The 71,295-nt window shown below is 43.1% G+C and overlaps 4 protein-coding genes across 14 annotated transcripts in view; 1 reads left to right on the forward strand and 3 right to left on the reverse strand.

The window, feature by feature from the left end:
* Positions 1-3,643: 3,643 nt before the first annotated feature.
* On the reverse strand, positions 3,644-32,362 carry pum2 (pumilio RNA-binding family member 2). 10 transcript variants are annotated; one of them, XM_048250509.1, is made up of 24 exons: positions 32,050-32,362; positions 29,427-29,760; positions 26,270-26,338; positions 25,527-25,632; positions 25,010-25,197; positions 24,189-24,361; positions 22,342-22,678; positions 20,673-20,766; positions 20,237-20,338; positions 19,641-19,679; positions 18,829-18,971; positions 18,117-18,234; positions 16,325-16,465; positions 15,382-15,714; positions 14,037-14,267; positions 11,888-12,161; positions 10,738-10,867; positions 10,309-10,443; positions 9,920-10,057; positions 8,755-8,880; positions 8,261-8,332; positions 6,478-6,599; positions 5,310-5,502; positions 3,644-5,129 (listed from the first exon to the last, which is right to left on the reverse strand). In XM_048250509.1, the coding sequence occupies exons 2-24, from the start codon at positions 29,745-29,747 to the stop codon at positions 4,998-5,000; spliced, it is 3,717 nt and encodes a 1,238-aa protein (XP_048106466.1). In that variant the 5' UTR covers positions 29,748-29,760; positions 32,050-32,362; the 3' UTR covers positions 3,644-4,997. The 10 variants fall into 10 exon arrangements, with proteins under 10 accessions (XP_048106466.1, XP_048106469.1, XP_048106468.1 ...); XM_048250512.1 differs by lacking the exon at positions 32,050-32,362 and adding an exon at positions 31,721-31,910 and having other exon boundaries at positions 10,315-10,443; XM_048250511.1 differs by lacking the exon at positions 32,050-32,362 and adding an exon at positions 31,721-31,909 and having other exon boundaries at positions 8,261-8,329.
* An 801-nt stretch (positions 32,363-33,163) lies between these two features.
* On the forward strand, positions 33,164-34,795 carry LOC125299288 (rho-related GTP-binding protein RhoB-like). The gene has a single exon (XM_048250519.1). The coding sequence runs from the start codon at positions 33,356-33,358 to the stop codon at positions 33,941-33,943; it is 588 nt and encodes a 195-aa protein (XP_048106476.1). The 5' UTR covers positions 33,164-33,355; the 3' UTR covers positions 33,944-34,795.
* Positions 34,796-43,292: 8,497 nt separating this feature from the next.
* LOC125299286 (apolipoprotein B-100-like) lies at positions 43,293-59,004 on the reverse strand. Its single transcript, XM_048250506.1, has 26 exons — positions 58,890-59,004; positions 58,419-58,463; positions 57,772-57,884; positions 57,334-57,479; positions 56,952-57,099; positions 56,382-56,537; positions 55,926-56,050; positions 55,412-55,497; positions 54,777-55,224; positions 54,535-54,652; positions 54,265-54,411; positions 53,784-53,995; positions 53,380-53,605; positions 53,064-53,234; positions 52,755-52,958; positions 52,411-52,578; positions 52,009-52,214; positions 51,611-51,790; positions 51,372-51,502; positions 50,970-51,171; positions 50,656-50,828; positions 50,378-50,553; positions 50,167-50,282; positions 49,587-49,960; positions 44,838-49,477; positions 43,293-44,700 (listed from the first exon to the last, which is right to left on the reverse strand). Exons 1-26 carry the CDS (start codon positions 58,939-58,941, stop codon positions 43,573-43,575), a joined length of 9,891 nt encoding a protein of 3,296 aa, XP_048106463.1. The 5' UTR covers positions 58,942-59,004; the 3' UTR covers positions 43,293-43,572.
* Positions 59,005-66,386: 7,382 nt separating this feature from the next.
* The window catches only part of LOC125298760 (protein phosphatase 1 regulatory subunit 14B-like), an 11,346-nt gene continuing 6,437 nt past the window's right edge, over positions 66,387-71,295 (reverse strand). Inside the window, exons 2-4 of one of the 2 annotated variants that reach the window (XM_048249606.1) lie at positions 68,324-68,404; positions 67,941-67,973; positions 66,387-67,690 (exon numbers count right to left, since the gene is read on the reverse strand). In XM_048249606.1, the coding sequence (XP_048105563.1) occupies positions 67,622-67,690; positions 67,941-67,973; positions 68,324-68,404 (183 nt within the window). In that variant the 3' untranslated portion in view covers positions 66,387-67,621. The other variant, XM_048249605.1, reaches the window with a different exon arrangement.

Raw genomic sequence — 71,295 nt, forward strand, 5'->3', positions numbered from 1 at the left:
ATAAGTAGCGCCTTCCTCCTTACAGGTAATCTCCACCGGGAGACGCTCAACAAACAGCCATTCTGATTGGTCCCTGGGCTTGACAAACCAGGAAGTTACTCTTGGAAAATAACAGGAGAGGGGTTGGAAAACCTCATGCATGTATGAATGTGTTGCAAGAGTACAAGTATGAGTAATCTGACATTTTGTGTATGTACCAACACTGAATTACTAAACCCTTAAAAAAAAACATTAACAATGATAATCCCTCACACACACCACCCATCTCGCTTGACTCATAAACACAACAAAACATTTTAAGTGCCTTGGGGAAAACAGCCTCTAGTCTCTAGATCACTGTGAACTAATTGAAAGGTTAAAATTCCCATTACCAATTTTAGAAGTATCTGGAATAACCGATATGTAAAATCTTACTCCCCCTGCCAGCAGTCTTGTAGTGGGATAGTACAGGTCTGATTTGACCAGTAGGCCTATATATGTTCATGGCCAGGGCATAAAGACTCAATGACTCAACAGTACACCCTGTGATCATTCCCTACTATTCTACTTTCTGGGCCATTCTGAAGTGACTCCCGCACATGTGACTCTGTAATAATGAGGTCACTTCTCTGGGACATGGTGGCGATCTAGAGCCACTGCTATCAGTCTGTGGAGGATAGAGTCATAAGCACTGGTCAGCTCCATACTCCAGCCACAGCTCCGCTAGATCTCCACTGCTGGCCCTCCACTGCCTCCTCGTCCGAAATCCCTACAGTCATATTCATAGGTTCAATCCCAAAGTAAGCCCTGAGGACTAAGGACTCACAGATTTCTCAGATGCTAAGTGAGTGTGTGTGTGAGGCCACATGGGCTCAGATAGGTATAAATGGGTTTGGGACAGCACTTCATGAGATCACATGTTACCTAGGTGACGTTTCATAACAAAGATGTTGCTGAAACTTGCCAGTTTGCCAGCTTTTCACTCGGCCAAGGCACAAGAGACGGCTGCCTGATGTCACATTCTTTCAAACTCTTGTTTTACAAGCTGGTCGTGTGTCGTGCAGTTGTTTACCTTTGTCATTTTTGGATTTTCCTATGGTCTCTTAGCCTGGATACCGGACTCTCTGACTTCGCAGTACTGTGGGGAATTGTAATTAAGCGGAAGTACATAGACAGGCGGAGCCAGGCTAATGGTCTCTGTGATAAACGTCACAGTGCTTTGAGCTGTGGGTAAATTGTCTCATCTCAACAATCACTCCTGAACACTGCAAAATCCGAACAATTTATTAACTTTTGTGTTTTAATTTATCTTCTCCCTTACTCAACTGAGCTACCTCTTTCTCAAATTACCACCAATATTGTTTTTTTTTTTTTTTTAAGTATATTTTTGGGGCTTTTTGATTTATTTGGACAGGACAATGGAGAGTGACGGGAAGCAAGTGGGAGAGACGGGGTGGGATCGGGACACGACCGCAGGTTAGAACCTGGGTCCCCGTGGGCACTTGGAACCGTGTATGGTACGGACACTGTAGCCTGCTGCGCCATAATGCCCCCACCACCAATATTGTTGTGTGGCCATAAAATACATCTATCCATCTTTATTCTTTAATTTGACTACCTAGTTCACTCTTGGTGCTCATTTGAATTTATTTTATATTTTAGGTCACAGTGTTCTTGAGGGCTCAGCACTTTTATCTTTGTGTTTCTGAATGTAGGCCATAGGCCTGTTCGGGTGAATCCTCAGTGCGCTAATGGCCAACATGTTTATTCTGGCACGGACATTTTTGAAAAACGTTTGACTCAGTGAAGTATATTTTTGGGGCTTTTTGCCTTTTTTATTTTTGACAGGACAGTGAGAGACTGACAGGAAATGACTGGGAGAGAGTGATGGGGTGGGATTGGGATATGACCCGCCTTTGACTCAGTCATCATGACAATATTGGTTTATTTGCTAATAATGACATTTAAGGTTGATTGTTATTTGACAGAATTTCTGCCTGGCACTGTTTAACCTGGATAGCCACACTACAGACTGGAAGAGCTGCGATACCTTTTCAGCTCTAGAACATGAACATGAAGATCAACACGCACCACAAAACACACAATAAAGGAACGCTAAAATTCAAAATGTTAGAAGAACAATTTAATCATACATAGTCACAATTCTGCTTCCAAAAAAATGAGTTCTTTTTCCTCTTCATCTAACATCTGGAAATGTACATAAGGCCACCTGAAAATGTACATGACTTTGACAGTGTGACAAAACCCATATGTTCATATTTATATCATTGACAATATCTTACATTTCTTTCGCTTACAAGTAAGGAGCTGTTCCAAAATACAGCACTCTTCTGTACAAAAATAATTGTCGTGTCCTGTGAAGTTTCCATGGTAGCAGATTGGACTATTAACAGCCCAGTTCTAGTTATGTTTTTTTCTTCAAAGTACAGAGCATTGATGGATCATTTAATTCACTTTAGTTTTTATCTCTCTTTTTTTACCGTCACACGTCAAAATGACAATATCAACAGATGTTACAGCTCTGGTACAAAGAGTGTCTGACCTTCTCCAATAAACAGATTTAAAAACAAAAAGACCATGTTCAGATTGTGAATCCATAAAAGATTTGTTTCTTTTTTTGTCCTTTAAAATAACACTTGATCAAAAGAAAAAAAAATCTGTATACATTATAATCAAGGGGAAGGGAGTGATGAATATACACACATCAAAAATGCACATTTTTGCTTTTTTTTTCTTCCCCAAAAGTGTAAAAGACATCCCATTTACAGCATTAACGTTTACAAATGTACAACTGTACAGACGAAATAAAAGCATCACTACTATGTTTAGCAAGGCCTGTCCAACATCACAACTAGTTCGTATTTTTTTTGTCTCCTCCTATTTAAACTAATAAACTTACACTTATTAACTGCACATATACTACATGTATTCTACAATTACTCGTAAGAAGCAAAAAACGAAAAGCCATTAATATACTAGCATTACAGAAGAGTTGTATAGCATTTGACAGCAGCCCTTCCAGACACCCCCCCACTCTGCATAACTTGCATATTCAGACTGAATCGTCGCTGAAATAATGCTCCCTCACCGGCTCATGCCCAAAAAAACCTTCGAAAAACACTGACCCCTTTCACCAAAGTTACCATCACTTGGCTCAAATGAGCATGCTCGTATTAAATAGAAATTAAAAAAAAAAAAAATTATTCTCACAAAAGGGAGACGTAAGAGCCAATCACAATCCACAAAAAAGGTTTCCTGTCTTGCCTGCCCAGTCAGCCAGCTATCCTCTCTCGGTGTGGAAGGCGCCGCCATCCTGGCCCCCGGCCCCCCCCCCCACCCGTTCCCGAAAAAAGCAACAATATCTTTAATATTTACTCATACATAAAGATGCTATACATTTTTGCCTAAACTAGTACTATGTAAAGAGATGATTTCAGTACATAAACAATACCGTTTTCCTAGGGCAGTGTTCATCTCAAATTACTACGACAGATAGATGTTCCACAGACATGATGAAGGAAAAAAATTATATCATTCCGTAAGCATTAAATCCAGACACGGCATGCCAGCGTTCCCCACTAACCAGTCCCCGCCCACTACCACCCCAATAAAACCCACCCACAACCCTCCCCTCCCACCCTAGCTCCCCAACATCCTACTCCCCACTCCCACGTAACGATGGAAAGACAACATTGGTCTCGCTCGGTCACGAAGAATGACCAACCAATGTGCTTCGGTCTCAGGCTCTGCTCTCGAAAAACAACTTAAAAAGAATTCAGTTCGGCACTACAGCCAGTAGCTCTGAAGGTAATTTAGGAGGCCACAGCCACCCAAGTGAACTGTGGCCGGAAAAAAAAAAAAGAGAACACGCACACGAAAAAGGAAAAGACAGAGAGCGCAGGATGTTGAACTAACATAGCCTGTCGTGGGGGGAGTTTGTGACCTCACGCCAACTTCCTCTCCTTGTCCAAGAAAATTCATTAAATAGAAGAACGCAAAAGAGAGAAAAAACAAAAAAACCCAGCTACCACAAAGCTGTAGTCCGATGTTATTTTATTAACTGAGGAGTTTGACTCCAAAGAAAGGAAAAGTAAGAAATCAGAGGAAGCTGAGGCCTAATAACCCAGGAGCCTCAGAGCAACTCCGTGTCTGTACCAAGCAAAAGATCGGCGACTGGATCTGCCAAATATTCATTTGACTAACTCAATGGTACAAGAGACAGAGTGTTTGCCGGCAAGCTGAGTCGGTGATAACCATCTATCCCAAAAACCGAAGCTAGATGCTAGATGGAGATTAGATTATTGATTTGTGTGAAATCAACTGCTTTGGCATTAGTACCACTGTCTAAACTCAGGGGGCCATGAGGTGAGGTCTACCAATGTCACCACTTACTGCTAGTATGAGAATTATGGGTACTAAAAATAAAATAAAATAATAATAATAATTAATATTATTTTAAAAAGGATCACTCAGTTTGGCTTTATAAAGTCACTTGCTGGTGTAAATTGTAAGAATTGTAAATTTCAGCAAATTTGTATACGTTTTCTACAGAGAATTTACAAGGTAAAAAAAAATGTACAAGATATATATATATATATATATATATACGTATATACGAAAAACCAGTCAGTTACATCAATTACATCATAAACAAGGGCTAGTTGTGCTTTACCCAGAGATGGCCTACAGGCTGTGCACCCCCTAGTGGTCATGAGGGAAAACTGCACCAGGGCAAGCACAGAGGCTATTGTCGCACCTCACTGTACTATGAGCTGAAGTCAACTTTTTTTTTCTGTCTCATTATTTTTATATAATTATCTCCTCTTCTTTTTCATCATCTTCTGTATTTTTTTTTTGGTAATTCCCCCAAGGGGAAGCAATTGAGGGTGTCTAGAGAAACCCAGCTGGGTCGAGTGCACCTTTATAGAGCTAGCCAAGGAGGGGTTTATGGGATGGGGGAGGGTGTGTGGGTTGGGTGACGGATGGAGAGGGGTAGCCTACATCAGGCCGTTGGTGGGACCCCCGATCGGCCCCAGGTCTGAGCCACTCTTCATGTAGTACTTCTCCAGCTTGGCCAGGATGTGCTTACCGTACGTGTACTTGCGGAGGGTCGCAATATGAGGCCGGATCTGAGAAAGGAAGGGAGAAAATAAGCTGTGATGGATGTCCGACAATTCACTATTACATTTTTTTTCTGTTTTTTCGCATATCAACTTAAGGCAACTTCTTCTTGGTAATCTTTTAGCAGCAGGAAACAATACTACTTTCACTGAAATTACATAGCGCCTGATCTATACGTTGTGCGTCACCTTATGCATGATGATCTTGCGCTGGGCGGGCTCGGCCATGTCGATCATCCTCTGCACCACGTAGTTGGCGTACTGGTCCTTCATCATGGTGTAGAGCGCGCTGTGGGGACCATCCTTCTGACAGCACACCTCGTCGATCAGCAGCGCCCTCTCAGCACGGGAGGAGTGGATGACGCATTTCTCCACCACGTTACTGAGAGGAGGGAGAGACAGGGACAGAGGGCACAACAGGTTAGAGGGGGATCAGATCAGATCAAATAATAGTGACTGCAGACTTTATTTGTGGTAGGTAGCCACATTACAGGGGATGCATCATAAAGAGGCAGCCCATCCTGACCTGCACACTTAACATTTTATTTATTTTTTTGCTTTTCTTTTTCTCTTAGTTTAAAGGGATATGGTAGGCCTACATTCATCCCCTGAAAGGAAAAAAAAAAAAAAAATCAGCCAAGTTCTTATCTATAACATAAATGTATTGTTTTGACGGAGATCCCCTGCTTTAGCTCTATAAGACATGCCAGAGGCCCAGACAGACATCCTGCCAAGCCCACAATCCTTACCTCCCTTCCACCTACTTGGCATATTTTATATCTACACACAATATATTTTTTTTTATAGTGCCTCAAATGTGCACTCTGGATAATGGGCCTTTTGTTCTGTCGGTTGATCAGTAAACCAGATAAGGACAGATGATGCGTTCATCAATGCTCAATGGCATTCAGCTTGAAATAAAAACATGTGGCCTAGCTCCAGTCAAAAGAACAAAGGCCGATACAGTACCTTATTTTTAAAGCTGCAGCACTGACAATGTTTCACTCACGATCATGCTGAAATGTTGACATTGCAGGCACTATTCAGCACTAATTAGAGAGCTGGCTAAAGAAGGAAACAGACTTGTGTGCCCTTTTTGATGTTGCACAGCTCTGTGATCAAGCAGGCGTACTTTGATACCGACGTCCTGAAATTCAACTAAAGCTTTCCAGAACAATTCATTTAGATAATATTCTCTCCTGCATAATGCCTGTGAAATATGACAAACTAAAATAAAGGTAACTCCAATCTTGTATCCTGCTTTTAATTGAATTACTGTACGAGTGGATAGTAACGATACAACTCCATCCAGTAATTTATTAATTGCTCTGTTGGACCGCCACTGCCGCTCACTCACCTGGCGAACTTGTGCTGGCTCAGGGCAAGCACCTTGCCGCGCACCTCGGCCACGATCTTGCTCTTGTCCTCAGGTCGCCCGTGCTCCAGGACATGCTGGATGACGTAGTTCCCATACTGATCCTGTAAGGCATCAGGGGAAAAGATGGGGGCCAATTAAAAAGTCACTCAAAGGGACTGAACTCGATCCATTCATTACTTACTAAAACATGCATTTTCAAAGACTAACAGGGTGTGGATTTTAGCACTTAAAAATGATGAAAGTGATTGCAATTCTGTTGAAGTATCAAGGCCAGTATCAATCATCCAATGAGACGAGAGGATAAATATATTTGGATGTTGACAGAAGGATGACAGCTTTACAATAAATGCTGATTAAACAGGCAACATTCTACCATTTAGGTTCTTCAAATTTACAATTCAATGGGTCTGCCAAGCTAAAACACTTTCATGACAAATTAGCCTCATCTCATTGGATATGTATAAACTGGCCTTTTGTGGTCCAGACTGAATGCAATACAGATATGATAAAACATGAGTAACATGCATGACACAAAACAAATAAATCAATATATATTTAAGCAACCACATGTACATACATTACCCACACTTACAACCAAAACGTCAAAGGCTGGTCTTTACAATCATTGTGACTACAATATTTATAACACCCATCTGACCTTTGGAGCAGGACTAGAGGAGTGTGCCCTTGCTAACCCCAGCAATCACTCCGAGTGCATTCAGGTCCAGACACACCAACATTCGACTGCCATGTGGCTTCAGTACCGTGCCAATTTGCCAAACATTGATACTAATTAGTAGGGGACCCTTGCCCGTTACGATAACCAATGCAAACACGTGTGACTTAAGCGCTCGCTTTAAAAATATCTATACAAATCAATTCTGAGGACTATGAGCTTCTCACTGAACTCTTACAAACCAAGATTAGTTGGGCTACGCAAACAAGCACACTGAAGTCAATGTTGCTGGTCCAACGTGGAACAGAAATGCTCTGGGGATTATTCCTATGAAGCATTCCGAACGGAGGGAGAGAAGAGAGAGAACGAGAGAGAGAGAGAGAGAGAGAGAGAGAGAGAGAGAGAGAGAGAGAGAGAGAGAGAGAGAGAGAGAGAGAGAGAGAGAGAGAGAGAGCCGAGTGAGATGAGAGATAGAGGAAAGATGATATATTAACTATGAGTGAGAGGAACGAGAGAACCAGGAGAGGAGAGAGGAGAGAGGGGAGAGGAGAGAGGAGTGGATGAGAGAGAGAGAGGGAAGAGGAGGAAGGAGGGAAGGAAGAATGGACAGGAAGGACAGGAAGCGTGCCAGGCGGAGGTCTTTGAGTACAACAGGGTGGGGAGGGGCTGTTAAATAGGAGGGAAGAGAAGAACGGGACAGATGAGTGCAGGCGGGTATGCAGGACAAAGGAGGGGTTGGGCTGGTCACTCTCTCCTCTGGGGGAGAAAGAGGAAGTTACATAACCTGTGGTAGCAGTTGACACAGCAGACAAAAAGCTGCTGCATGTGTGTGTAGTGTAGTGCACTATAGTATATTGTAGTGTGTGTGTGTGTATAGTGATGTAGTGTGTGGTCTTTAATTTTTTTTTTTTTTAGCAAAGCCGAGGACAGAGAGCCAGCAGAAGAAGGAACAGAGGAAGGCAACATCTATGTTAGACAAAGGAAAAGCTGGTTACAAAGAGGGAAGCTGCACCGTGGCGACTGTGCGAGGAAGATGAGGAAAAGGAAGAAGAGTGGGTGGGAGGAGGGGAGGTGCATTGCTCTGACCTTGAAGAGCGCATCGCTGGACCCTGTATGATATGTTTTGTGTGTCATCTCCAATGAAACGCCTTGATACTTCTAGATGGAATATAAGTGGGGTTGGGGGTGGGGTGGGGTGGGGTTGGGGGCATGGGGGAGGGGTTGTGGATTCAGGTCATCCAGGTTATCAGTGTCCACATGGCACAGGCCACTGGGGCAGCATCAACACACACACACACACACACACACACACACTTCATCTAAGCACAATGGTTGTTGGCAACAACCTAAACAGTTATATGTACAAAATGATAGCCAACGACAACACATGTAAACTAAAAGAAAAACAAACAAACAATAACATAACCAAAACTAGATCATGCAGACATGCAGTCTTTGGGCGTAGCGCACACACCCACTTATGAACGGTGCGGCGAGACGAAAAAATAAATAAAAGATTCAGGTTCCCCTCCCCCTGTCAGGCCGGAGGAGAAGCCTGGGGCTGGAGTAGTGGCGCTTACCTGGCCCAGCTGCTCAGAGTGCTGGTGCAGCTCCTCCAGGATGGGCAGGGTCTGCTCCTGGGTGCAGTGCTCCAGGATGCGCTGAATCACCCGGCAGCCGTATGGGTGGGTGGAGAGCACAAACACCTACAGGACAGGAGGACACACACAGACAGACACTACATTAGGCCAGTAATGTCAACTGCACTGCTGGGTAAGAAGCACTCATTCTGTCTCCTCATACCACTACAACACTCTCAAATATGGCGCACTGTCAAGGCCACACGTTGCCATGAAGGACACAACAGCAGACACTAAGGCGGGGATCACATTAGCCAGTGGCAAGTGGCAGGTTTCCTATTGTTCTCTATGGTTCGGCAGCGGAACGGTGGTAACGCTGACGTAACGCTAGTGTTGAACAAGCTGAGCGTTGAACTTGGTTCAACATTCAAAGCGCTACGCGAGCGAGCGTATTCAATTGACAAACCGTTTGTGTTGCTTAGGAACGAGATAAAACTTATTATGGTCTGAGCGTTGCGTTACGTTAGCCGCTTGCCGCTGGGTGATGTGATCCTCGCCTAAGAGCTGCTTGGTTTAAATGATGCCTATGGGGAGTTAAACCGCACCTCTGGAGTGCAATGCTAGAGCACCTGAGCCAATGGAATCCTACACTACTTTGTTCTCCTAGAGGCAATTACTAATTAAATGGCTAACTTTTTTACGAAACATAAATGAACACTGTCCGTCAAAACAAAGCATTAGATAATGCATATACATCAACAGAGTCTCATATCTACAGTGAGAATTTGATTTGGAACTGAATTTAAGGGTCCTTCACCGAGGGTGGGGAGAAAAACTGTGAAGCAGATCTAATCCCTTTAAATGGACGAGACTCCGCTGTAATCTGATGACTTCTACTGCAAAGCCTTATCCACTGACACAACTCTCATTTCATTTCGCTTTAGGCATTTGTGAATGCGTCATGTGAGGCGTCTGTGAGCAAAAGGCTATGGTGAATGAAGCGCACAGCAGCTAACGCCATCGACATGTGCACAAGTTTGCCATGTATGTTCCTGAACCCCACACCATATAACTACGTACACAAACAAAGGGCTATCTCTGTAATTGTTGTGCATGGGTGTTCGGTGATTTGCACGGTGTATCTGTGCGTGTGTAAAGGACGTACCTGTCCCTGGAAGGCGTCGATGATGAACTGCAGGGCTTGGGGCTGCACACACTCGATGCACTTCTGCACCACATGGTTTCCGTTCTGGTCTTTCACACACTTGAGCACGTGGCCGTCCAGCTCTCGCACAATGTCACTCTAGAGAACGGGACAGAATAGTCACCTCTTCTTCATCAACCACACCCCTACACACATCACATCACAATATTCTACACCACTTTCAGCCATTCTTCAATTACTTAAGACTTGTCTAAAAGAATCTGTATCTATCCACATCACTACCATTTACAAGCACACAAACATTAAACTTGTAAAAAATAAATAAAAACAGCAATATGGTCATCTTTACGCTGCTAAAAATAGGGGTAAGTAATGGCGGGTTGACTTACAATTACCTGCTGGTCGGAGGAGATGGACTCTAGGGCCTTCTGGATGACACGGCAGCCGTACATCTGCAGGGCCAGGGGCAGGACGTGCCCACGGATACGCGTCGCCAATGCAAGCTTCTGATCCGCGCTGCCGAACTAGGAGGGGAGGGAAAAAAACACACATACACACACACACACACACTTTAGTAACACATTAACATTCTCACACAAACTGCAATTAGGTGTTCAGGTACTCCCAATATGAGCAAAATCATTATCAAAGCAACACTGTACAGCTAATGATTATAGATCATCATTTTTTAAGGGGTTTAAAAAGAAAGACTTTCGCTCCTATGAAGGAGTAACAAAAGCCTTAGCTAGGTATGCTAAACTGAGCTGCACAGGAAGGAGTTTGGTGGTGGTGGTGGTGGGGGGGGGGCATGTTAGCACCTCAAAGAACTTCTGGATGACATAGTTGCCGAAGACATCAGTCATGAGCTGGTAGGCGGCCTGCAGAATCTCTCCAAACACCATCTGCCGCTCCGCTGGGGTGGCCCGCTCAAGCTTCTGCTGGATGAACCTGGAGAGGAGACACACACACACGCACACACCACGCACACACACACACACACACACACACACACACACACACACACACACTCAGAAGCCCAAATAAACACCGTAACACACATTTATACATTCATTTAACTCTCTCTCTCCCTCCCTCTCCCTCATTGACACACAAACAGAACAGATACAAAGGCAAAAGCAAAACTAGACTAAGCAAACATGCACGCACACGAACCTAGGCACCCCTGTGTACACCTGCTTGTGTGTATGTTTCCATCGACACACTGGGGAGAACTAAACCATGAAAAGGGCTTGTTTGAGTCTACCTTGTGTGTACACACACAAACAGCCGAGAATGAGGTCACCGACGCAATTTCCAGGAAAGTGCCAGTATGCCTGTGACTTTGGACAAACAAGTATTCTAAATGACTAATTAGGATGTTTAAGTGGGTGCATCCGTGCATAAAGGCAAGTGCAGTGCACCTTGCTGTATGTCAGTCCTTGAGGAACTTGTGTTTGTACATTGAAAGGGCGTATCTGTGAGAGGAAGTATGTATATAAGGGAGTATGTATATCTGTGTGTATTTACAAAACTTTACCATGAAGGTACAACAATGTATGTGTCTGTGAGCACGTTCACTTAGTCACCCACAAGAACACAGACTAACCAGACAGCTACAAGTCCAAGGGTAACAAACAGACCTAAGTAATCTATACCACTGAAATGCCTGTGTGTGGCACACCAAGTTCACTAATTTACTAAAAGAGGGAAGTGGCATAATAGTGCTTCTGCATCCATCTGTATGACAGAGAATGATGTGTGTGTGTGTGCACGGACAAGTATTGCTTATTTTGTGCTTGTGCGTCCATGGAGTCGTGTGTGTGTATGCTATAGTAGTGCTTATGGATTCATCTGTATGAGGCAGACAACGACAGGTGTGTGTGTATGCTATAGTAGTGCTTATGGATTCATCTGTATGAGGCAGACAACGACAGGTGTGTGTGTGTGTGTGTGTGTGTGTGCACCCACCTGGAGCCGTGCTGGTCCTGGGAGAACTCCACCATGTGGCCGGGCAGGTCGCGCAGTTGCAGGTTGGGGAAGCGGTTGTTGCGGAAGTCCTCCAGCAGGCGGCTGCGGCCGGACGGCATGACATCTGAGCGGCTGTAGCGTGGTCGTGACGACGGCGGGAACAGCTGGCTGCTGGAGCTGAAGAGGCTGGAGGCGCCGCCGCCCGTGCTCCGGTACTTGGCCTCCGCGCCCGGTGCCGCCGAGATGTAGCGCCCGCTGCCGTTGGTCAGGCCGCCTGCGTGCAGAGGGGTCAGAGGTCATGAGACGGAAAGGAACCGACTAAACAGCATTAGGTGTTGGGCACAAAAAGATAAGAAGCGTTGGTCAGGCCGCCTGCATGCAGAGCGCTCAGGGTCAGAAGTCATGATGAGCCGGGAAGCAGAACAGTGACATATTTCATCAACTACAGGATTGCAGTGCATCTATACCCATCTCTGTCTATATACACACACACACACTAGTGTGGTCACGATACCAAAATTATGACTTCGATACGATCCCTGCCATAAATATCACGATGCTCGATACTGAAACGATACTACGGCGAAATCCTAAGATATCTGGAAAAGAAAGGACTCATACCTCCTCCAAGTGTATGGAGTCATTTGTGTTGAATTCGGTGCACTTCTGTAGTGTGCAGGTCAATTCTGGGTTCTAAACTTCCTACATAATTATTATTTTTATATTAAATATAAAAATAATATATTTAATAATATGTTATAGTTAATTTACATTGTGTTGTGTTTTGCCAATAAAGTAGCTTTAAATAGCCAAACTAGGCTAGATCAAGGTCAGTGTTGAAATTACTGCATGCAAAATCACTGAATGCTATGCAGAGGGGCCTAATCTTTAGGCCATCTGATGTACAGTATAGGCTTCCCTAGGCCTTCCCGTGTTCATGGGATTTCTTTGGTAGTTGCAAAGGGGAAAATGTGAGGATAGTCTTCTTTGCGCCCAGTGTACAAGTACGACGTTCCAACCACTCAGGTCTTCGTCAGATAGGCCTACACCATTACCTGTTGCAAAATGTCTGTGTGCATTCCTACATTAACCTACGTCTATTTCTTTGATAACATGATTTGCTACCACGTAACAACAACCCGCTATTATTGTTAGGACTCAACACGCTTTGGTGGTATTATATGCTGTGGGCTTTAATTAGCGCATTTCGGGTAGCCTATCCTACATCTTGGCAATACTTATTGAACAAATTGCAGTCTACATGCCATGACACATATTACCAATAGTACTGACCGTACATGAAATAGATTGTTCACAAGTTATGGTAATGTTATTCTGGCATGAACATTGCGCTTTCTGCTTTCATCACGTTAGCACCCTATGATTACAGCTCGTTATGTCTCATCAAAATGATTGCAGCTCGTTATGTCTCGTCAAATTCATTGATGAAGGAAGGTTTGCTTTATCCCAGAGAACCATACTCGTTTCACTTAGGCTAGACTAAAACAGAAGAGAAGAACTTGGCACTAACCATGTAGTCGTGTTTTCTATACACCTTCTGCGAGGTGTTTAACCAAGTTCCATGCGTAGCCTGCTTTTAAATGACTTTGAAACATATTTCACAAACGGGCCTCTGTGTACCTGATGGCTTGCCTTCACTATTCGTGATGTATCCGAAATAGTTGAAGATTTCACTTCACCTTTTGTTTTATCCACAAGGCCGAGGGCGGTCAGCAAAGAACTACTGTATGTTGACGTTGGCTGCGCACTCACTCAGAGCTGCCTGCTTGACACGCCCACTTGCCTAGATGCGTGCAAGGAGCAGTGAGAGCAGCAGAGGAGGGAGGACAGTTCACGCAGACACAGAATGTTAATTTTAATAAAGTATCGATTCTAAAAACGTCGGAAATTGTATCGTTTTTTGCGTGAAGGCATCGTGATACCTTTTTAGTATCGATACACCGTGCAACACTAACACACACACACACACACACACACACACACACACACACTGAACCACTGGGAGTCTTATGTTCAAGCATTGTTCCCTAGAAAGCCTAGAAAACTGGTGGTTTTCCCTGGTGAGAACTATGGGGTTTGATATCCACCAAATGTGCTAGTGGTTGGGTTTGGGGCAGTGGGGTCTTACCCAGGGGGAGGCTGGAGGAGGAGCCGTGGGAGGAGGGCAGGGAGGGTGGTGGGGTGAGCGGGGAGTGTCCCGGGGTCAGGCCGATGGGGCTGGGGGAGGACGAGTAGCCCAGGCTGTTGTAGAAGGGCTGACCGATGGGGGTCAGGCTGCTGCCGCCTCCGCGCTTGTACAGGTCAGAGCTGGGCAGCAGGGAGTCACGGCGAGACGCGCTGCTGCTGCTGGAGCTACCCACTGCAGGGGGGACGAGAGAGATATATATTAATGGGGGGGTTGGAGAGAGGGAGAGAGAGAGAGAAAAAGAGGAGAGAGAGAGGGAGAGGGAGAGAGAGAGAGAGAGAGAGAGAGAGAGAGAGAGAGAGAGAGAGAGAAAGAAAAAGAGGAGAGAGGGAGAGAGAGAGAAAAAAGAGGAGAGAGGGAGAGGGAGAGAAAAGAGGAGAAAAAAAGAGGAGAGAGGGAGAGAGAGAGAGAAAAAGAGGAGGAGGAGAGTTGAGAGGGAGAGAGAGAGAAAAGAGGAGGAGAGCCACCACCCAGGGGACTAGAGAGATACAGGCCACTTGGGGCTGAGATGAGGAGAGAGAGAGAAAAGAGGAGAGAGAGAGGGAGAGAGAGAGAGAAAAAGAGGAGAGAGAGAGAGAGAGAGAGAGAGAGAGAGAGAGAGAGAGAGAGAGAGAGAAAAAAGAGAGAGGAGAGAGAGAGAAAAAAAGAGGAGAGAGGGAGAGAGAGAGAGAAAAAGAGGAGTGAGGGAGAGAGAGAGAGAGAGAGAGCGAGAGAGAGAGAGAAAAAAGAAAGAAGAGGATGGAGGTACAAATGGACAAGCAACAGATGGAGCAAGTTAGCAAATCCTCTTAGATTTATAAAAGCCATTATCACTTCATTAAGAGCTATACTAATCTTTGGCAAATTAAGCTTTAATTAATCTTTAGTTAATTCACTTCAGCTATTATAATGCATTGGACTGTTTTCCAAATACATTTGTGAATACTTTTTGTGGCTTTTTCCCCCCCTCCTCAATCTAAGCAACACAAACTTGAAAGAAGTCAAGCAAAAAGGGGGCATGAGATCTTGATATTTGGTTGTTTTCTCGAGATCACAAATGAATTATTTTGATATCTCGAGATAACAAGGTGAAAAGAAATAATGATATGACGTGGCCTCACTCGGCTTCCGTAATAGACACTTCTCTCACTCCCTCTCAGAAACTTAAACCTCAAAACATCCATCATCCCACCACACTTTCAAAAACGCCCCCCCCTCCTCCTCCTCCTCCCCTCCTCTTCCTCCCTCCTCCCCCTCCTCTTCCTCCTCCCTCCTGCTCCCCCTCCTCTCTTCTCCTCCTCAAACCCACCTGAGGATCCGAAGCCGCCCAGCGCCGAGCCAAGGCCCACGCCCAGGGAGCCGCCGGTGCCGCTGAAGCCCAACGATGAGCTCTGTGGCGGGGGAGGCGGCGGCTGGGCCGTGGTGTGGGAGAAGAGCGAGCTGCTCTGGGAGGTGGGCGCCACGGAGCCTGAGCCGTAGAAAGAGCTGGAGGGCAGGCCGCTGGACTGCTGCTGCTGCTGCTGCATCTGCTGCTGTTGCTGCTGCTGCTGTTGCTGCGGCTGCTGGCAGCCCATGGAGCGGTACAGGCCGTTGGCCGGGCCAGACATGTTGTTGCCCGAGCCAGAGGCGGACGCCGCTGCAGCTACAGGGTTGGGGAGAGGGGGTGGGTTTGAAGGGGAGGATGCAGAGGGCACAGAAGTGTCAATCGTCTTCAAAAGCCTTGTCCAATGTTCAAAATATAATCAAAAGTTTAGCAGCTGAGAATGTGTATGTATACGCTTGCACCTCTCAAATACAGGAAAGAATCTTAAAAAAACCCCAGCCACTTTGATATGTTCTTACATAAACAGATACATGTTTATATTTATAAGACATTTTTTTTTATAAAAATATACTGCAACAGTATGGAACTGCTATTACAGTGACACAGTGTGCTTATGTAAAAGTGAGCCAGAAAGTCCATTTAGTGGGCTATTTGGAGCCAAACTAACTGCCAATTACTTAAGAGTCAAAGTGCACTTCAACAAATGTAAGCTGTGTTCACTGCTGCTCTTAGAATTCCTCTATGGCTTCGCAATAATGGCTTCTAATAATGATTTCTACTTACATTAGTGTTATAAAAAGCCTCAGCGCTCAATGTGACACCCCTGAATGTTACTGGAGTCCACAGCCAAGGGTGTGGTAACTGCTCACACAGAGAGAATATTATGACGGAGAGAAAACAGCTCTCGGGGCAGCCCCAGGGTGCTTACCGGCTTGAGCAGCGGCAGGGTTGATCAAGAGAGGGGTCTGCACCAGCCGGACCGGTCCACTCAGGCCTGTGCGCGCTCCAGGACCCATCACCAACGCACCGGTCTGGTCGTAGTAGGCCGCAGGGGCCAGAACCTGGTAACCTGTGAGAGCACCGACACACACAAATAAAGACATTTAGGTCAGACACTCACAACTTTGGGGTAACTTTTTGAGCAAGGTTGTTGTTGGGTAACCAGGTAACCAGTTCCATGTGTTCTGATTGGATGACAATTCATCTATGACCAAAGTTCTTTCTCACATAGATTGTTGCCCAATATAGATGTGAATGTGCCAGAATGACACTACTAAGCAACACTGCTAAAAAAAAAAAGTAGCATTGTGGGGGGAGGAGGCACAACTAGACACAGCGTTCGTACCACATTCGGGTCCAAGTGCCCACTGGAACTGAGTCGAGTCCGACCGCAGTCACCTCCCAATCCCACCCAATCTCTCCCCTCCACTCGCTTCCGGTCACTCTCTTCTCGGTCATTTCTCAATGAAGGCGTAAAAAAGCCCCAAAACAAACTAAAAAAAAAAATAGCCTTGTGTATCATCAGGGCAAGAGGCTAGTGAACACCAGTTACACTACATCTTACAGAGCTACAGGGGATGTGTCCAATATGCGGTAATTAAGATGTGCAAGGAGACTCTATAGAATGCTCTCTTCTTTCTTCTTGCTCAGTACAAGCCATAAATGCAAATATTGTATTGTAGGGCAATTTTAAAATGTAGTTGTCCTTTCCATTTTCTACCAGTTTTTTTACAAAGCTTAACTTTAAGCAGTGTCAGTAAAACATGGGGGACAAAAAAAAAACATAAAAATACATCCTACTGCCACACTTATTGTTTTTGAACCAAAAATATTACATTTTTGCCTAAACATTGGGCCACAGTCCATACAAGATCATCAACTGATTAAACTGCACTTTACCTGAATTTAATGTCAAAGTGCAATTTAAAATTACATTTTTAGGTTGTAAAAGGATTTTAAACACTAAGAAATAGGAGCTTATTCACTTGTCTCTTCACCACCTAGAAGAAAAGGAAGATCCTGCTGTACTGGACTTAAAGTTTAATATTACAAACCACCAGACCAAATAACTATTTCACCATCAAAGTAGTCACTGCATCATTATTTTTCACCCACCTGGCTGACCTCACGTCAGTAACTGGGAATTTACACCAGAGCGGTTTTTAGTCGCCCATCTGACATCAGTCTACTGCTAGCAATAGAATTCCCTTAGAAATCAGTTTATACTGGCAGCTCTTTATGCACATATTACATAGAGGAGGAAAGTGTATTTGTATGTTTTAACAGTGTATATGAAGCGTACACAGAAAACCACATAGATAAACACACTGTAGCGCCACGTTAGAAACGTAAATAGACCTCTGAAGTTCACCTATAAAAAGGAACCAAAGCTGCCATCTTTGCCCATATAAGGAGATCCGGGTGTTAACTGAAGCTAACTACCTATGGCAAGTTGCATCGCAAGTTAGCTCTGGGGTAGCAAAAATCTAAGTGTGCCGTCTTAACGTACCAAAGATCACAGTACCCACTCGACAAAAGTGTGTTGAGCAAAACGTCTGCATTTCAGACTTCTTTGTCCCAGGGAGAGTTGAACAGATGCGATAATTCAAAATGTTATTTTCCCATAGAAAAAAATCGCAAGATACCAAATCTCAAAATATTTTTTGTAGGCGAACTTGCTTGCGGTGTAAATTCCCAGTACGGAGGGGCTGTTTTCTCACCTGGCATGCTGGTAAAGGCCAAGGCAGGGTTGGCCGCTGCGGCTGCCAGAGACTCCTGCTGGCTCTGCCCACCTTGACCCGGGGTCAGAGGGCGCTGGTTGTTCCCTGCACGCATCACCTGCAGGTCAAAGGTCAACATTTTATTAACATACAACATTATTAAGGATTTTTTTATCAACTCACTACCATACACATTTGTCTCATTTGGAGACAGCAGTTGGCACTGGCAGTTATCTATAACGCATTATCACAGAGTAAAAAACAGCTTTCCAGGGGTAATTTAACAATAGAGATGTGAGAATGAAGTCAACACGCTAAAGTTGAATTGTTAATCACTGCTCCTGCAACTTAGTACGAACGCGGGTTTGAAAAGGCAAAGGGGAGGGGAAACTTACAGGAGACCCGTTACTTTATCATTACAGGGAAGTGTGCGCGGATACAAAAATTTTTTTTATGGTGTTCTGTTCTTAGTAAAGATTAACAAAGCCAACTGCAGAGCTTAATAATTACACTAAAATGCCTCCTGAAAGCAAAACAAGTTTACATAAAAAAAATAAGTAAATAAATAAATAAATAATAAAATAAAAAAAATCAACAATAGTCTAGAAAAAAAAGCTAGGAAAACAGATATACTAATGTATGTAATATTTAGGACATAGCTAATGCGTTCACATAGTGTCTTTGCAATAAAATCCTTTTGTTATGTACGCACCTGTGGCTGTCCAGGCTGTCCTTGATTGGACGCCTGCTGGTTAGCCGAGTGATTGGCAGCTGCCGCAGCCTGTTGTTGGAAAAGGTTGGCTGGGTACACACCCCATGGGACTCCGTAGTACTGTGGCGGCACGACAGCAGGACCTTGATTGGGGGTAGACAATGTGATCTTGTATTAAGGGCCGTTCACACCAGGAACGATAACTATAAAGATAACTAAAACAACATGAGCATCTACACCAGGGCTATTCATTTGGCGGCCCGTGGGCCAAGTCTGGTCCGCGAGGTAATTTGTACTAGCCCTTAAAAAAGAAATCTCATCTCTAGCAAGCGCATTAGTTGTTCTCCGCTCCGTTATCCCTCACTGACTCTGTAGTCCTGCAGCCACTGCATCTCAGCCGGTTGAGCAAGTTGAACGTAAACTCCATCTTAGCTTAGTTTCAAAGTCAATTGACACCATGTTGGAGTTCATGAGCTACTAATGGTTAACGGGTTGCACCACGCAAATAGTTTCAACATGACAATTTACATCCCTCTCTTTAGCTGTAAGATCCAGTGTAAGTAACGTTAATTGGTGAACACGGTCATCTCATTTAAATGGTGGGAACGTTAAATGTAACAAATATATAAGTCGAGAAGAGTTACATACGCGACCGATTACACACATTTAATTCACCTGAACAGTGTCTGAATCCTATTTGTACTCACTGGGCATCGTATGGACCTAGCAGTTACTGCGCAAAGCACAGATTTCACCTGTTGATTTGTTATCACACATTTAATTAACCATATTAGCAATAGAGTTAGTATCACCTTCACAATGTAACCGCATGCGGTAGCCTGGGCCTGTGCCTGAAATATTCCCAAAACACAAATACAACAAAATAACCATCAACAACCGGCTGATTATGTTGTTGTGCATTTACAAAATACAACATATGAACTCCTATATTGCTGCTGTTGTACTTTATTCTATCTTCTGTTAACCCTTAGTGGGTTTTTGAACATTCGAACATAAGATTCCGTTCCGCAACAATTCAAGATTCTAAAATGCTATGTTGAATTCAACGAACCCAGATATTATTTACAATGTTCATTTTCCAACATAGCATCATCCAACATCGGTGACCAAATAACTAATATTTCAAGCTGTAATCTCCGGCCTTTCGGTTGTGATACTTTTCATGAACTGGCATGAACTTACAAACAAATTGAATAGCCCTGACCTACACTAGCTCTGACCGTGATCCCCAACAATATTGTCGATATGTCCTTATCGTTATCCCATGTCACTGAAACTTCAATGTTATACTGTACACGCCCACTACCCCTAACTTACTTGTGTGATTATAAGGCTGACATGTTACGCGAGTGAGAGTGTGTGTGTGTGAGAGTGTTGTTGCACTCACCAGCGAGTGTGGCAGCGGCGGCCAGGCCAGCGGCGGTGTAGGGATCAGCACCAGGAGGAGCGTTGATGATGTAAGGGTTTGGCACAAACGCTGGAGCAAGGCCTACACAAGCAAAAACACAAACAGGGTTAAGAGAATCTCAATGAAACAGTCTCAACAGACTGACACACACACACACACTCTCACACACACACACAAACAATAAAACTAGAAACTACACTGAACCCAGACCCTTCATGGACTCTGACAGACGACAACCAGGCATATGGTGGTCAGAAATCTTCAGACACAAATACAGTGGGCCACATAAAAGGGATGGTCAAGGATTTTCTTTTACACACACACACACACACACACACACTTACTTCCCGCATGCTAACCCTAGCCCCACCATCATAAACTAGCGCTCTGTGTTTGTGTTTGACACATGACCTACCGAGGTGTGGTTGTTGAGCAGCGGCCAGGGCATACTGCTGCTGCTGGGCTGCAGTCAGCTGCTGGACAGTCAGGTGATTGGACCTCTGGAACAGCTGGACAAGCAGAGCACAGGTAAGGGTCAAACAAACACCAAAGACCATAGAGACTACACCCAATGTGGAGATGCACCAACCAAATTTGGAGGGAAAAAAATGGAATACTACATAATACATTTCTACAATACAAACAAATGAACAAAGAGGGCGTTCATCTTTCTTACACAACTAGGAATCCCAACTAGATGTACAAAGCGGTACAAAATATGGCCGCCGCCCAGTCCAGCACATGTTTTCCACAAAAATAAAATCACGCTGAAAGGCCTATATGATTCTAACTGTCTCACTAAATTGCATTATCCACACTCAATTCTCACTAGTATCTGCTAGACAACAAGTACAAGTAGTTCATAGATTTCACATGTAAAATTAATTTCATACAACCCCACCTCCATCTTGCCTGTTCATAATTCTGAGAAATTCTTGAATTGTGTGCATGTGTGCATGTACATGTTTATGTTATGTGTGTGTGGGTGTGTGTGCCTGCGTATGTGCCTGTGCAGGCATGCGTACATATGTCTACTCACTGTGTGAGTATGTGTCATACGTATGATTACTGTGAATGTATGTGTGTGTGTGTGTGTGTGTGTATCTGTTTGTGCACATGTGTGCACATGGAATGGGTTAACATGACCCCTGGAGGCAAACATACGGAAAAAATTGGTCATCCTAGGCCCTACAGTTCTCAAGATATTCACAGAGAACTGTGTCTGCCATACCCTCCTTTCGGGGGGTCCATTAATTTATTGTGTGGCCCCCCATGAACGGAATTCCACAAAACTTGGCGTGCATACAGAGGGTGTCATAATGATCCCTTCCAATTTCGTGCAGTTTTGACTATGTTAGGTCACAGATACCTGCGATTACAACACCTCATTTTTACTTTTTTGTGTTTAACTAGGTGGCGCTATACATGAAATGAGTGGTTATGGAATGGGTTGACATGGCCCCTTGAGATCAACATACAAAAAAAAAAAAATGGTCCTCCTAAACTCTGTGGGGTTACATGCCCATCAAGTTTCGTGTACCCCGGTCTTTCAGTGTCCCGGGAATCCTTGACGGAAATTTGGGCATGCAAAAAAGAAAAAAAAAAGAAATCTGACTAAACCTATATGACCGCCGCTTCGCTGCGCGGCGGTCATAATAAGTAACGGCCGGGCTCCCAACAGGCGCCCAACTGAAGTGTTCCGTTCGCAGAGTTTTGGAGGACTGGTCTAATTTTTTTCAGTGTGCGCACCGTCAGGTGTAGCCAGACCCATTGATTATAATGGAAGCTATTTTTTGCAGCACACTACAGTTGCGTGCACGCCCGATGTAGTACTGCAGTAAGGATAAGGATAATGCCTAAGGGGTACTACTGCCAAGTGCAGAAATGCATATTATGTCTAGAATTTATGGAACAACTGAATAAGTTAAAGCAACAAAAAAAAAAAACTCCCTCCTAATATACTCCCTTTTCTATAATTTCATGAGGAAGATAGTGGGAATAGGAACGCCCATGCTCCACTCGACTCAACAATACAGGGTCTCCCATGTCCAACCAAAGACAGGCGAGGCTCTGGTGTTACTCACCTGCTGGCCAGAGTTGTAGTCGAACAGGCCCACAGGGGTGCCGGAGGAGTCCACCTGGATCTGGTTGCCGGCGTAGTCGAACTGCAGCGCTTCCACCCCCTGCTGCTCCATGCCACTCAGTCCCTGGGGCTCCTGGCCCTGGAAGTCCTCGGGCGCCTGTTGGGGCTTGTTGGCGGCAGCAGCGGCGGCCGCTGCGGCGACTGCTGCTGCGGCGGCGGCAGCGTTGGCGGCAGCCTGTAGGGCGTGGTGTTGGCCCATCATCTCCAGCCCAGCCTGGCTTGGACCCATGCGCTCAATCGCCTCGGTGGGGGAGGCCTGCCGGCTACCTGGGGTGGGGCTGACGTGGGGGAGGAAGAGAGAGGAGGAAAAGGGAGGAAAGAGGGAGGAGAGGAGGAAAGAGGAGGGAGGAGAGGAGGAAAGAGGCAGATGTGAAATAAAGAGAGATAGTGAGAAAAGAAGGAATAGGGAAAGAGATGGAAAAGAATACATGATGAAAGACAGGGTGGACGGGGGAGGTCAGTAAAGTGTGTAGACAAGAGGGGGGGGGGATAGAAAGATAATGACAGGGATGCACAGCATGGGTGAGGAAGGCAGAAGGTGGGAGGAGAGAGAGAGCAGGCATTTAAATTACAGATCCTTTCCACACTTGAGCAGCTTGCATCAGGTCTAACGGCCTGAGGCAGCAGGTGAGTATGTTGAATTCTAAAGCAGACATACGGTATTTAGATAAAGAGACGCTCGAGAATAGAGCAACATCCCCACTCAGCAGAATGCCAACCGGCCCGGGAGGTTCACACACCTATCGGTCTCTGGGAAAAGTGGAAACACTGCAGAAGTGTAGTGCTTGCTTTTCTCACCTCTGAGCCAAACTTAATTTCATAAGCAAACCATAAAAAAAAAAAAAAAAAAAAAAAAAAAAAAAGAGTGCATAGGCACAAGAATAATTGTAGGGGGACTCCAAAACATAACCTATTTAAACTGATCTATGACTCCTGTTTGCCCCTGTTGAAAGCCACACACACACACACACACACACACACCTCTATTCTCTTATCTTGTCCAACTCCCATCTCGCCCATGTGTTCACAAACCAATACCATCAGCTTGGAGCCAAACCAAGTCATTGGGAAATCAGTGGGCAGTTGAGGTGAATGAGGTCGTTACAGAAAAGCTCCTCTTTGGCCTGAGATAATGTTATTGGTTTTTAAGTCATGGCGCTAGCACTCATTCCAACCCATGTAACAATTCAGTTCAGACAAAGCCAAGACACGTCTGACAAAAGAAACTGCCCTTCTTGCGTTGAACTTCCTATAATTTGTCTTCTAATGTGGAAGCTTTTGGAATATGAATATGCAATTATCTGTCCTTTCCTCCATACTGTTGTTGTGGTCTATTTTTGCACAGCTTTTGTAGTACATTTGGCTGGGACTGCCTCCACAATTCTGACAGACATTGCAGAGCAAATGTTTGAGTTTGCGGCACAGAGCGAATGTTTGAAAGGCAGTCAGGAAAGTTACACAGACTGGTTGGAGTTTGTGTTGGAAGTCCAAAGTGGCATCATTAAGGATTGTTTCTCAAACGCAATGTGTCAATGTGTGTACAATATCTTCAAGTCCTGGTAAACAAGATATTTAACATGTGATAAACAACCATGTGCAACCTCCCTGACTGCCAACAGAGCTTTTATTGTTGAATTTCCAATGCTGCTTCAACATAGCGGATCTGTGCAGGTGTGTACTGGAAAGGTGTTTGGAAAAAGATTTTCTAGGAAGACGTCTAGGAAACGTCAGGGAGCAAAGGCAAGGTATTAGGAGTAGTGTGAGGAGTGGGCTGGCTGGTTGGCTTACTTGAAGTCTTTGCAGTCACGGTCCATGCCATTGAGCAGACCTCTCCCGTTGGACTTGGAAGCGTCACCCTCCTCGCACACCTTCATCTCGGCACTCTTGTCTTCCTCGAATGGGGACGCTTTGTCTTTGGGGTCACCCTTCTCTCGGCCGTCTGGGTCCCCGTCTCCTCCACCCTGAAATAACAGAACATTTCCACTGAATTTGAACTTGGTCACTGTTGGACATTGTTAATGTCTATGAACAGCATCTCAGAGCCTATGCATAACCCACCCACTCTCAATCAAATCACACCCCTCTTTTCAGTGATCTTGAATCAATCCGTTGATGGATTGAAACTGTTAATGGAAAGGTTTGGGCCACTAAGATTCCCACTCGCAGAGCCAGGACTGTATGTCTTGGATTAGAACTATTGATTGCACCATTCAGACACGTGGCTATCTATCCATCTCTCCGCTGCTGCCTGCACACAACATGTGTTCAGTAGCATAACTAGCCAATCTTGCACCTTCAGAGGTTATCTGGGCTCGGAACATTTTTGCCTGAAATCAGAAATTTTCAACGCGACCATAAATATTTTTTTCTCACATCCTTAACAGCCTGGTCCCTGAATTCCGGCACAGTGCCTGAGAACTTTAAGCCCTGTGGAGTACTTGGTGAGTAATGACCTTACCTGTTATCCCCAATCCTTTAGGCAGCCCTGATTGCTGGTTTGTCTCTACTCTACTGACTGTATACTATCCTATAGGCAGCCCTGATTGCTGGTTTGTCTCTACTCTACTGACTGCATACAGAATGTTCCAGAAGGGCGGTCCATGACTTACGAAGCCTCCGTTGCGGTAGCGGCCGTCCATTTTGTCGCCTGGGGAGGAGCTAAGCACGTACTCCACCATGCTGACGCCTAGGCCGCCGCCCTCTGAGCGCGGGGACAGCACCGAGCTGGCGTCTCCATTGCCGTGGAAACCCTGGCCAGGTCGCCTATGCACCATAATGGGCTGTGATACGGAGTGGTCTGGAGGAAGAGGAGGAGAGAACAGATAGGGGAGGAAGAGACAAAAGAGGGGAAAACAACGAGTGAAAGGAGTGAAAAGGACAGACACAGAAATGGAGGACTCATTATCTTCTATGATCCGAGACAGAATTTAATATTTTTGTTTCATACATACAATACTTGAGCCCACGGTTTACTTGAGAATTATGTACATTTTAGTATATATCAGTACATATCAGTTCAAACTAGATACTGTCTGTTAACCGTTCATTATAGATGAAGGTATAAATCACCTATTGGCTACCTAAATATCAAGGTAAATAAGATGGGAGTGAATTAAATGATCTTACGGGAGGATCCCCAGGCATTCTCTCTCCACTCTTCCCCCAGTAGCATCCCTTTCCTTCCATCTTTGGGCAGTTCATCCGATTCCCACAGCTTTTTAGCAGGCAGTAGCTTCAAAATAAACAAATAAATAAACAAACAAACAGGAGCACCATTTTTATTTTGTAATCCCTTGAGGCAATATGCAATAAACAAGCACCAGCCCATTAACAATCTGGTTTGTTTCCAGCCAAATTGACATTTCAATATGACAAATTAATTTTCATGCAGATAACGGTTGTAAAAGAAGTGTTACCACAAGCCCCAAGGGAATACAGCCAAGACGAGCAAATCTAACGATGCAGCACAAAGATCAATGATAAGTCTTAATAATTATTCAGTCCTACAACAACAAAACAAATGCTGTTTAGGAAGTGCAAGCCCCTTGGCAATACACCTGGTGAAACTTCAGAACCAATAAGTTGCTCACCACAGCGTCCAACTCTACAGACTAGCTATTTAATCAGTTTCAAGGAGGAAATATTACCCTTTGTGCGGGAGGGAAATTAATATCAGCCTCGCCACGGAGGGAGGGATGGCTGAGTATACACAATAATGCTGACTTCCAAATTATCCTGACCAAGTGTATGCTTCGTTCTCTCTCCCTCTCTCGCTCTCACTCAGACACAGACAGAGACACAGACAGACACACACACACACACACACACACACACACACACACACACCTCAGGCTCAGTGTGCAACCTACCTCGCCCATCCCACGAGACTCCAGAGCCAAGGCCTGGAAATCGTAGTTCATCTCGTCCACAGCACGCACCTTGGGAGAGAGAAAAACACTCAATCCTCATTGTTGTCTTTCCAGCTATGCAGTAATCACCTGTGTGTGGGCTGCATTTTGACTTTATCAAGTTTTTAAAGCAACACCAAAGAACTTTTCCTCTGTTGCACGTACGCCATTTGTTTATCCAGCAACGGCTTTGCAAATAACGATGTCCATAGACAAGGTAGAATATGTTGCATGATTTTATGAAAGTATTATATATTGCGACATGATGCAAGTCAAATGTGTAGTTTCTTATGTCTCATTCCATCGAACTACAAGCCCGCTACCCGATCTGGCAAACTTACATAGTGCGGTTATAGCCGATAGAGGGCCGCGAAGCGAATGCAGAAGTGCCGTTCACCCTGTTACGAGTTGATGAACCATGGAAACAATTTTGGAAACATTATTTTAAAAGGTACAAAAAAATCTTTGGTGTTGCTTTAAATGACAACACCATAACTGGTGCACAGCTACAAGTTACAAGAACTGCCCATTCCAATGGCTTTTCTTTTCTTCCAACTTCTTCAACTCTCTGAATCATCTTTGGTAATCCTTGGGAAGATTAGAAGGCAAAAAATGCTGGGAAATTACCATGATTCCATAGAAGTGGACAGAAAAGGTGGGGCTACTCAAAGTCTACAGAACCTTTTAAATGAGCTAGATGGTGGGTATGGTCACAAAGTGTGCAAAGATTAGTTACAGTCACACAATTCAGACAGTGCATATTCTAAACCATTTACTTAGGATGTAATAATCCTTAGATTTAGACCAGATTCCTTGAAGGACCCCCTTCAGCATATTCAGCAATCACATATTTTCATCATCTAGCAGCTTTTAGACAAAGGGAGAGAAGCCTTTATTTGTTTATTGTACTGAACAAAAAAAAAAGGTCCTTTTCTTCCTAGTTGTTGGGCTCTGGTGAAGCCGTGGGCCCAGTATGAAAGGTAGTATGTTTATGCTTTCACCATGGGGTGTTCTTTTCCATTGTAAGACTGACATGAGATAGCGGTACACCCTGCTGGCTTTGTTTGATGGGGTAGGGTGAAGCGGGTCAGTGACACAGATAGTTAAAAAAGAAACCAAAACCTCACTATAGGACACATGGCAAGCCCTGTATTCCAGAAGTGCTGTAAATGAGTACACTGCCTGCACATTCTTTCCTTGACTAACTCAGTTGAGTAAACGTCTGGCTCACGATTTGATTACAACTTTGAATATGCCGATATGATCACTGCGTAACTAGAATACAGTTAAGAACAAAATTATTCATACCCCTGGCAAATATTGATTTAATGTTGATTCTCTTTATCAATGTGTTTGTTCTGACTGAAAACAACACTTCCACATGCCAAAAGGTTGCGAGACAATGTGGTAGACACATGGAATCAGAAAAAGAAGCATTTATGTTTTTGATTTTTTTAATGAAAAATGGTGTCCAAAATTATTCATACCCTTTTCAAATAATCAACGGAAACATATTTTTTGCCATTACAACGCTAAAAATATTTCTGATAATACCTACCAAGCCTCTCCATGACTCCACGATGATTCTAGACCACATCTTTTTAGCAGCAATCTAGGTTTTTAGGCAGGAATGATTATTTGCCATCACTCTGGCCTTGTACTGACTTTTTTGACGCATTGAGGTCTGGACTCTGGCTGGGCCACTCTAAAATGTTGATATTGTTTCAACCAGGGGAACCTGGTGAACTTCTCAAAGGAAACGGTAACACTTAAAACAAGGGACTACATTAAGATTCTGGAGGAAAAGATCAGGCAGTGTGCCGAGAGACCTACCCCAATAGACGGCATTGGACCACACAATGATCCAAAACATACAGCCAAACAAGGGAAGAAATGGTTAACAGAGGACAATATCAACATTTTAGAGTGGCCCAGCCAGAGTCCAGACCTCAATCCGTCCAAAAAGTGAGCACAAGGCCAGAGTGATGACAAAGAATCAAAACCCGGATTGCTGCTAAAAAGGTGTGGACTAGAATCACTGTGGAGACATGAAGAGGCTTGGTAGGTATTATAAGAATCATTTTGAAAGCTCATCATGAGCTCATCAACATGTCATTTTTCATAAAATGTTTAAAAAAGGGGAAAACGCTTCTTTTTTTGATTCCATGTTCTTACCCCATTGTCTTACAACCTTAAGCCATGTGGCAGTGTAATTTTCATTTAGAACAAACATATTGGTATATTAAAGAGAAAAACATTAAATCAATATTTGCTAGGGGTATAAATAATTTTGTTCTTAACAGTATGTCGCCTGTCTTGCCATGGCTCCATATAACAAAACAGCTAAAGGCTTCAGAGGCTTAAAAAAAGAACTACTTTCTTGTTAGCACCATCTCATCTTCAGAGTCAGGTAATTTTAGAACTTTACTCAGACCTTCGTCACAGGCTCAATATTCACTCAGTCCATCAGTATTTTGAACTCTCAGTTTAAGCATATTCTTACGGCCCCTGAACCAGCCTCCACGTCATCTGATTTATTTAGATAAACATGAAAGAGCTTGGGAAGCCAAGGGGAGTACTGAGCAATATTTTCATTATGACACAGTGAGAAGATTTTGAGGAAGAGCGCTTGTCGCTTCAAACAACACCACAGAAACCATCAGTAAAAAATCCCATTGAGGTCTGGAGTTATTCTGAGCTAGTCTGTGAAGTTGCTTTGTAAATACCAATGGATCTCAAGAAAGTAACTAGAATGACCTTTATGATATACAACCCCTTTGGATCAACATTCTGTCACATACTCCAGTGTCAGAGCAAGGGAAATTCTTATTTTGCACACAAGTTGCTTAGGCGTAATAGGAACGCTAAAATGCTTAAAATCTATCGCTGTTCAACTACCTCTAGGATATCCTTCAAGATATTTTCATACACTAATAATGCTGCATTCCAGAAAACGCGGACGTATGAAGTAGGGGTAGATCGACTTGCCCCAAGTTTAGAAGCGGGAACTCCGACTTAAAGTGGCATTCCATTGTTCTGACCGAGTTTGTGTTTCGAAGTTTCTGGAATGCAGCATAAGAGTGGGCTAGATGGATAAGGCTGCCCAACCAGGTCATACCTGATCGACGTGGTTGCCATCGCCAGTGGGCCAGCGGTGTTTGCTGGTGGCACAGCCCCCGAGCTGTTCCCCTGGCTGCCTCTGGAAGAAGTACCCGACGGTGGCGTCGTCCTGGGAGCGGCCGCTGAGGGGTGGCTGCGGTGTGCCCGGGGTGGGGTTGGCCCCTCTGTCCATGCCCTGCAGAGGGTGCGTGCCTCCGGGGCCCTGGCCACCACCCCTCACCCCTCCGGTCTCGGGGGCACCGTTCGTGTGCAGCATCCCACCTCGTGTCTCCTGCCAGGCAACGTCATTCATACCTAGGATGCTGCATGGAACGCTCATTCCACGGGGAAACCTGGCAGAAAATAAAGAACAGTTTGTTTCCTATATACACACACTGAAGAGCTATTGTTCTTTCCTTTCAATCATATACATACATCACTTACGTGCAAACAAACCATAGACAGTAAACATTTTAAAAAACGGCATCCAAGCAAATCATTTCTAAATAATACAATGTAATACTAGAATTCTGCACACAACACATTATCTGCCCTCCCCAATCGAACTGCTACCCACCATTAGCTACTGTAAATGTTTTCGGTGGTTACAGTCATGGTAACATAAGTTACGACACACACAGCTTTTCCTTTGACTAATTTGGACAACTTGGCCTAGCAGGCCTACACACGTTACATTGTATCTTCCGAACGAATCTGTCATAATATGCCCAATTTAAATCAGATCAAAGAATTTCTGGCTATCGTTAGCACTACGTTTTCTGTTTAACTAGCATAAAAACAAAAATATATAGTTGTACCAGCTCTGGAAAAAGTTAACCATCTACAGGGTCTGAATGCATGTTGACGGTTAGCGAGATTGGCTAACCAACAAGGGGGTAAAATGCTTTCGCGTAAAGCACGCTGTCAAAATGACTAAGTTCCTATACGTTAGCTTCAATAACTGTTACAAAGTTGTTACACAGATGTCAACTTAATGTATACTAAGCCAGTATAGGTATTCACCATCACTGAAACGATTAAGGCATTATTGTGATATTACCTATTTAGCTAAGGACAAAATATCTTGGTTATTACCTTGCAGCTAAATAAGTAGCGTTAACATTAGCTCGCATACAATAGTAGCTCATGTTAGCACGGCCAGTTCATCTGGGTATTGTTGGGCTAAAGATTAATCATATGATCACGAGTTAATCGAGTAGCATTAAAATATAATCGTCAAAAAGTTAAATAGCCAAGATAGCTGGAGATCTGCCTGCCGTTGTTCTCCTTGCTATGTGGTAACGTTAATTTAACTAGATAGGGATCAATGGGCAAATCGGGAGATGGTTCAAAATAAAATGGCGAGTTGGATCTCTGCAGATAACAATTAGCTAGCTAGCTGGCTGGCTAGCGAGTAACAGATATATGTACACGACAGAAATAAGCTTCCTAGCCAGCTAGCTGGCCGTGCTTGCATTTCAGTCAAGTAATGTTAATGTAATGTTAATGTATGATAAGTAGACGAAGTAACGTTAGCTAACCAAGTTGCAAAAGCAAACAAAGGTAGATATCGTGTTGAAAGGATAAACTCAATCAACTACTCCAGGTAGCCAAGTTAGACATCGAACAAACTAAATTATGGTCTTGATTACCACCATAGAGCATAAATGGGTGGTAGAATCGTATTTCCGATCAAAACCTTGCTATGTACATCTTCCAGGCTGACGTTACATCAGCTAACGTCAACTAGCCCGCAGTATTTTACAAATGGCTAGCAAGCAATCAATCTCATCTGGCACGGAGTAGGACAATATGCGTAGCTAATATTGTCTACTTAGAAACCCACCTAGCTTTGGCCTGGCTTCAGCCATTATTCTACAGATCACATAATAACACAGCAGCTCGGTAGCCAGATACCATTGCTAAAACCTAATTAACGCTAGCTACCAAGCACATGCTAACGTTACCTGGCTAACTGACTGGTTTATTTGCCCTAGCAACAGCTAACGCTAACAGGATACAGAATGAACATTGAAGTTAACGTTTTAAAAATGAACATCCCATTATTCAGTTAAAGTGGTTGCCCCAATTCAAAGGCTAATTAACTGAAATGAGTAGAGAATGTAAGCTAGCTTCAGGAAATAATGCTTGTTGAGGACAGTAGTCAACTGGCAAATCCAGTTTAGCTCGATAACATTAGCTTTGAATCTAGCTTACTAACACAGCATTAGCTAGCTTGAACGTTAGCTCCGTGGCTAGATTATGTCGGACAGATACAGCAAGCTTTGTTAATAAAACAACGAAGCATCTTACCTTTTAAAGTAAAATACTTAAAATGCGGTATTAAAATAAATCCAATTAAATGCTATTCACATGCTATTACAACATTCCCCTAGGCCGTATGTACAGCGTTGAAAGATAGAGCATCACCCAAATGCCGTCTGGAGAGCATTAACAAAACACCATCGCTGCTGGGTAACTACACCACTCACTAACAACATGGCCCCCCTCCAAGTTCTAAACAGAGGGGCCTTACCCGCTAAACAAAAGGGGGAAATACTCAGCGACCAAAGCAATAATCCACGTTATTTCTCTGGAATATATATAATGTGGTACCAATTAGATACATTCTTAGTACTTACACGCAGTATTTTTCGCTGAATACCGATGTTTTAAAAATACCCTGTTGTCGACAATCCAGCTATTTTGTTTTGTTTCCGTGGAGATCGGTGTTTTAATGATTTAGGTTTGAACGTGCTAGCTATGTAGGAGTTTGGAGTATCACGCTAGTGCCCTCCCCGCAGACTGAATGCATATTGTACGCTAGACCTGCGCACTAAAATGTCAGGTTCGCAGAAACATTATCAATTAACCTGAAGAACACGGATCAAATGCACTTTTTCGCCAACGTGGTCTTCGATCAGCACCAGGAAGAACAAAAGGCCTGTTCGTGAGCATGTGAACTTTGGCGCATCTGCATATCAACAGCTTTTCCTGTTTTAGGTCCAGGCCTGCGCTACAGGCAGTTCAACAAACAATTATCTATAAAGATGAAGACATTGTTTACTATCTGTAGCAACACCCATACAAAACTTTAATTTATATGAGCATATTAGGCTATACCAAAATGTACACAGGCCTATCATATGATACATAGGCCTATAAAAACTCAGTGTCAGGCCAATTGATATAGCCTAAATTAATGTGTGTTCACATTCCGTATGTAACCTATAATTCATCTCACTGGTTCAGTTTTATATTCCTACACCCCTATATATCATCCAAATGTAAAGTATTGTTTAAAACACATTGTGTCTCACATTTACCATGGTGTAGCCATCTAGCAACATAAATTCTCAAACTGACACCACGATCTCTTCTTCTAGCTCATATAGACCATTGTCTGTCCAGTATAAACAATTAGCCCTACCCTAATTCCACTGTCTCAATAGGCTGCTGTCATAGATTGCTGTCAGTTGAATGCCTGACAAATCTGTAAGCCTACGTCAATGTTAGTATTTAGTTATATTGTCATTAATATAAGGTTACATTTATTGGTCCATCTACTGTATCGTAGATATTATCACTTAATTGTGTAGCCTAAGTGAAATGTTCTATGTGACAGCCTAAATCTTCACGCACACATCTCCCAGAGTTCTGATGGTTGTCACACTGGAAACTCCGCCTCCGAATATGGTCCTATCAGAGATGGTTTTGCAAAGGGTGACATCACGCTCATAGTTCCGATTGGGTTGCTATATTAAGAAAACATTCGATCCAATATAAAGGAAGGGAATGAAATCAAGACGGTGTGGATGTGTACAGCTGTCTACTCTTCACTTGACCTGAAACGAAGCAACTAAGGTACCCGAGGAGTGGACCTGTATTCCATCATATAACCTACTTGCTGAAATAGACAGTGTTTCAGTTGAATGTGACTCTTTAGTCATGGCAGATATTCGCAAGAAATTGGTCGTGGTAGGAGACGGTGCTTGTGGGAAAACTTGCCTCTTAATCGTCTTCAGCAAGGACGAGTTTCCAGAGGTCTACGTCCCAACTGTATTTGAGAATTATGTCGCGGACATTGAGGTGGACACGAAACAAGTGCAGCTAGCACTGTGGGATACTGCTGGACAAGAGGACTACGACAGGCTCCGACCGTTGTCCTACCCGGACACAGATGTCATATTGATGTGTTTTTCGGTGGATAGTCCAGACTCTCTTGAAAACATTCCTGAAAAGTGGGTGCCAGAAGTCAAACACTTCTGCCCGAACGTCCCCATAATTTTAGTGGCTAATAAAAAGGACTTACGGAACGACGAGAACGTAAAGAACGATCTGTCGAGGATGAAACAAGAGCCCGTGAAAACGGAAGACGGACGAGCCATGGCCGTACGCATCGGGGCTTACGACTATTTGGAATGTTCAGCCAAAACCAAAGACGGGGTACGCGAAGTGTTCGAGACCGCTACACGCGCCGCCCTACAACGACCAAGTCCAAATGGTAGTTGCACAAATTGTTGTCTGCTATTGTGAGGACTTTACTGAACAGCCAAATAAGCATACAATGGAATTTTGTTGTCTTGAACTATTCTGACTGTTCATGCCACGTCCTGACTGGTGCCTGCCTATTCACAAGGCTCCTTGTGTCCCAACTAATGATGTCAGGGGGAAATAGTTAAAACAGCATTGGGCCTGCTTCGAGTCAGCGTCAGGACTCTTTGTGTTGAACCTTGTGTTGTTTAATGTGCCAAGAGAGTGAAGCGCATGGGGTATGGACCAGTGTTATTAGCCTACTAAATCCAAAAAAGGGAACAAATTAATAAAAGTGGCACACTACTGAACCATTTAGTGGTTTTTAGCGCTGGTGTTGACATTAAAAAAAAACAGTCTGACATAAGACTGTAGCCTAGACTACAATCTGTGGGATGTTGGGTGCACATATGTTGAACAACCCTTTTTGTTTACAGTAGGCTAAATATTGTTAAAATGAAATATTGTCTGCGACAATTATACTGCCTGTTAGGCCTAGCCTATTCAAATATTTTGAAGCCTGATATTTGTGGGTTTCCGAATGAAACAAAACCATTTCACTTGGCTACTTCATTTCACTGGAGTGTTTTTTGTTTGTTTGTTTGTTTGTTTGTTTTCTTTTCAAGGTTCTGTTTTATGACCACATAGCCCTAGGCCCAGTTCCAGCATTTCTGCTGCTGGAAAACGGACTGCAAGTTGTCAACCATTGTCTGCTATGTGCCACAACTGAGAACACTTTTATAGTGCAATATTTTTGTATCCTCTGTGGATGTATCAATATGGACTTTTTGAAGAAAACCTGAAATGTCCTTAATTCAAATTGCCTGAATAAAGACCACTTGTGTTACCTGAAAATAACGTAATTGGTCCTAATATTTAATTCTCTGGCAAAGTCTTGTAATTGTCAGATACCATTAAGCAACCTTACAGTTGCACGTTGAAGTAGGGTCTACTTTATTGCGTGATCTAAACAAACTGCAACCTAGTTGTACCTCAGTTGAAATCCATTACATTTAAAATGACCAGTCAGGGAACTAGCCTACTTATTTTATTACATATTTTATATAAACTGCATTCCTTTGATATTGACTATAACGGCTGCAAACAGCAAGTGGGGACATTTGCAGGAAATAAGAACTCATTAGACAATGAAGCGTCTGGTGATGTAGTTTGGATAAACAGGAAAAGCAATGGCTGGGGGGTTATATTTTAAACTCTGACTGATCTCAGAGGGCACTGTTATCTTCCTTCATGTGCAAGACTACAGTCTCTGCACTTACTTAAATGTTATGTCTGGTACACTATATATAAACCAAACTTCCTAGTCTGATAGGGCTCTTAATCTCTTAATAACAACCAGGTCTTGGCAAGCCTAAAATCACTCTACTGCCATCCTGGACCCATGTTTTTCAAACGATTTCCAGAAATATCTGCTCTCTATTCAGGCAAAACTGTTTTTAACAACCCAATTCAGAGGTATCCATTTCAGGGATCGAGATGGACATGGCAAGGTTGTCAATTGGGCAGAATGGATGAGATAGCCAAATAACAATGTAGTTAAGATTATATACATTTCTCTCAGCCAAACTCAATCTGTCTTAGTGATTATAACTCTATGGACATACTGCACAACATGGCATAACAGCAAACAATTGGTCCTTTTAAAGAATGAGCTTTCTGTTTAAACTGAAATTCCACCCAAACTTGATCATCACCATATAATAAGACTATGTCTGTAGCATGAATGTATGTGAGTTTCATATTTACACATAGGGGCAAGCTTGTTTATCCTCTAGACATAAAGTGATCAACAGAAATAATAGACTCCTGACGAGGTAGAGGAAGACAGTTTCCAGTTTCCTTGGACACTACTTTTTCTCTCAAGATCAAGGAATTGTATTCCTTTATATTTTCTTTTGGCTATAAACCTGAATTTCAAAAATTCACTTTTGAATGCACCGATGTCTGCAGCAGATTGTTTCAAGCATGAGGTCATTTTTAATGGATGACAGAGTGGCAGCTTTCTGTTCAGACCATGAACAACAACAACAAAATCTACCAATACCTTCAGTTTACAACAGAGTAACTTTTACACATTTATTTGTTATCTAAACATTTTAGTGCCTTTCCTCATTGTCAATTGTCAAGTTTGCTTTTAGTTGTCAGGCTATCCCATTATATTACCTCGGTTATAGGGTTAGCATGCAACCAGGGCTCCAGACTCTTCATGAGCATGTGTTGGGCTAGTGGCGAACATGTGCATCCACATGTTCCACAGCCCCCTACAGCCTGTCATGAGGTTCCCTATCAGTACATGTGTGGGCTAAAACCTGGAGCTGCATTCACTTGCATTGTGGATTCATAGAGATGATTGGTTGATTAGCAGGCTTTTGAAATGTATACCAGCAACATTTATTGGTGTCAAATGTACTGATATCTTGTTAGAACGGATAGGTGTGGTCCGTTGAAACTAAAGGGGGAACTGTTGAAAACCTCTATTAAGGCTGGCTGAGTCATTTTGCCCAAGTTCCGGAGACCTGCATGTGGAAATGAAAACATTTCCTTTCTTTCTTTCTTTCTGTGTCTGTGTGTGTGTGTGTGTGTGTGCGTGTGTAACAGCTCCTCTCACTGGATCCCCTTCTGTTAGTGTTCAAATCTGTACAGTGTTTACTACAAAACAAGGGCTTCATAGTGGGATATGTTGTGTAAACAGCTATACTGAAGTACATACTCATGCTTAAATAACATTTAACATTTAACATTTCATTGTGTATATTTGCATATTATGAACTATGAGCCACACATCTAACTAACATAGTCCTGAAACCATAATGCAAAAAAAAACGTTGTTTTCCTTTCCAGTGTCATATATAACCATTTTTCACAAACAACCTGTAATGCAATTACATGAGTAACAGCAAACAAAAGAAATCCAATCTCACTCCAGTTAATTTGGATAATGAGGAAGGAGATATGACACAGAGCAGGTCCCCATATGGTCGCATGGTAATAATGAAGAAGTGTTTATCAACAACAGAGCCTTCCCCTTCCACCCACCTCTTATGTTCTTTGGAAATAAACACACACACACACACACACACTCTCTCTCTCTCTCTCTCTTGCTCTCACACACACACACACACACACAGTTTATGCCTATTAGTCAGACCATACTTGAATAAGGCAGTCATTTATAATATTTTACAAAAGCCACTGTTATCTAGATAACTTACCCTCCCCATTATACAGGCAACAGTTACCACAAATAAACAGTCACATGACTGTCTTCTAAAACTGGGTTCAATGAGGGACTGGGACAGGGAAACCTGTCATTTTTTTCTTTCCATTTACCTTGACCACTTTATAGATTATGTAACCCAGACCAGCTGAGAGGCCTGAGAGAGGGTGGGAGGCAGCATGAGGGAGTCAGCGACTGACAACGCTATAGCATGCAGGCATTAGAGCGGCAGACATTATGGCAACATCCCCTCATTCTTCTCTTCTGTCCAGCTCCCTGCAAAGCCAGCAGGAGGTCACTCACTGTGCAACGCACCGGCCTCCACTCTTTCCCTTTCACGCCAACATCAGATGGGGGCTTGAAGGAGGGGATTTCATGGCCATTGACTTAAAAGTCACATTCTTTCCCAACATGACATGGTTGCCCTTGACCCTTTTGTTTACATTCAGGAAAGGAACACAGTGTCCAATGAACTTTCACACTCATGTACGTATCCTGCTTTGATCTCTTTCTCTGGACTGAGAGGGGCAGAACTGAGCTAATCATGGTCAAAAAGCACAAAGCAAAATGAATGGTCATGTAGTACAATCACAGTGTTACTCAGATGTTCAAAGCAACATCACCACCTTGAACCTTACTAAAAAGTCTCTTTAAGAGTCGGCGTGAAAGTAAAATTTTCCTTGACCAGTACCACAATGAAGACCTAAATTAGTGTGAATTTTCCAGACCAACGGTCTTTTATATCACCAGATGGAGACACATCACAGACGAGTCTTTCTCTTCTCAGTTTGGGTAATTTTGTCAAATAGAGGCTGTTACTTGAGGCCAGACAATACAGTGCTGAATATTCACCCCAGCAAGTCCACCTTTCTGTCTACATGCATCCTCTGTTTTAATCAATGAGTTTTTGAGGCTACATGTGATTTGTGCCTTTTGATGGAACACTGGTGAGGATAATAATTGACAACTGCTTGTGTTCTTGTTTTGTGTGAGATAAAAAAAAAACAAGAGTGTCTCAACGAAAGCTTTAAACAACAAACAAATGTTAAATAAACAAAATAAATACATAATTTCAACAATTACAGCTTCAACAATTACAATCCATTACTGATGCAGTAAGTAGAATTTCACAGAAAAATCACTCACAGCAAGTACAATCCTAATTTAGTCCCTCTTCCCTCTGTGGGAATGTTCAGTGGCTGTAAAAAGAGATATGGATTTGTGCCTTGCTCTGTGAGGTCAAATCTTTCTGTGATCAATACAAACAAGTGTCATTTTCTCTGTAATTGCCGTGGGGAGCACCAAAGGGAAAGAGGCGTGCTATTCCAAATTTATTGGAATTAATCTGATGTAATCATTTTTAGGACACAAAAGTACAGACACTGAGCCAAAGTCTAATTTCTTAGTTACGGAAATTGCACAATTGTCTGAATGTAGCCTGTGTTGATGAACACATGAAATGCAGTTGCCTGCATGAGTGTTGCCTAGCTGAAATGCAGTTGCCTGCATGAGTGTTGCCTAGCCTGCATGAGTGTTGCCTAGCTGAAATGCAGTTGCCTGCATGAGTGTTGCCTAGCCTGCATGAGTGTTGCCTAGCCTGCATGAGTGTTGCCTAGCTGGCGGTGCAGCGATCGGAGGAATGGAGATGGTGATGATGTTTCAAAATGGCAATGATTTATTTACCTTGGTGCAGGTATGCCAGTGAGGACAAAAAAATCCAATCAGTATTTTTTAAATAAATAACTTAACTCTAAATATCAAAATAAACTTAAATGACTGGACTTATGTCTGTCATTTCCCTGGCATAAACTATCTGTACAAGTATACATAATCTGCACAGATATCAGCAAATTTTTATTATTTATTTATACTTTCAGTATAACATGTACAACAATAAATACCCATAAATCCTTCGGCTATTGGTCTGGGATCAATAGCTGGTTGATCATGAAATTTCTATATAGGCCTACACACATTAAACATTGATTACTGCTCCACGATGGCCCTATAGGCTAAGCTTGTTCAAAATCTTCTCCAAGGTTCCCAAGATACTCAACACCACAAGTTCTCACGGCAAAGGACCAGGGATTAAATCCGGTTTCTGTGGTGAAAAGAGGATGAGAGGTGTAGACTCTCCCTGTATGGGACTCCAGTCTGTCGCAGGTCACCCATCTCACCCGCAAGGCGACCACAATTGTGAGTGATGCAAGTCACCCCGCTCACAATTTGTTTGATCAACTGCCCTCTGGGAAGAGGTACAGAAGCCTGCGCTCCCGCACCACCAGACTCACCAACAGCTTCATACACCAGGCTGTTAGGATGCTGAACTCTCTCCCCCCTCCATCCTGGACTTTGGACCCACAATGGCTGCCTTGCACTACTCCACTTGCACTACTCCACTTGTACACTTGCACACTTTGCAACTTGTTGTTGTTGTCCTGTTGTCCTGAAAACACTTCCGAACACACTTCTGCTGCTCTTACATAACTTGCACCACTATGCCACTTGCATACTTAGGTCAAACAGAACTACCTCAGCCATTTATTGGCCTGACTTTTGCACTATTATATTGACTGTCTACTGTATGCACAATTGCACAATTTCAACACAAATTTTGCTGCTCTTATTTTCTTCATTGTATGTGCCTTTTTATTTTTACTTTTTATATTGTTTACTTGAATGTTATGTTTGTCTGTGGACCTAATTGGTAAAATATGTCTTGTCTCCACCATGGGATAGTAGGAAACGTAATTTCGATCTCTTTGTATGTCTTGACATGTGAAGAAATTGACAATAAAGCAGACTTTGACTTTGACTTTGAGGTAACCCCCCCCCCCCCCCCAAGCTGGTAGCCTACCCATACAGCTGGGTGGACTGGGACTGGGTGGACTGGCTGGAAGTGCACAACATTAAGTGCACCATCTGGGATTCCAACTAGCAATCGTCTGGTTGCCAACGCAACCCCTGTGACCACTGAGCTACCTGCTCTACATTTTGGGCCTTACCTGTGAAGCCAAGCAGTTACTTTTTAAGGTTTTATAAGGCCTACTTAACAGCTTTTCATTGTATTTTAAATTCATAGCATCAATGATAATTATGTTAGCCAATAACAATAGGCCTATTTGTTTTAAAAAGACTGCTGAATGAATTTGGAACATGGATATTTCCGTAAATAGCAGCACCAGGCCACACATTTTGGCACATTTGGCTACACATAGGCACATCAAATCTGGGTTGGCTTCGCTATATTCAATGTCAGCAGATTAAAACAAATTTATTTTTTGTTCTTTTTGAGTAGACTAAGCGTTTCGGCAGCTTCCCCTTTGTGTCAACCCAGGGTGTGGACAGGGAAGAGGAACACACCGGCTAGTATGATGAGGTCATCTGTCCCCCTCTATTTTTAGACGCGCGTCTTGACTCAGCGGCGGGCGGGGTGGCGCACAAAGCATGGATTTGAACGCTAGAACCACTCCTCGATGTTCTCCACCACCGCTTCGTAAGTGATTTAGCTAGTCATTTGAGTGTTGCACACACAAATTAACCTACATGCTTCTCCAACGTAGCCTATCATGTAACCTTCCAAACAGCGACATCAAGTGTTGAATATTAATTATGGTTCAACTTTATAAGATGTGTGATCATGGTAGCCTATCGCCTTTTTGGTATGGGTCTGCATTTTTTGGTCGCTGTCCATTTACGCATGATAATTAAGATGCTGAAGATCATAGGATATATAGTAGGATTGAAAACTTGAATGAACATGGATACTATATCAATATGAAATACAATGTTCATAAGTGTTTTACATTTGACAATGTTTAAATATTATTTTATGATGATAACAGCACACTTGAATCATTTGGATGCCTATTTCACACATTGGTAGCAAAATGCTACCAGAATATCACAATTAGGCCCACTCCACATTGGCAATTGAACTACAATGGAGCCAAAAGCACACTCCTCTCTGTCTGAAGATTTGACTTTGAAAAGAAGTGTTGACTTTTGTGTCACTTACCCAATCACCTCACCCATTGAAAATGTGTTGAACTTTCAGGTGAATAGGCTACATCTTGCATTACCCATGAACACCAAAAGGGGTCATTCACTCCTCTATTAATGTTTCAGTAAGTGTTTATTGCTGATTAAAAAAAAATGTGGCCTGAGCGGCATTTTGAGAGTAAAGCTACAACTAGGCCTACTCGCAACAGCTGAGAGTTTTCTTATCTCCCAGATCTCCCCTTTTTTTGTTCAGTTTTGTCTGGTATACCTACATTGCATAATTATACTGAAGTATGTCACTCTTCACATTGCGGATTAACTTTCTAAAAGGGAATGTGAATTTAATTTAGACCAAAGAGTTAGTGGTTTACCCTGCTAATTATGTATTGTAAACTTTTTGCCTCTCTATCAAGCCTCATTTCATACATTAATGTAGCGTTAAAGATCTAGCTTTCCTTTGAAGTCATGTTGTTTTTTGTTCTCTGGACTTAAATGAGATACCCAATAAAATTACATGAGCTTTTTTGAAGTGTGTGGACATAGAGTAGGCACTAGCAGGGTGCGATTTGTAGGGTGGGATGGTGAGGATTTCCCCCCCCTCTGGTTTTCCTATCCTTACCTCTGCTAAATTATTTTTATCGTCGGGGGGGGGACAACATTTATCCCCCTCTGCCCCTCATATTGATTAATGCTACTTTATATAAGTAAAGCGCTGCAACGTGAGAACAGTCTAGTAGGCTAGCCTACATAATAATCTGACATCAGAAACGCACCGTCACCGTCAGCACTGATGCTGCTGACACAGTGGCTGCGTGATAACTTAATATGGCCTTGATCGTGCAGGACATTTCAGAATGTCGAGTGTGTAATCCATCATAAATGGCTAGGTTCAATGGAAAAGTTCGCTGGACAAATGAAAGAAAACGAGAAGGATTCAGTAAAACAATAATGTTTTAGAACCTTCAAAATTAGAAAACCGATGCAACTGAGATGGAGGACAACTGCACGTAGAGTAGAACGTAGGCCTATTGTCCGAAGGAACCTACATTAAATGAGGAGATATTTGCTGAATGTCACAAAAAGTGTTACAGAAATTGCTTGGCATCGCTTTATTCAATGGCTCTCTACGAAACACCTGTAGTTTCGGAGGACTAACGAGAAAGCACTAGTTTGATAAATCAGCCAGTAGTAGACAAATAACTTTTTTAGAAATAATCTGTACTGCAAAAACGAATGTTGGTGGGTATTTAAACTATCTAGCGGGTGTTTTAACAGCTGCAAGAAATAGAAGCTTCATGGTCTTTATGTTCTGGTTAAGTAAATTATTTTCATAAAGCGTCAAGTTGCCCTATAACTTTACTCTCCAAACTCTTCACTGCACTGTAGGCAATTAACTGACAGTATGATAGGCTATTTATTTTCTGTAGGCTACAATAAACACATTTATTTTTCAACTTTTTGCAATATTACGCACATGGCTACTGAGCATAAAATCAGCAGGAGAGAGAATGCCGCATTAGCCTACGCGGCGTGTAAGCGCAATGTGTAGGCTATTTGGTTACTAACTAACACTGTTAGCCAATTCACTAACTTAAGACTTCAGTGCCATCATATACAACGTTTTTTTACACAACAAATACAGAAAGGATGGAGGCAGCAAAAGTAGAGAAGTCATTTCAGATGGGGCAAGAACAAGGTGAATTTGTTTGCTAGTCAAAACGTAGTCCTACCCTGCATTAGAGGAGCTGATCATCATACCAAGCACACTCGCTGTTTAAAGTCATACACCACGGTAAACTAGAACTAAAATGTTACAAAGGTGGCAATAATAATATAGGGTATTATTAGCCATGACATTTCTTTTTTTTTTTTTTGGGGGGGGGGGGGGTTACAAACTTATTCAAAATCATCCCCCCCTCTGGTTTTTACACAAAATGCACCCTGGGCACTAGGCTACATGAGATGAATTACCGATTATTTTTTATTTTGTTTTTGCAGGGATGTTTATGCATAGAACATAATTCATTTTGGTGTCTAATTAGTGATGCTAATTCTGATTTGACTGAAGTACATGGTGAAAATAGAGTTGTAACAAAAGAATAGAAATGTTCATGCAGTACAAATGGTCTTTATTAATACTTTACCCTCAGGTTTTTTTTTAAATAGAATAACAAGGTAGACATTGAGAGGGGAATTTGTGACCAAAGTCAAAAGAAATAGAACACAAAAGTAGCATTGACATGTGGTCTAAGTATATTCTTATTGCATATAGTTTAATACAGCATTCACTTTCATTTCAAGCCACTTCAGGCAGGTAGTTGACAGTTTTCACCACATTTGGTGGACAGTAGAGTTCAGTTTGGTGTTAAAAGCATGATGACAGTCTGTAGGTTTATGCAAGTTTGAAGGGGAAAGGGATGGTAACATCAATCTTATCGTCACTCACAGTCACGTGAGCTTTGATTTTCTTTGAAACCTCAACCAGGTATTCTGTGATGTTGTTCTGGAAGTCAGTGAGGCGTTCAATGATGGATTGAATCCAGGCCTGGATGTCTGCATTCAGCTGCTCTAGGGTGAAGTCGACAAAGACTTCATCGAATTTAGATTTCAGCTGCATGTAGTACTGCTCAGCAACACTCAAAGCTTCTGCAGCTCTATCAGTGATGTGTCGGACGATTCTTGAGTCGATGAAATCGGTGTACACATCCTTGGCCCACTTAACAACAATGTTGAGATCTTGTGATGTCAGGGAGGTGATGAATTCCTTTGTCCTGTCAATACTGATGAGCATAAACTGAGACAGCTTCTCCACAATGGTCTCCAAGCTGATGTTACTGAGGTCTTTCACAGTGGTGATGATTTGGCGTTGGATCTTCTTGAAAAGGGTTGTCAGGTCATCTAAGATTTCTCTTCCACTGACAATGTGGCTGGAGCCAGGCATTGTGAACTCAACATTCCTGATGTACTCGATTGCAGCCTCACTGTAAGACGCCAGCATCTCGGGAATTCTTGTGATGGCATCTTCAGTAAAGTCACCAATGAAGGTGCTTATCTCTGCGTAGATCTCGAAGATAGACAGCTTCTCGTCATAACCAGGGACTTCCAATTTGGTCTCTCTCAGGAAGGTGAGTGCAGCATCTACCAGGGTTGTGAAGAGCTTCTCGTACTTCTCCAGGAGGATCTTGGCGTTTTCGGAGACAATGCTGGGCAATTCAAAGAGGTCAGTGTCTCTGATCTTGTCTGCAGCTCTGGCATACATCACCTGTCCCTGGTCTTTGAGGTATTCAACAGCACGCTGAAGAGAAACCTGGAGCCTGTTGATAATTTCGTAGACAGCATCAGCTTGTTCGCTCATCATATCCTTGATGTTGAATGTGGAAGTGATTTCTGGCACCCTCTCCTTAATGCCCAGAAGCATCTCACGTGGCACCTCCATGTTCCAGCTTGACTGGATGTTCAGTTTGTTGGAGTCAACATTCATCTCAATGCCCAGGATGTCCACATCAGTTTGTGGCTCAGACTGCAAGGTAGAACAAACATAATATTAGAACATGAAAGGAACATTTTGACAGACTAGCCCTAAATCCTAAAATATATGGACATAAGAATGTATTTGTTATTTGTATAAATAGAAATAATGTGCATCTGAAAGCTTACCGGATATCTGCTGTAAAATCTGCCATTCAGGTTGGTTGCACTCTTTGTCTGCATCTGCACTCCAAGAAGACCAGCACTTGGGGAGGACATGAAGATGTTCAGGCCCTCCACAGGGTTTCCAGTGAGCTCCTGGTGGATCTCAACAGCCACTGAAGGCAGGTTAATCTTGGCAACATTTGCAATGGATGCCTCTGTGACTTCCTTGTTCAGGGTGATGGTGCCGGTGTGGCTTCCCTCAAGCATGGCGTGCTCCAAGGAGAGTGTGGTGCCAAGGCTCATACCAGCAGTGTTAAGGGTCGAGGTGCCAGATGACTTAGCGTTCAGGATGGGGAACTCTGAGGCAGACTGGGCATTGAAGCGTGCAATGATGTTGTCTTGGTTGAGGAGATCAGCATTGGCATTCAGAGTGAGCATGGCAGTCTTCATGGAGAACTCGTAGTTCAGGTCACCCAGGGTGGGGATTAAGAGAGTCTGCTGCATCTTGGGCATGGAAACCTTTGGCAGTTTGATCTTACGAAGAACAGCTGGCATGTGCAGAGTTGGCATGGAAATGGCAGGCATAGGGATGGTGTTGGGCACCTCAATGTTCAGCTTCTCATACTGCTCCTTGGCCTGGTTGTAGGAGGTGGACAGAAGGTCAGCTGCCTTGTCTTTGCCCTGCTCGAGGTGTTTGCGCACAACGTTGACATTCTTGTTGATAGCATTGAACACTGGCTCCATGTCAATCTCGACCGTCATCATCTCGGGATTCTTTGTGTACTTCAGCTTGGAGTCCAGGCTGAAAGTCTGCTGAGGTGTGATCAGGATTTTCCTCAGGCCAGCATCTTCCCAGAGGGACAGGCCATTCACAGATGGGGTGGTGATTCCAATAAAGGGCACAGTCATCTCAGGAATGTCAATGGGAACCATCAGCATATCAAGATTAGCATCACCATTGAGTGTTGCAAAGACGTGCATTTCCTTCTCACCATTGCCCATGGTGAAGAAGTGGGAATATTTGTACTGGTTGAAACGAGCAAGGCCTGTCCAGCTGGATTTCTGTTCAGCAGGGTTGATAGTGAAAGCAAAGTCATTCTGCAGATCAACCTTTCCGGACATCTTCAAGGGGAAAGAGAGCTTGGTGTTCTCCTTGTTCTTGCTGTCAAAACGGACCTCGAAGGGTGTGACCTCAAATTCAAGTGAGTTGGCAATGACTCCTTCAACTCTGCCAGTCATTTCAGTGTTGTGGGTGGCAGTTAGCAGAAGTCTGGGCTCCTCCACCTGAGCTTCTCCCTTCAGCTCCACAATGCTGCTCTTGATGAAGGAGGTCTCAGTCTCAGCACGGGCATCCATGTTGATGCGAGAGAAAGGTGTGGCCTCAGCATTCATGTTCTGCTTCATTTTAAGAAGGTCACTGTTAGTCACGGCAGAGAATGTAATCTTGGCAGTTTCGGGGTTCAGCACAATCTCCAGGTCGCTCTTGTGGGTGCCTTCATCAGAGTACTCAAAGATGGCCCATTTTCCACTTCCCTCATTGCCCATTGTCACAGTGATGGTACCAGCCTCAAGCTGGGCAAGACTCTTCTGGGTCATTGTTGTCTCGCTGAAGATGTTGGCCACTGGCATGTTCACTTTGTGGTTGTAGGAGGTCTCCAGTGTAGTGGAAAATCCACTCTCCACTGCAAGGAAGGCATTGTTGACAAACTCAGCAGTGTAGGGCTCAGTGGTTGCTTTGGCGGTAGTCTTGGCAGAGGCCTGACCTGTGATGCCATAGAGAGTTGCTGATCCCTGGTGGTCCACGGAGAAGGACATGTGGTTCACTTTGACTGATTCAGTGAGAGACAGGCGGTTTCTCTTAGGGGCAGCGATGTGAGCAGTGGCATCCAGGTTGTATGCCAAGAGGTCAAAGGTAGATGTCAGTTGAGAGTTGAGGGTAGCACTGAACTCTGGTGTTTCAGATGTGGTTGTGGAGTTCAGGAACTCAGCTGTGGTTTCCAGGTTGTGCTCTGGGGAAGTGATTTTGAACTCACCATATAGCTTACCAAAGCAAGGCACACGGCTCATCTCGACAAATTTTTGTTTTGCAACTTTAGCATAGCGCTCAAAGTCGATAGACTTGATGTTCTCCAGGATTCTGTTCAGATATTCTTTGAGGTCATCCATCATCTGCTGGAAGTCAAATGCCTTCAGTTCCTCAGCAAGTTTGTTCTGCATCTCTGTGAATTTCTCAATCAGTGGTTGGAAGTCAACAGATTTCAGAGTGTCAACAGCCGATTGCATTGTTTCCTTCACCTTGTATTGCTTCATAATCTCCACAGCATTATTCATGGCTTGCTCAATCATGTTCTCAATCTCATACTGGGCCACAATCTCTTCAACCTTCAAGTAGACTGCATTCAGTTTCTCAACAATGTTGTTTTTCTTGACCCAGGTGACAATAGTTTGCCAGATGGATTTCAGAACCCTGGTGATTTCCTCGGTGGGAACAATATCACGCACAATTTGCACATACTTGTCAATGCTGATGGAGTTGATGAAGTTCTTCAAGTCCTGCACAAACATGTTCACGTCGAAACTCTCAATTACTTCTTTAAGCTCAATTGTCTTTTCCTCAAAAGTAGCCCTGATGTTGTACTTGGCATCAACCTCTTCCAGCATGTCAATGGTGTGTCTTGTCACCCTCTGAAGAGTCATGGTCAGCTTTTCCATGATGACTGGCAGGATATCCATGAAAGGCATCTCAATAACGTGGCTGTCACTATTCTTGTCGTACTTCAAGAAACCAGAGATGGCAAAGTCTTGGTTGTTGTCACCATCCTTGTTCAGGAGGTTGGTGGAGATGGCCCCGGTCAGCTCCATTCCCATTCTCTCAGCTTTGTTGTAGGCAGTGACCTCCTGGTTGAAGGCATGGTTGTTCACCTTGGATTCCATTTTCATGGAGATGCTCTGCTCTTCGGGAACCAGCAGACTGTCAATCTTGTTCTGGAGGCTGGTTTCAACAGTGACTCCATTGTCCAGCTGGTGAGAGGAGGAGGCCCGGCATTCAAGTGAGTGTGTGATATGCAGAGGCTCAGCCTTAAGGAGGAATTTGCTATAGAGGTCTCCTGTCTGTTTTCCATACAGGTTCAGCTCCCCATCAGAGTTGACAATGCCATCAACAGTAACGGTGAAGGGCTTCACATCAGTGGTCATGGTACCAGAGAGACGCAAGACTGGGGAGTTGAAACGAGCTTCTGCGTTGTACTTGGCAGAGAGTCCAGCGATTTCCAGTTCAGAGCTGTGGGTCATCTGGGCACCCAGGAGTTTTCCGTTGTTGGTGCACTTTGCAGAGGCAGTCTTGTCAGCATAGGTAATCTCATAGGTGTGTCTCAGCTCCTCCTCACCATAGGCTCCCTTCAGAAGTCCGGTGGCTGACATCTTGAAAGGCTCTGCATCAAACTTGGCATTATTGATGAAGTTGGCACCCAGGATTTTAAGATCGTTGTTCACAATCATGGCCAAAATGTATCTATGCACGTCAACGGTAATGTCATGCTTGTAGGAGTTGCTCTCACTAATGATGTTGTCAGACACTGAAGTGAACTTCAGGGATTCCAGGTTGATTTTCAGAGAGTGAGTGGTGTCAGTGGTGATCTCATTGTAGGATGCAGCCATGCTGTCAGAGAGGACCAGGCCATCTTCATTTAGACGGAAGTTCACCAGGTTCCTGGTGTTGCCATTGAAGAGATCAGCCTTGAACAAGCCATTCAGATGTACCTCAGACATACCAGCCTTGCCATCAATCTTCAACTCAGCACTATTCTCCTGGAAGGTTCCCTTGCCGGAAACGGACATGGTGGCACCAGTTGAGTCGATGTTACCCTGGACAGCATTTTCCACATTCAGAGCAAAGATCTGCAGGTTGGTGGTGCAGCTTGTGGTCAGGCCATTTCTGTTCAGAAGCAGGACACCCTTGTGGGCACTGCGGTTTTCATGATAGTTGAGGGAAGCATCAGTATTCATCTCCAGACCATTGTTGTCCAGGGATGCCATGATAGCAGCCAAGGCACGGTTTGCCTGGTCATCAACCTGAGAGTCAAACCTCACACTGACCTTCTCCATGGTGGCAAAAAGGTCAAACTGGTTGCGCAGCATCCTCTCAGCAGCCTTGGTCACACAGTCAGTCTTCACAGTGAACTCAGCATTCTTGTGCTCAATGTTGAGCTTGGTTGTGTGCTTGATGGCCTCATGGTTGACATTGGTGGTGGACTCAAAGGACTTCTGGTCTGGGGTAACAGACAACTTCATTTTGTTAGTAATTTGGGCAATTGGGATGCTCACTCTAAAGGTTGATTCAGCTGTGGCCTCTGTACCAGGGTTTACCAAGAAGGTGGAAGAGAGACTGGTGCTTCCAGAGACTGAACCAAAAGTGAATGATCCATCCACGTTGATGTCTCCATTGATCTCAGAGGCAACGGAGGTCTGAAGAGTACACTTCAGGGATGTCTGCATACCCAGAGGGCTGAATGCTTCAATCTCATACAGGCCTGTTGCCTTCACACTGTCTTGGATAATGTTGGACTGTTCCATGTTCACACGTGTGTCAAGGTACTTGTGGTTCAGGGTGAAAGTCACTGTTGTCTTCAGGGTTTCCAGAGGTGCATCAGAAATTCTTGCTGATCCTGTAATTATAAATAGAAATTATAAATGTATAACTCAGTAATCCCATTATTACTCATGATTGATATACAATATTTGTATCACTTAATAGTAATTCCACAAAAAAGTCACCTTCAGTGGTGTAGGACAGGATGTCAATTGGGCTGTCAGCTGCAATCCTGTACTTGGCAACGTAGGCAGGAGCCTCAACAGAGTCATTGCCAGCAGAGATGGTGGCCTCCCAGTTGTAGAGGTTGCTGTTGACCTTGGCAGAGACCTCAGCCATGCCGAACAAGGGCAGTGTCAGGTCGTACTCAGATGGGATGGAGAAGGCTGGGACCGTGAACTCTTGGGAATGAACCATCAGACCAACCTGGTGGACAGACAGCTCAGGGGTCCTCACAACAGGAGGGATCCTTAGGTCCTCGGAGGACTTGCCGCCCATTGGCAGGGGGATGGTCACAGTGATTGTGTCCTTGTTGAACTGGTACTTGAATGCACCCTCCCTGTGAAAGACAAACAAAAATGTTAGCTTTTCCTATTTTCAGTCAACTGTAGATCTGCTTCAATTCAGTATTGACAATATGTAAATATACGTATAAGTAGATATTAATAGTAGGTGAAGTATAAAAAATAGTTTCTATTTAGTTAAAAGCACAAAAGCTCAGCCACAGTCGTTCAAGTTTCAGTTTTTTTTAAATATTTTACTCACGTTTGCAGGTACAGCTTCTCAGGCATGGTGGGCATGACGAGTTTTGGCATGTTCTGTCTCAGCTGTGCAATGTATGGAGCATTGGTGGAAACCTTGTCCATCCAGATCTGGGAAGCCTGTGATGACAACATATTTATTAGATAACTTTACTTAGCCAACACTGAATACTGGACACATGTCTTATGGAGCAGTTTTTATTTTTATTTTATACCTCAATAGCTTTGTTGTAGATGTGACGCAGCTTCATGTCGGTCTTCACCACCTTCTGGTCCAGGATGTCCTGGCTCAGTTGCTCCAGCCAGTTCTGGACAGCCTCTGTGCTTGGCAGCATCTTGTGGATTTCTGTGTTCATGTCTGATTTAACCTGCACCTTCATGTTCTCCTCTCCTGGAAAACAATATTTCACAAGTCAGGGAAAAATACAGAGATGAGTCCTGAATACTCCATGCAGTGTGGACCAGTTTGTAGTGAAAACTGGTGTGTACTAACCGTAGATGAATGTGACCCTCTGCAAGGAGGAGGTCTCTGGGAGCTTGATGTCACTCTCAACTTCCAGGGTGAGATCAGCATCCTTCCTCAGAGTGGCTGTCAGGGTTGCATCAGTGCTCATGGAAGGCACTATCAGCTGTGCCTGCACTAGACCCTCCCTCATGGCCTCCATCCTATGGAAATAAGGAATGTTCACAGCTCACACACAGCACAAACACATTCCATGCTTTCAATTTGATAGCTTGAATGAGATGACAAGATTTGCCTTGAATTACCGTTTTCTCACAGAGGAGTAAAAAGAGCTATGGACTTACTTGGCACGTGCAATAAGGGACATCTTGGGGATGTTGTGGTTGCTGACGTCAATGGTGATCTGCTTTCCTCTGGCCTTGCTGTCGGTCATGCCAACCTTGATGCCTGCCTCCACATTGTAGTCAGGGATCTGGATGCTGGTGGTGACAACGTTCCTGTTCCTGTTGTACTTAATGGCAGCAGTGGCCTCAGTGGGCTGAGATCCTGAAATGTAAAGGTCAAATAGGTTTGTTGCATGCTGGTTGGCTTTTTCCCTTCAGCTGGTTCCCATTGGCTGGTGATCCTACATTTAAAATTTGAAGTGTTTTTTCATGCTGGTGCTTTATTTGTTTATTGTCATTCTAAATGTGTATCACAGTGGAAGTTAGTGAAAGGTAACATTAGTCGAGTGATAATCCTCCTACCTTCTGCCTTCAGAGCCACCTTGATGGAATCGACCTTCTGACGACCCTCTTTGCCCTCAGAGAGGACATCGTAAGTAACAGTGGCAGTGTACTCAGAGACTTCACCGGTAGGCTCGATGTCAACAGCAAACCTGTGAAGAAGGAACTCCTTCAGCATTTACATTTCTTAACCAGTACGACAAATTCAAACAGAATGTTAGAAAAATGTTTAATTGATTTTTAATGAATGCTGCACATACTTAGTCTCTCCATTGAGGGGGAAATAGGGTGCCTCATCAGAGTTGGCCATAGAGTAGCGTGCGGTGGAGCAGTACTTGATTCCGCTGAAGAGAGGGGAGCACTCCTGGACATTGGTTCTGGCCTCAGACACAGAGGGCATAAGAGTGGCCTGGCCAGAGCTCACAGACAGGAGTCTGTTGCTATTTTTTTTTTTTTTTAAAAGAAGACAAACAAATATTCAGTAGATGTTCAGCTGCTCATGTTTTTGGATTCATGCTACAAGAGGATAATGCTAGTATGCATGTTGTTGTTACTACTGCATAAACTAATAAATGTTGGGGGTAGTCATCATACTGCTGCTGTCTACAGAAGGCAACACATTTAAACATGTGAAGTGGGAGAAAGAGGTCAAGCCTACCTGACTCTGAAGAACTGGGTGGAACCCTCAGGGGCAGGGATGGACAGTTTGATCTGGTTCTTGGCCATGGTGATCTTGGCATTGAGCTTGCTCTCATGGTACATGTTAGTGTGCATCTCAAGACCGGCATCCATAAATTTGGGGATGTGGACTCCCATTTTTGTCACAAACTCCAGACCCATAGAGGGCATGAAGGACAGCTCCTTCTGTAATGCATCATGACATTATCAATTATTCATGTGAAATATAAAAAACACAGACCATATACAGTAACTTACATCTCATGTATGTATGTATGTATGTATGTGAAGAGTTCTGCATCTCAACCCTTCATGTATTTATGTATGTATGTACAGTATGTATGTACTGTATGTATGCTGGCAATGATGGATGTTTACTTACCACAGGCTGTGCAATATTCAGTCCTCCTTTAGCTCTGGGCACAATGGTGCCAGACAGGGCAACTTTGAGAGGGAAGCCGGTGGCCGTGGGCAGGGAGAAACCGTTGTCCATGAAGATGTAGTGGGCAGTGACTGTGTTCTCGGTGCCAGAGGTCCACTCCTGCAGGTACTAAATCAGAACAAAAGAATTGGATCCATGAAGTTTTACATACTTATCCAAATAAATACATGCAAATACACATACAGATTTACACCAAACATCTTTTTTGTCCCACATGTTATTCACCAACACATAATGAGTTGGTTTTATTGATTAATAACAAAGGATAATTTAAATGTACATACGTGTTTGGACATTTGCATGGCGAGACCAGTAGTATACATGTGGGTCCATTCGGCATATTCCCTAAGCTCACTAGCTTTGATGTATCCAAGCTCAGTTCCCAGAATTCTCAGGTAGGCCATGGCCTCTGGAGTCTCCTGGGCTTTCACATTCTTGGCCAGCTTGTTGAAGTTGCGTACAACCTCCCTCATAAGATTCTCAGGCACCTTTAGGGCAAATGGCAAAAAATGAAACAATGGATGTGGACGTGTATAATGGAACGTTAGCATACAGACTGTTTCAAATGAATAAGATGAAGAAGAATCCCTCACCTGTTTGTCAGTCTTCAGTTGTATTCCCCAGTTCTCCAGAATCTTAACCATCTTCTCGGGCATCTTGTCTCCAGTCCAGTACATGGCCTTTGACACTGTGTCAGGGAAGAATCCGTTCTTCCCAAACAAAGCCTCAATGGTTGGCTCGAAGCCTTTACCCTCCATGCCAAACTAGAAACAGAGTATGAGAATGTCAGATCAAAATTCAACAGAAAACCTTAAGAATGCATTGAATATGTTACTCTGTATACTATAACCATATGTTATATGACAGTGGTTTGGCGTTTTTAGAAAGAAAAAAACAATAGCCACATACCTCCCAGAGGTCAACTCTCTCTCCAAAGACCTGCAGGGTAGTCTGAAGCATAACCTCCCTGGGGAGCTGGCTGCTTGGGTCAAAGATGACGTTGCCCTGCATGCTTGTGTGAACATCACCCTGGGGTATGTGAGCGTCTGTCTTGTAGTTACGAGAGTATTCTCTGATGTCGCCTGAGGCATCAACCTCAATGTCTTGGAGGCCCTCAGCCAGGTCCCTACCCCACCTATGGAAGGCAAAATGTACAGATATGAGTTTACACAAATCACTGAGAGCTATCGAAATGAGCCAAATGGGCTAATGGTAATTATACAGAATGCTATGAATAGTGTCAGGGATGTACACAAATGCTTTGGTGTCCAGTTTTTTATTGTTGTTTGGCATTCCCTTTTCTTAGGACTTACTTCGATGTCTGGGGGTCGTTGGAGTTGATGATGTTGTTGACGTGGGAGGCCACAAAGGCCTTGACCTGAACGTTCTGGTCCTGAGTGAGGATCTTCTTCACCATCTCGATGTTGCTTGCCTCTGGGGTCCTCATCACCATAAGGTAGGCAGCCAGCCTCTTCTGCACGGCACCCTTGCCGTACTGGGATACACGCTGGAGGTTGGAGCGCACCTGTGTGAGAGAGGAAAGACTATGCATATTTAGGAACAAGTAAGGCAGTCCTGGCAGTCTGATACGTTATCTTTACACATATGTATGCATACTGTATTTCCAATGAAAGATAGATACTGGATTTATGTTTTGCCTTTTTAATGTCATTAATTTACATTTCAATTAGCCACAGGTGTTCAATTCACGCCATACAATTAATCCCATAAAATGACCTTCCAAGTGTATTATCCCTAGTTTCACACTTATAGTTAGTTCTGGCTGAGACTTACCTCATCGGTCAGGGACATCTGCCTGAAGGCCTGAATGGCAGCGACCTGGACGGACAAGGTGGTGGTTGGCTGTCTCATGCATTTGAGCAGAGTGCTCTTCAAAGTGGGATCTGCTTGCTCCATGACTTGTCCCATGTTTCCAATGGCCTATAACGAATTTAGATGAGATGATTATACCTCTAACGTCTAAGGCTGAGACTGTTGCAAAAATTATTATGGAAAAAAAACAACAGGTGGTAAATGCAGGGTTATGTTTGCAATGATACATACCCTCAGGGTGAGGAAGGTGACATCCTTCTCACCAGCACAGTCGGCTCCGAGGATGGAGGCAACAAACTCAGAGACTGCAACAATCTCAGGGGTGATCTTGCCCTCGGCCACAAATTGCCTTGATGAGTGGAAAGAACATGTTAGTTTAGAACCAGAGCTTTCTCCTAACACCATAATGCCAGCAGGTCCTCATGGCACTGCATAGTGCTTGTGACTAATGTTAGCGATTAGCTTTTACTCACCTCATGGCCACGTGGCTCAGGGCAAACATGATGGACTTGCTCTGCTTGTACTTGGCCATCTCAAGGATGTCCTGGACCAGACGAGCAGATGGGTTGGACAGCCTTGCCACGGCATAGGTGGCAGCGTCGATTTCAAGGGCGTCAACGTCAAAGTGCCTGAGGCTCTGCAGAATGGCGCTGGTACACTCAGGGGTTCCGCACTGGCCCAGGGCCTGGAAGGTCAGGGGCACGCTGGTGTCCACCATCTCCTTGAGGGCAGGTTTCATGGTCTCGTAGGTCAAGGCACGGAGCTCGGACACCAGCTTCTGGAAGGTGCTGGCCCTCTGGTGACCCTGGGAGTCGGGGAGACCGATGAGCTCCTTGAAGGTGGCCAGCATGACCTCGGTGGTCTGGATGGCATTCTTGTCATCAGCGGCCTCCATGGAAAGAGTCTTCAGGTTGGCCTCCTCTGTTAAGGCACAGAGAGGAGTTGCTGAGGTGTGTATGGCACTGTCTAGTGTGATCAGGTTTTTACATCCTTCTGTTTTATTACTTTTGATTGAGTAGTGTCATTGGGACATTGGCTCAATGATATCATTACAGGGATTACAGAACTGTGGCAATTGTTGTTATTCAGTGGAATATTAATTCTTTACCATAGTCGAAGATTCTGTCGTTGATCTTGTTTGTTCCCTCCAGAGTCAGTGTCTGTTTCACCATTGACGAGACTCCATACTCGTTCCTAGATCAGACAAAATTATTCACATTCAGTTGAAGTAAACTGTCAACCAGTCAGAGCAAAATATCTAGCCAATGAATTTCAGTATAATATGAACGAATGGATATGAAAAGATATACAAATACAGGATTCCAATTATAGTAAGCCATCTGTTTCCACAGATAGGTGAAATAAAACAATATTAGCAATATTAATATCAAGGAAATATGTTGGGGACATAGGCATAACATATAGGGGATGGAGGGGGGGTCGACCCCCCCCCCCCCATAATAAAAATGGTCTATGCAACCCCCCTTTAATCATACATATTATAATCAATGGAACTGTTATAGAACATGATGAAGTGGGAGGCTCAACCCCCCCAAATGTTCAACTCAAAGATTTGGCCCTGGTTGGACAGGGGGGCAAAGACAGTAGAGAAAATTACTCACTTGTTGGAGAAGGGCAGGAGGATGTGCTTCTCTGTGCAGCTGCCAGAGGTCATGTGCTTCTTCTGGTTGTCGAACTGGTAGGTGCAGGTCTGGGTGCTCTCGATCAGCTTGGACAGAGGATAGTGCTACAGAAAACAGGGGAAGAAACTGTATCACTGACCTGCAAAAGTAATGTTTACTTGCTTTCACTATTTGCCTTGAGTCTGTGCTTGTAACTAGAGAAGATTTGCCACTGTGGGACTAAATAGAGAGTGCCTCTACACAGCAGTGAAATGCTAGCGTTTCAAAACATCTACATGATTATACATGTTTGTACACAGGATAAGTTCTAGAACAGCTACGGTATTCAGAGTTCTTTCTAATGTTGGCGTGCGCCAAATGCTGAACTTTTTAAAGGGATTATTAGGGAGTAAAAGAGTCAACCTAAGATGTGCAAGACGTTGCAAGAGTGCTCACCATGCCGGTGATGATGGCCAGGGGGCTGGTGGCCTCTCTCTGGGCCACGAAGCCGTCACAGGCAGACAGATCCCTGGTGATAGTCACATCAGTGGCAATGTCCTCCCTGGCGTTGATTTTGATTCCGGCAGTCTGGCAGATTCCATGGACAGTGGCCTGGAGGGTTCAGAAGAAGAGAGACAGAGAAAGTTAGAAATTTATGAGAATGGAGAGGGTTTGGTCCAATCCCCTCTTGGCACAGAAAGCCAGTTAATTCGATTTTTAGTTCTGTTAGAATACACTTAGTAAGTTTGACCTCAAACTACAGGAAGAAAAACAAATGAAAGGTCAACTGTAGGTTTGACCAACCATATACAGGATGGCCTTCACCCCCCCTCCCAATCCTATCATGCTTGGATTGTGCTGCTGAAGTATTTATTGCCTCTGATAGCAGCAGTAATCTTATCACTCTGGTTATAAATGTTGTCTTACACAGGTATCGAAGTGCCATGATTTAATACAAAGTGATTACTCAGAATGCCCCTAAATGACTTGAAGGAAGTGAATGGAAAAGGTTACTGAGGTCTTTACCATGTTGTTGTTCTTGTCCTCCTCCAGAGAAGGCACCATCAGGGCAGAGACAATACCCCTCTTGATGTTCAGGATGTTGGTGGGCTCATCCTGCTCCGGGAACAGTTTGACTTCGGTCTCGCCCTTAACGGCCACCTTCAGGGAGTTCCTGATCAAAACAGGGAACGTGAGAATTGTTACATTAGTCACTGGCTCACTGAGTTCTTGAGAGGCACTTCGCTTTGTGTATAAAAAGATCACACAACTTCTCTAGGATTTCTGGTATTTTTCCTGTCTCATTGTGAGTGTCTCACAATAGCCCCTGATGTTATTTGTTTGTGTTTTCATGATTTTAATTTGCTGCTAAGCTAGCTGTGTGCCAGAGTCTTGTGAGTGGACATACTTCTCCATGGCGGCGCGGAAGGCATCTGCCTCGGCGGAGGGCCTGTATACGGGTGCACCATCGCTGGGGGCTTCCACCAACTCGCTCAGGGAGCACTCGGTGGTGCGCAGGACGAAACTGCATGTCTGAGGGACGTCGATTTCCACCTGAGAGGAGAAGAACAGGCATGTTTAATGTGAGTAATTAAACCAAATAATACCAGTATAACGTGTATGGTCCAGGGCTATTTGTATAAAGAGCTTCAAATAGATAGAGCCTTTTAGATAAGCCTGTTTTTTCTTTCAAATTGTGTATAAATGTTTAAATTAAGGGAAATATCAACTGCTAGAAATGAGGCATTTGCCTATAGTCTTGCTATCACCATCAATGCAGTTGAATTGCCTTGAGACAAATTGTGTCTGAGAAGTGGAGTGGGGTTGTCTTTGGTGTCAGACCCACCTTACAGCTGACTTTGGGTCCGTTCTTGGTGTCGCTAGCTCCATTCACGGTATTGTAGGTTTCAGCTTCATACTGGTACACGTAGTTCCTGAAGTTCTTATAACGTTTTGCCACTAGGAAAGAGAAAGTTGAGCAAAAAGGTCACAATAACAAACAGAACATCTGCTTTAATGAAGAAAGAAAGAAAACAACCGGTGTGTCAACTGTAACTTTAAAAAAGGACATGTTGGAACTGATGTAATCTATAAAAGCTGATAATGTTGATTGCAGAGATGGACTCTGGCACACGATAAAACTGATAGGGTTGAGCAAGGGAACAGAATGCCCTAAACAAAGACTGTGATCTCATCTCATCATCATCATCAACATCAGGGTTCAAAGTATCTTGCTTAGTTGGAAGGAAAATGGGTTCAACAGGTGAAGTTGAGCAACACATCATGAAGATGTTGAGCTCATTTTACCAATCTGATCAGCATCCCCTCGGTAGACTCTTTCAGTTTCATGTGTTTATATTATTCAATGCAAATTATTCCAGCACTGAAATATTTACAATGCCTTGTCTATATGCGGCCATCTTTCCCATCTTACTAATTGTACTGAAGTGTCCTGCTGTTGTAAATTATAAATTTGACTTCAAATAAACTTACAGAGACATGTTGGAGTAGATTCCTCTGCACTCCCCACATCTTGTTCTGGTGAAACAGGAAAGTGATGAGTCAGTTCAGTTCAGATTCAGATTCAGTTACCCTCAAGTCATACATGAAGGCCATATTCAGCAACAAACACAGTAATCCAAGAATTCCAAACAGTTTTGTCCGGACAAATTATATGAATGGATTTGCGTGTTTGTTTTTTTCAGTCTATCTATAATGATAGCATTAAAGATGGTCTCAGAGTTAGGAAAGAAAATCTAAAAAAGATCACCTTTTTACTGTTTAGGTAAATGTAGCCTATTTGCATAGCAGATACTTTAGTTCAACACAGCTCTTAACGACAGTAGAAGTACACCATTCCAACAACATTATAATACAATACACAATAAATTGTCTTTAAGTTGTCCATCAAGGATTAGCTTAAGGCTGTAAACAGAGTCCCTCCTGAGGTGGTGTGATACTTACGAGCTAGAGCGGTGCTCAGTAGCAGCAAAAGACAGAGCTTAGTATCCCCCATCTTGGGTTGGAAAGTAGCTCTGCAAGCTTATGAAGCGAGTCCCCTATCAAACGAAGACTGACTCCTTCCCAGTGCATCAAGGCTTTTATACTACTTACCTGGTAGGGAGGGAGGATGGGCTGGAGTAAGGTGAAAGGGGTGGGGGTGGTTGGGGGTTAGTCAGCAATTGCAACAGTTCAGCACTGATTCCAAAGTTCACGCAGCCGCTGTGGCAGGCCAAAGGCGAACCTGGATCATAAACACCACCCAGGATCAGTCTGTCAGCACAGGGCCTGATGAGAGACGCTGATTGCGTCTGATTGCTGCCTGTTTCCAGGGACTCAGTCACCTCTGCCTTTTTTGGAGGGTTTCTGTTACATGTAGACCCGTCTGGTCAAAGGTTCTTGGTTCTTGAAAAGTCAACTTGATGAGAGGTAGAAAAAGATGAAATAGAATATTCCAGTAAAATGTCAAACCATTTAATTCCCTTTTTTATTCCCATTCTCGGTCGGATAAGGATCTATTTTTTTATTTCATAAACCCAATTGTTATAAAATGCCTTATTTAATTGTGTTGTTCCTAATCACTTTATTGATTTGTTTTTGTTGTTAGAGAACAATTTGGTAACATGGACTTTAGATAGCTCCTAGCAATAAGACAACAGTAAAACTAGCCAAATATTGGTTAAAATGTATTTTAAATTTTTAATAGGCATTAGAAGAATCTGCAGGGTTTATAATTACTGATGCTTTGAATATTGAATATTAATACACCATAATAATATGAATGGTTAAATCTACTCCAATGTTATTTCAATTACAAACAATATATTTTACGACACAATATTTAAAATATATTTCTCATATCAGAATTTCTTGTCATCTGTTAATGGGCAATTTCACGCAAAACTGTCATGTCCATAACGCCAACTAAATACCATGGCATTGTGTTGCCATTATGGATGTGACAGTTTTGCGTGGAATTGCCCTAATAGTATGAGGTAATGTTAGATTATAGACATACAATCTCATTAGGACAGCAGGTTCCAGAAGCCAATAGCCCATAATACATTGCCGTTAAGGAGATGATAATTACAAATGAGTCATATGTCACAACCTCAGGTATTATGTATGAGACTTGAACCCACAACCCTCCCAAGTCTTATCTACTGTAAGGTATAAGGGAGAAATTAAACAAGAAGGAGTATGATGGCTAATCACATTATAATGTATTTAATAATAGAAAAGTCTCAAGAAATTAAAAATGAACTTTACAATGCTTATTTGTCTTTGGAAGTGTCAATAGAACATTAACCTTAATATACTGTAATATAAGTTGTCTAGCTTTGAAATCCGATGTTCATGAAGTGACATTAAATTGATGTTAAATAGTATATTTGAAAATAACTTACAATTACATGAATGGATCTTAAATATTTAACATCTTATGATGTGATGGAGACTAAAGGACAAGGAATCAAAGTCAAAGTCAAAGTCAAAGTCAGCTTTATTGTCAATTTCTTCACATGTTCCAGACATACAAAGAGATCGAAATTACGTTTCTCACTATCCCACGGTGAAGACAAGACATATTTTACCAATTTAAGTCCACAGACAAACATAACATTCAAGTAAACAAAAAAGTAAGTAAATAAGTAAATAAGAGGGCACATATAATAATGAAAAAATAAGAGCAGCAAAATTTGGTTGAAATTGTGCATAGACAGTCAATAAAATACTAGTGCAAAGTCAGGCCAATAAAAGGCTTGGGTAGTTCTGTTTGACCTAAGTAATAAAGAAAGTGGCATAGTGGCATAGTGGTGCAAGTTATGGAAGAGCAGCAGAAGTGTTGTGTTTTCAGGATAACAACACCAAGTTGTAAAGTGTACAAGTGTGCAAGTGTGCAAGTGTGCAAGTGGAGTAGTGCAGGCGGCCATTGTGGGTCCAATGTCCAGGATGTTATGTAGCTGAGGGTGGAGGGGGGAGAGGAGGGAGAGAGTTCAGCATCCTTACAGCTTGGTGTATGAAGCTGTTGGTGAGTCTGGTAGTCTTGGGGCGCAGGCTTCTGTACCTCTTCCCAGAGGGCAGTAGATCAAACAGATTGTGAGCGGGGTGACTTGCATCACTCACAATTTTGGTCGCCTTGCGGGTGAGGTGGGTGGTGTAAATGTCCTTCAGGGAGGGGAGTGAAGCACCAATGATCCTTCCAGCTGTGTTCACTATGCGCTGCAGGGCTTTCCTGTTGTATTCAGTGCAGCTTCCGCCCCACACAGCGATACAGCTGGAGAGGATGCTCTCAATGGTGCCTCGGTAGAATGTGGTCATGATGGCTGGTGGAGCACTTGCTCGCCTGAGTTTCCGCAGGAAGTACAGGCGGCGCTGAGCTCTCTTCGCCAGTGATGCAGTGTTGGTGGTCCAGGAGAGGTCTTCACTGATATGCACCCCCAGGAATTTGGTGCTGCTCGCTCTCTCCACCACAGCACCGTCGATGGTCAGTGGCAGGTGTTGGGTGTGACCTCTCCGGAAGTCAACAACAATCTCTTTGGTCTTGCTGACGTTCAGCAGGAGGTTGTTGTCCCTGCACCACGTGGTCAGATGGTCGACCTCCAACCTGTATTGAGTCTCGTCGCCCTTGGTGATGAGACCCACCAGAGTTGTGTCGTCAGCAAATTTCACTATGTGATTGTTGCTGTAGGTTGCAGTGCAGTCATGCGTCAGCAGGGTGAAGAGCAGCGGACTGAGCACGCAGCCTTGGGGGGCCTTGGCTTTGATATGTGACATGACAAGCCGCTCAAAGCACTTCATGATGATGGGTGTCAGTGCCACAGGGCGGTAGTCATTGAAGCAGGATGGAGCAGTTTTCTTCGGCACAGGTATGATGGTGGCAGCTTTGAAACATGATGGGACGATGGCTTGCTTCAGGGAAGTGTTAAAGATGTCTGTGAAGACATCCTTAAGCTCCCCCGCGCAGTCCTTCAGCGCCACGACCTGGGATGTTGTCTGGACCTGTTGCCTTACGGGTGTTGATAGCAGCAAGTGTCCTCTTCACGCTGTCGGCAGAGAGGCACAGGGGCTGCTCATGTAGAGGGGGATGGGTCTTCTGTGGGCAGGTGCTCTTTTGTGCTTCAAAGCGAGCAAAGAAGCGGTTCAGGTTGTTGAGCAGAGGGATGTTGCTCTCACAGCTCTGTGGCGCGGGCTTGTAGTCCGTGAGGGCCTGAATGCCCTGCCATAGGCTTTGTGCGTTCCTGCTGTCTTTGAAGTGGGTGGTTATCTTGTGAGTGTATTCCTTTTTTGCTTCCTTGATACCACGGGACAGGTTGGCTCTCGCTGTTTTCATGCCAGCTTCATCCCCAGCATCAAAATTCTATTTGCCTTTTTTGAATTGCAGCATCGGGTATCTCATTTTTTAGCTATATTGAATCACTCTCTCTGAGACATCTGGATGAATGCCACTGTTTGCTTGTTTTATCACATTATCACTGAAATAAAAATGACAAGGCTAATGAGTCACCTATACAGACATGTACGTTATGTCTGCAGTGCATCTGTGATTACAGGTCTGTAATTGCGGGCATGCAATAAAACTGAAAAATAAGGAAATGCTTGTTTAATGACACATGTAGGCTAGGGTAAAGGCTATTATGTCACTGTAACCTTTTGCCTACAATGACAGAAGTCTCTGCAAATCACATATGTCTTGTGCTGTCACCAGTACAGTGGAGAAGACATGCTTAACAGATAAGCTGGGGCACAGGAGTAGCATACATTCATGTTGCGTAAGACAAGCTGTGGCAAGCCATCCTGACTGATGAGCTTACTATCAATTCTTGAAAAAGAAGTTGTCATGTGCTTGAAACAAGAAGTAAAATTAAGTGAGAGAATTAATACATCAACATTTCTAGGTGTTTATGATAAACTCCTATTATTCTGTTAGAATCCATAGCCAGATTTTACCCATTCCTTTGTGTAAAAGTGTCACTTTCACAGAGACAGACTTCTTGAAGTTAATCTTTATTATTATTGTAATAACTGTATAGTTATTATTAGGTAATAACTATACAGTTATTAAACTATTATAGGGCACAGGCATTCAACTGAGTATTCAGAACTGGGGTTTCATGAAATATGGAAATAACAATTCCCAACCACTTTTCAGCTATACACAAGAAAGATGTTAAATTCTTTGTGCTATAGGTGGGTGATTTCCCACTGCAACCAATCAACAACCAAGTCTATTTACAATCAAAAACAAACAAACAAACAAAAACAAAAACACCAACAAAGCAACCTTTGTGGGCCAAAAAACATAAATACAAAAATAATTATTCAAGTCTATAGGCGTCCCTGTGCACAAGCCTTTAATGATACAGGTGAGGCAGGTAAGTATAATCCAAAAAATGAAAAATCAAAATCACCACACACTGATCACTATTAACGTTGTTTTTATTTGGAGCGAACAACGCGTTTCGCTAAGCGCTTCATCAGGTTCGCTCTGCACCAAAAATAATTATGTTTCATTGAACTGAATGCTCACATTAATATTGACATTGATCGGGGCATACATATCCACTGCAGTCAGTGATGCAGTCTAGAGATAATAGTTAATGATGTTATCACAATTATAAGGTAGTAACTACAAGGTAGATTATTATATTTTAAAGGTACTGACATTCACTGGGATTCCATGAAATTGAAAAAAAAAAGGAAGGAAATGCTCTCGAACTCGAAGGCTGTTCTGTTTGATGATTGTTTTTTTCCTCCACAAACGTTGCTTTGTTACTGATTTTGTTTTGACGGTAATATATAGATTGGCCACTGTGAAATCACCTATAACACTAGGAATTGAACATCTCTCCGGTTTATATTTGAAATTAGTTCACTGAGGGGAATACAGATCTCTCCTGAATCATCAGACAATGTAGACAGATATCACACATAACTGAGTGAGAAAGTTCCATATACTGGGAAACATATGAAACATACAGTTTGTCTTTTATACTTTTATTACTTTTTTACTACTTTTGTCTTTGTTTTTTTTCTTATCAATTATTCTTTATTTTTAAATGATTTTACCTTGTGCGTTTTATGTTTTCTTTTTATTATGATCTTTACCTTTTGAACTATTCTTTGACTATTGAGCTTCTATGCTTTTATTTGTTATTACTGTTTGCGTTTGTTTATGTAAAGCACATTGAATGACCTCTGTGTATGAAATGCGCTATATAAATAAACTTGACTACAGTATACATTTATGAACACAATGTGCAGTCACTCAGCTGTGATGGTGGCTCTAAGCTCTTTTAGGATACAATTTGTGATTTGCAGATGCTTACAGTATAGTTTCACCACTAGTTAGTGCTACATATTTAATTTAGATACCATCCTTTCAAATCAATGTTCATTTCACAATAAAAAAAAATATATATATATATATATATATATATATATATATATATATATATATATATAAAAGTATATTTCATCTACTAATCCTTTACTAATCCTTTTTTTATTTTTCTATTTGTCATGAGCTCTCTCTCTGCCTGGGTAACACGCTGATTGAAGTCTGATGACCTCCACCTGTTCCTGCTCTGCTCTGCCTCACCCTCGCTTTACCTACCAGCTGCACTGCATTCACCACTCATCATGCCCTGTATATAAAGCCTTGCTTTTCAGTCCACACTTGTCAGATCGCCTGCAACCAGCACCAGTTACCTGCCTGTTTTGGAATACGCCGACTGACTCTTTGCCTGTGATCCCGGACCCGCCGACTACTTCTGTGTTCTCCAGCCCCGTAATCTTGACCTGCCTTCCGTCCCTCTTCTACTTAATACCGCCTAGTCCTTGACTGTACTGCTGCTTCGTTTCAATTGCTGTTGTGTGTGTTTTCCCCAGGACTTCCCCGGATCATCCGCCATCGCTGTTCGGGCTACTGGGGAACACACACACGCAGACTCTTGGAACTCCTGTACCCCCGAACCCCTGAAACCCCCTTAACCCCCAACCCTTAAATAAACTTTTGAACGTGACGCTTTTGTGGTCCTCGTCCTGTTTGGTGTCTGACACAATTGAGCAAAGATGAAACAACAAGATAAATAAGAAGGCAATGTATGACACAAATAATATGATTGGATCATCAAAGGTGCAAAGGATGTGGGAAATACACTGTTTGACATCTTGTGTATGATCAATGAGTTACATCAGCCAGGTTTTAGCAGGTTTGATTGGCTCACTAAAATGGGTTCTTCAGAGCAATACCATAGAAGAACCTAGTGCTCCAAAGAATCTTCAAGGCAATATAGTTCTTTGAATAACCATTTAAGAAAACGCAGACATGAAAATAATCTTTCTGAAGAATCATTTCCAATGTGAAGAACCTTTCACTTGATGTAAAGGTTCAACACAAAGTCATGGTTCTTTATGGAATCATATGAAAAGAACCATTTAAGCACCTTTTTAGAGTGTATGTTGGAAAACAACAAAATGCCTGTATACTGACCTCCTTTCACTGGTTACCCAGTTCATTAGACAATAATAGTGCTATAATATCTGAGTCGTGATTTTATCTTGATTAATTGAACTGCTATAAAAACAAAAAAGGAAAAAGGATGTAATGAAAACATGTTGTTGCCACTTTAATTGACATGTTGATTTGCCCTGGATGAATGCAAGTAAACAGAATCGACTACTACAGGAAAGATTGCTGTGATTTCAACTACCCTGCTGAAAAAAACCCCAGCTAGAAACCAGCTTATGCTGTTAGCTGGTTTTAGCTGGTATTAGTTGGTCTTAGCTGGTTTTCTTCCAGCTCTTGCTGGTCTTTGCTGGTGTAGCTGGTTGGGCCACCAGGACATGCTGGCATGACCATCTGAGGAAGCTGGTCAAGCTGGTGTGACCAGCCTGTTGTTTGAGATACAGCTGATGTAAGATGGTCATGCTGGTGACAAGCATGCCAAGCTTGACACTGATGGTCATGCTGGTTTGCTAGAATGCAAACCAGCATAAGCTGGCATGACCAGCAATGTAGACCAGCAACACCAGCTAAAATGACAAGTTTGAGATGGTACGACAAGCAAAACCAACTGAATTACCATCGTAAGCTGGGTAACCAGCTGAAGTTATGTTTTTGCAAAAGATTTGCTGGTCTAGCAGATCAACCATCATAGGGTGGTCAAACAAGCTGGTCAGGTTTTTTCAGCAGGGTAGGCCTTCCTGAGAACGAAGTCTGAAACTTAGTGCTCAGCTATTGGTAACTCCCTCTAGTGGTTAAACTGCATAATATATCCGGTTGCAATATATCAGTTTGAGCTGACAGACAACAGCAAACTACATGCAATCAGTGAGTGGGGAGAGAGAGAGAGAGAAACAGCGAGAAGGGAAACATATGATTCATGAACATAACTAAGGTTTATGCTGAACCATCAGAGTGAGTGAGGGGGAAAGCAAGCAAGAGGGAGACTCAATCAGTCACAGTTCACCTTTTACTTTAATACATTTGATGCTTGTGTCAGCAAAAAAAGACAAGATGTTTCTTTAAATAAAAAAAACTCAGAGGGAGAAAAGGTGTTCGAACTAGTGAGAATAGTTTTCACATATACAAATAGGCCATGGGACAACACATATTACTTGAACCAGTCAGTAATCACAATAATCACAATACATTCTTCAAAGAAAAAAAACACAACAGCACAATATTGCATTTATTGTTCCATTACTACTGTATACAGGATATTTTATTTACTGTTTTGTTAATGAGACACACTAAAGTCCACAAGAGAAGGAGTTTGCTTTCTTTTATGACTACAGTCATACCATTGACTTATTCTACGTTCTATAAATGTAGAGAAGTAGCCATTTGGCAAGACCTAGTAAAGCTGTCCTCAGAGAACACAGCACTTTGTAGAGTATGTTTTTCTGTAACCCTGAAAGATAAGTGCACCATGTCTTTAGGGTGTATGCCAACTAACACCAAACATGAGAGATTAAATAGTTCCACCAGTTTATATACACTTGTACTGGTGAGTTGTGATTATTTTAACAGTTGTTTGGTGTTGGTTTACAGAGGATTTGAACATGTATGGTACAGACTGGCCAAGTTTGGAATGGCCAAGTTGAGAACTAACCAGTGTATTTAAATGTAATTTACCAGTTTATTATTCATCTCACATATGTCTTCAAGACTTAAATATGTTTGCCACAATTTACAAGGACACCGAATAAGAGCAAAATAAGAATTTCATTATTTCAAATAGGCTATTGTTATTTTAGTCAGTTAATCTAGTCTATTTTGCAGAAACCATTGGTTGGCCCACTTGCATGAACTTGTTGACATAGTTGTTGAAGACTAAGAAAACATTGCTATTTGTTTCACACAACATCTGCACAGTTTCACTGTAATAGCTGCTTTGTGTGCTTTCCGTCAAGTCATCATCAAGATTCAGATTTGTGCCTGCAGTGTACAACGGTTGCAAGGTACAACATGCATACAACCGAGAAACTGAATGTAGAGTAACCCAGTCAGGAGGTGCTACACTTAACAGAACAGCCCCCTTGATGCGGATGGGCTGTTGCCTTCCAAAGTCTTGGCTACTGGTAATTAACAGAATCTACTTTTAGGATTCTGGGGTCTGGGTCTCCCCGGGTCCTATCAGAGCAGAAGATGTGAATTTTCTCTGCTTCATGGCTCTTCTCTCAGCTAAGATTCATTTCTTCATGGTGCCAGACATCTTACGAAGTCCCTTGATACGGTACAGTAAGCCATTGATGAAGTCCTGTGTAGGGGAGAGCACATGGTTAAAGGGGAACATTTTGTTTTGTTTATCGTAACAAAAGCACAGCTTCATCTCAAAGTGTCTTATTAAACCCCTTTATGATTCTTGCATCGTGAGCCAAAGGTGTTTGCCTGTTTGCTGTTTCATCCTGAACATCTATTGCAGTACATTCATGCCACCCATTCATCTTGCACAATCGGATTCATACTGGACTTTGGTTTTGGCCATTCTATTTTCCCCTTTGCCTTACCTCTTTTGGCTTGTCACATTCATGTAGGAGTGTCTATGGAGAGCAAGAAAGAGGAGGCTTACTTTAATCAATCTCTGTTAGATTCAAGTGGATCAACAGATGCATTTTGAAGTTAAAACATTTTCACAAACACACAGTATACATTACACTCTTATACTGTCCACACTGAGTGATTGAAATATCCCATAAGGCACATCAATGCTTTGTTGTGAAAAAATCAGTTGAGTAAGAATTCCCATATGTGTTGAAGTGCCTTATTTCAACTGATGTATATATATAATTAAAGTGATTAATGAAAGTGAAATAACATATATATATATATATATATGTGTGTGTGTGTGTGTGTGTGTGTGTGTTTATTTCACTTTAATTCAGGCTCTCACCCGTAGTTTTGACTTCTGTTCCTCATGTGACAAATCCAAGAGCTCATCAATGTCAATTTCCAATTCAGGGATATCATCCTCCTGGGAAGAAAGATTAAGTCAGTTGATCCAAGACAAAAGATTTGGCACAAAGTTGATTACTGGAAATCCATTTCATTACCATAAGCCACATGAAGTCAGTCTCACAAAAAAAACATGTGTGGATTGTGTGGGTTGAGTTTACTGTATTTCCTCTCAGAGAAAGGTGCTTTGTTTGAAACCCACGTACGAACGCCAACACACAGTTCAGGACACAGTGTCTTTTGTTCTGATGGCCTGCAGTGTAGACCCAAAAACTACCCAGAATGCACTGAGTGCACAGAGAGCCCGGTTCCATCACAGCCTATGGACACAGAAACAGGAATGGGTCTGTCTGTGGCCCATTTGCGTTCAGTGCATCTCTTATGAAGGCAATTCTCTAAAAAGTATGATATTGACATACGACTCAAAATTGCATCAGAGTGATGGGGTGAAATGCTTGCACATTACACATTACAGTTCTTTTTTATACAATGTGTTTGATAGTGTAATCAAAACAGCCAGTCAGAAAACGTAATTTGGGGTACAGCTTGCTTTTTGGTGAGTTCTCTGTACCAGCACATATTATACTACAATACAATGATAACAGAATACGAAGCAAAACGAAAGATAACAGAAATAATTTGAGGTATTATTTAGGATCCACTTCTAGCTCAGATATACCACCACAATTAGACATATTATATGTAAGCTCTGACAGTCTAGGCTAATTTTGATCAAAAGAAAGAACTGGATCAATGATTTGCGGTAAGCAGGACTTTAACTCAATCAGATAAATGGCCTCCTGCCTCAGCAAGTTGTGTAATGACATTTTGTGTCCTTCTGAGTTAATCAATTACACTATAAAGACACACTATGGACCACCGTTCCTATCAGCCAGTATGCAAGTGGTCATTTTTTTTTACTATCATCTATTATTCAACAAAGTGGAGATGTAATTGGAAGAGAGAGGGGGGAAATATCAATCTCTTCCTGAGAAAATGGACTCCTGTTGTGGCCTGCGGTGTAGGCTCTGGCCACTCCCCTGGGGGGGGTTAACGACCGGCTCACTTGCACGCCGGGATCTGATGATTATTTGATGTTCCCAGCAGCCTGCTAGATTTGGTCTATGGCCATTTGGTGTATGGCTGCTGTCACATGGACTGCGTTTACATGGACATCAGTATCCTGGTTTCAATCAAAGATTCAGGATTCAGGATATGGTACTTACATAAACAGGGAGGAAACTATTGTAACACAAAAACGGAATACTGATAGTAACCGGGTCACTCAAGTCCATAAAGGCAGTCATAGAGCAAAGCAAAGGGCATAAGAATGGGTCCGCACTTGGAGATTACAGAAAGACTAGAGACCTGGTTGCAAAGTCAAATGAGCATTTACTTAAGCTACATTCAGTTTGATTTGGGTTTAGGCTATGCTACATCACAAAACTAACAAGGCTAATGAACTGGCACACCCTTGCTATGTCTAAAGTGGTCAAAATGGCCACCATGTTTCAGCAGACTGAAACGGAAGGGGAGTGGGCCGTAGGCTGATACCCATCAGCTGATGGATGGGGGAACTGTGGGTGGAACACTCAGCTCCACCTGCTCTCCCCAAAGACCAAGACACACACACACACATCAGTAATTACAGGAGTCTGAGTCACCACTGACCTATTTTGAGCTCAATTAGCAGAGCAGCAGCAAAGCACAGAGCACAGGACTAATCAAATCCACAGGGCCATATCACTGCTCAGAGTCAGTCAGGGCTCCAGCACCTTAGAGGAACACCATGGAAGAATTGGCGTTTATTTCCCATGTTTATTTCCCATTGCACTGTTGCACTGTGGTCAAAACGCACTGGGTACCCAAAGATGTGTCGAAAATTGACTTAAAATTGACAGTCATGTTCTTGCACGGTACAGGTTGCATAGAGCAATACCAGGTGTTCCAGGCGGCAATATCTTTCTCCATATTTAAGTTAGTGTACTATCAAAACAAGTTTGAAGTCGTTACTTTAGAGAGTAAAAAATAGTGTTGTGAGCAGTGTTGTGTGTAACGCGTTACAAAGTAACAAGTTACAGTAACGTAACTACTTTTTTGAGTAAAAAGTAGTGTAACGCGCTACTACTGAAAATTTGGTAACATAACTTAGTTCCTTTTTCACATCGGCGCAAAGTTACTTTTCCCAGAGACAGATTTGACAGCGACGCTGCTTTCTCAGCTGCACGCTTGCGCAATAGGCACGAGCTCCACACGGCAGCCTATGTGACAGAGGCTGGTAGCATGAAGTGCAATCATAGCTCCACACGGTATGTGACAGAAGCTGGTGGCAATGAAGAGCAATCATAGCAAGCGAGACGCAGCCAACGCTAACTTCTGAGGGATGGAGGTATTCACATTACTTCGAACTCGTTGAAACTAAGGGGAGGAATGTGAGTGTTAGTTGTGGCCTACACTGTGCCCTTTTGTCCACTGCCGTTAACTCAACTGCCAGCCTATTGATACGATTTGCACTATAGCTTTGGTGTTGAAGCCTATAAGCCCAATGTTTTCTTGTCAAGTGCTCTGTTTGTGGTATTTTTTATAATAAAGAGCACAAAAGAAATACCTGTTATGTCCTCCATAGTAGAACTTTATGAAGGCCTACACATTTAGGAACAGATATTGGGTTCTGCCCAAAGTTGAGCAACATAAAAGTAACGTAAAAAGTTACTTTCCATAGAGGGTAACTGAGTAAAGTAACAGGTTACTTTTTTGAGAAGTAACGAGTAACGAGCAAACACTACTTTTTAAAAGTACCTTCCCCAACACTGATTGTGAGTAAAGAAAGAGAGAGAAAAAGAGAAAATAAAAGTGCAACACTGCTTGCTCCACGGTGCAACTAATTTATTAATAAACTGACGTTTCAGT

The sequence above is a fragment of the Alosa alosa genome, chromosome 8 (assembly GCF_017589495.1).
Source record: "Alosa alosa isolate M-15738 ecotype Scorff River chromosome 8, AALO_Geno_1.1, whole genome shotgun sequence".
NCBI classification, from domain to species: Eukaryota; Metazoa; Chordata; class Actinopteri; order Clupeiformes; family Clupeidae; genus Alosa; species Alosa alosa.

Excerpts from the sequence above, each read along its gene's own strand:
- LOC125299286 (XM_048250506.1), bottom strand. The coding sequence starts at position 58,941 with ATGGGGGATACTAAGCTCTGTCTTTTGCTGCTACTGAGCACCGCTCTA. Across the intron at positions 58,464-58,889 it reads ACTGAGCACCGCTCTAGCTC|AACAAGATGTGGGGAGTGCA; the intron begins GTAAGTATCACA and ends CTGTTTCACCAG. Across the intron at positions 57,480-57,771 it reads GACCCAAAGTCAGCTGTAAG|GTGGAAATCGACGTCCCTCA; the intron begins GTGGGTCTGACA and ends TTCTCCTCTCAG.
- LOC125299288 (XM_048250519.1), top strand. The coding sequence starts at position 33,356 with ATGGCAGATATTCGCAAGAAATTGGTCGTGGTAGGAGACGGTGCTTGT.
- pum2 (XM_048250509.1), bottom strand. The coding sequence starts at position 29,747 with ATGAGCGTTCCATGCAGCATCCTAGGTATGAATGACGTTGCCTGGCAG. Across the intron at positions 14,268-15,381 it reads GGGCGGCTTCGGATCCTCAG|TGGGTAGCTCCAGCAGCAGC; the intron begins GTGGGTTTGAGG and ends TCCCCCCTGCAG. Across the intron at positions 5,130-5,309 it reads GCAAGATCATCATGCATAAG|ATCCGGCCTCATATTGCGAC; the intron begins GTGACGCACAAC and ends TTCCTTTCTCAG.